Source organism: Vombatus ursinus, unplaced genomic scaffold, assembly GCF_900497805.2.
Source record: "Vombatus ursinus unplaced genomic scaffold, bare-nosed wombat genome assembly UNPS02014903.1, whole genome shotgun sequence".
NCBI classification, from domain to species: Eukaryota; Metazoa; Chordata; class Mammalia; order Diprotodontia; family Vombatidae; genus Vombatus; species Vombatus ursinus.
The window spans coordinates 1352245-1424333 of NW_020954681.1; the positions used below are offsets into that span (position 1 = coordinate 1352245).

The 72089-nt window shown below is 38.0% G+C and overlaps 1 pseudogene; it reads right to left on the reverse strand.

Moving 5' to 3' along the window:
• Positions 1 to 8334: 8334 nt before the first annotated feature.
• On the reverse strand, positions 8335 to 33709 carry LOC114028940 (annotated as a pseudogene).
• Between the last annotated feature and the right edge of the window lie 38380 nt (positions 33710 to 72089).

The following is a 72089-nucleotide window of genomic DNA, read 5'->3' on the forward strand; positions in this document are numbered from 1 at the left end:
GGTGAGAGCGACTACCTTCTTACTCCACCATCTTGGCTCCTGGAAGCACAGTGTGTCTTTTTTTTTTTAAATAATCAGATAAGATATACCCAAGGCACAGTGAAGACCTCCATGGTAGGTACAAGAAGGCTGTGGAATCTCTTGAATGGTGACCTATGTTCAAGAAGTGACAGAAGGAATGTCTGAGAAAACATGACCAGAAAAGGAAGCGAGTGTGAATTTTGCACAAATGAGGGATAATGGATAGCAGATGGACATACCCAGTGTTACACTAGTACCTTTACACTGTCAAAGGACCTGGAAAAAGTTTTCTAGTATATTAGGTGAATACTTGATGAAGAAACTGTAGAAGAACATAAACATTGAGTGAAGTGATTGGGGATTTCATTTTACACCAATGATGGGAATACCACATCAATGACAACACAGTCCATCAAAGTCTCAGGCTCAGATCTCAGTTATCTTCAGAAAAGGGAGAGAGAGAAAGCATGATTTATCTATAATCAAATTAAGCATATAGTAACTGAAATGAATTATTTCTCTTTTAGTGTGGAAGATACTGCATGCATACAGTGTCTTTGTGTTTTTCATACTTATAAAAAGGTTCTACTTTTCCCTTGTCATTTTTGGTCCTCGTTAGCTGACATGCAGATTTATCAACTGTATCACAACTGAAAACTCATTAAAAAATTTTGATATTTTAATTATCTCCCATCAAAAATTTTCACTTACAGTATTAATCATTATGCCACCCATTTCCATCATTAACATGGCGAAATCACCCTTTTTCCCCTCACATTTTCTGTACATTTCATATTTAATTATTGTTTCATTGGGACAGTTGTTCTAAGTGTCTCTTCATCCCTAAGAAGCTTTTAAAAATTTTTTACTTAAGTAACTTTTTGACTTAAAATGAGAAATGTCACATACTCTCTCATTCTACCATGGATTCTCTTAGCTAATGTAGGCCTATCTGTCTTTGCACTCTCTCTCTTTCTCCCTCTCCTTCTCCTTCCCTCCATCCCCCCTCCCTCCCTTCCTCCATCTTCTCCTCCCTTTACCTCTGCCTCTCTCCCTCCCCTCTCTCATCAGTGTTTGGACAGCTAATGTTTGGACAAATTAGAGGAAAGAGACAGGTAAATGCATACCAGAGAAGCCTTGCAATAGACCGTTCTATAATGCTCATTTTCTCCCAATGTTTCATTAATTGAGAGTGGGGGAGAGGATGGCTTAAGTGCTTTTAGCACCAAGGTTTCTAATGCCATTGATTTTGTGCAAATTTATCTACTAGTTCCTTTCCTGCTGCATACAAACATGTTCAAATTTTCCCCATCCTTAAAAAAACCCTTACCAGACCTCACCATCCTCTCAAACTGTTGTCCTAAATCTCTCCTCTTTTCCACAAGCCAATCTCCTAGGAAAAGTTGTCTGTACTGGTTACCTTCCTTTCCTGTCCTCTCACTTGCTTCTAAGCCTTTTGTATTCTATATGAAAAAAAAACTGCTCTCTTCATAGTTGTCAAAGCTCTCTTAATTGCCAAATCTAATGACCTTTTTCTCAATTCTAATCCTCTTGTTTTTGCAACATTTGACTCTGTTGAGTCCCCTCTCTTCCTAGATGGTCTCTCTTTTCTAAGTTTTCATGACATTATTTTCTCTCTTGGTCCTCCTACCTAAATGGTCCTCCTTTTCATTTTTCTTTGTTTATTCATCATCTATTTAACCACAACTCCTAACTGTGTGTACCTCAGAGCTCTCTCAAGCCTCATCTCTTGTTTCTCTTCACTTTCTCAGTGACCTCACTCACAAGACTTTAATGATCATTTCTGTGTAGATAACTTCCAGATTGAAATATCTAGCCCTAGTCTCTCTCCTGGGCTCTAGTCCTACATTTCCTATTGCCTATTGAACATTTTGATTGGGATGTCCTGTAGGCTTCTTAAACTCAACATGTCCAAAAGAGAACTCATTATCTTTCCCTAAAACCCACTTCCATTTTCAACTTCTCTCTCTGTCAAGGGCACCACCATCCTTCCATTCACCAGGTATAGAACCTAGAAATTATCCTCAACTCCTCATTCTCTGACGTGTCACATATCTAATCAGTTGCCAAATCTTGTTTCTACCTCTGTGACATCTCTTGCATCCATCCCGTTCTCTGTATTCACATGACCACTACTGTAGTTTAAGCCCTTGTCACCTCTCCTGACTTTTGCAGTGGCCTTCTAATCTGTCTCCTTGTCTCAAATCTGTTCCTCCCAACTCCAGTCTATCCTCCACACAGTTGCTAAAATGCCTTTATTAAAGCACTGGTCTAGCCATATCACTCTTCTACTTGATAAACTTAAGTGATTCCTTGTTGCTTTCAGGAGCATATACAAACTCTTTCAATTGACTTTTAATGCTCTCCACCACTTGGTGCCTTCTTAACTTCCCAGCCTTATACATTCCTCCCTTTCCCATACTCTATGGCTTAGTCAGAGAAGCTTTTATTAATTGCTTACTAAGTGCCAGGCACTGTTCTAAATATTTGGGAGACAAAGAAAGACAGAAACGTAATCTTTGCCCTCAAGGAACTTACACTCCAATGGGGAAGACAGCATCCAAAAAATTATGCATGAAAGATATCTACAGTGGAAATGGAAAGTAATCTCAGAGGGGAGGTACTATTTAGAGTGGAGTAGAGGCAGGAAAAGACCTCCCGTACAAGTGGGATTTGAGCTATGGTCATTGCAGTGCTGTTTGTTTGTTGTACTTCTCAAGTTTTTTAAAGTTATTTTTCTTTACATTGTATAAATTATTTTCCTTCCTCTGCTCACTTTGCTCTGCATCAATTCTTACAGATCATCTCAGATTTTTCTGAAATGACTATATCCTTTTTTAATTAATTTATTATTAGTTTTCAACAATCACTTCCATAAGCTTCTGAGTTTTAAATTTTCTCCCCCTTCCCCCCCACCTCCCTTCCCAAGATGGCATACAGTCTGATATAGGCTCTACATATACATTCCTATTAAACATATTTTCACATTAGTCATGTTGTAAAGAAGAATTAGAACCAATAGGAGGAACCACAAGAAAGAAGAAACAAAAGAAAACAGAAGAAAAAAAAAAGCAAATAGTGTGCTTCGATCTGCATTCAAACTACATAGTTCTTTCTCTGGATGTGGATAGCATTTTCCATCATGAAACTTTTGGAGATGTCTTAGATCCTTGCATTGCTGTGAAGATCTAAGTCTATCAAAGTTAGTCATCACACAATGTGGCTGCTACTGTGTACAAAATTCTCCTGGTTCTTCTCACTTCACTCAGCATCAGTCCATACAAGTCTTTCCAGGTTTTTCTGAAGTCTGTTTGCTTATCATTTCTTATAGCACAATAGTATTCCATTACATTCTTATACCACAACTTGTTCAGCCATTCCCCAATTGATGGGCATCCCCTCAATTTCCAATTCTTTGCCGCCCCAGAAAGAGCTGCTATAAATATTTTTGTACATGTGGGTCCTTTTCCCATTTTTATGATCTCTTTGGGATTCAGCCCTAGAAGTGCTATTGCTGGGTCAAAGGGTATGCACATTTTTGTAGCCCTTTGGGCATAGTTCCAAATTACTCTCCAAAATGGTTAGATTAATGACTCTATCCTTTTCATCACATCTTAGGGTACAGTAATGTTGGAATGTAATTTCATAGTATTTATGTGCCATAATTTGTTCAGCAGCCAGAGTGATAGTGCATACTTGTTGTCCCTACTACTTGGGAAGCTAAGGCCTGAGTTCAGTTGTTCCGAGCTACAGTACGGTTAAAGCTGAGCAAGTATCTGTTATAAATCTCACACCAATATGGTGAGCCATGGGTGCCAGAGGATGGAATGGGACAGGACATCAGGCTGTCTAAGGAAGGGCAAACCAGCTCTAATTGGAAATGAAACCAGTCAGAATTTCCATGCTGATCAGCAGTGAGGTCAATCCATAGCACTTTCAGCTTGAGTGAGATAGGGGAACTCAATCTCCAAAAAATATGGTTTAGCCGTTCCCTAATTGATGAGTATCACCCTAGATTTCATTTCTTTGCTATAACAAAAAGAACTGTTATAAAGATTTTTGAGCATGTGAATCTTTTCCTCTTTCTTTGATCTCTTTGGGCTATAGGCCTGGTAATGGCATTACTGAGTCAAAGTACTGGAACAGTTTCATGAGTTTGGGGGCATAGTTTCAAATTGCTTTTCTGTAAGGTTGGGCCAATTCACAACGTTACAAACCAGGCGTTAGTGTGTCTGTTTGCATATATCTTCCCTGCCCCTCCCCCTCCCAGTGATTTGACATTGCCTTTTGTTTATTCATGTTTCCAGGGTTAGTTTTCAGATTGGAGTTTTATACTTGGGTCAGACTCTGCTCCCTCCCCTACTCTGGGGTGTCACGAAAAGGACCTGTTTAGTTTAGGTTGGAATGAGTAAGAGCAGGGGTCCGGCCTTCTACAGAAATTTCTGGGGTTTCGCTGAATCTCCTGATGGCTCTTCTTAGGCTTTGGCCTTGGAACCTTGCCTAACTCTTTCTTGCATAGTCTCAAACCTGGAGTTGATTCTATCCCTTGCTGTGACCCTGTGCTTAGCACAGTGCCTGGCACATATAGGAGCTTAAGAAATGTTTATTGGATTGGACCAGTCACATGTGGTTGATTGTGCTGGCAGCAGGCCTACTGCAAAAGCCCTTGTGCTCTGCTTTCCCGGTGCTGCCGTGGCCCTTTTGCCTGCTGTGGCTTGCTTGCTGCTCTGCCTGGGCTCTTTTCTTCCTGGGTGCTGTTCTGGACCCATCTCTTACTGTGAGTTGGGTGTGACTCCCCAGTATTGCCTGAGCATCCACCTGGCCCCATCTCCTGCCCTGCATTTGTGCAGCTTACTTGCTTGCCTGCCTCCTCCCTTACTTTGTTTACAGTCAGAGCTTCCATAGAATTCTGACAGTCTTTTTGTCCAGCCTGGATATAGCTGGATGAAAGGAGAGGTTGGTGCAAGGCATTTATTAAGCTTGCTGCTGCAATAGTTTTCTAACTGGTTTCTCTATTACGTGTCTCTAGCCACTGTACTCTCTTCTCCACTCAGCTGCTGAGATGATTTTCCTAAAGCATTGGTCTGACCATGTGTCACCGCTCCCCTCACTCAGTGAGCTCCAGTGGCTGCCTCCGGTTTCTTTTTGGCATTTGAAGCTCTTAATGACCTGACCCCTTCCTACCTTTCCACACCTCACTTCCTTCCATGTGCTCTCTTATTCATTTACACTGGCCTATTTGCAGTTCCTCAAAACCAGCACCCCATTTCTCATCTCTGTGTCTTTGCACTGACTGTCCCTTCACCTTTGCTTCTTCATTCTAGCTTCCTTCAAGACTCAATTGAAATCTCACCTCGTGCAAGAGGCCTTTCTAGATCCTCCTCCATCGCCTCAGCTGCTAATGTCTTCCTCTCTCAGACTAAATTCATCTACTCTGTATGTTTTGTATGTATGTAGTTTGCATGCTGTCATCCCCCCCTCCCCATTAGAATGTCAGCTCCTTAAGGGAAAGGTCATATTTGCCTTAAAATAGTCCAGCGCTTAGCATAGTGCCTGACAAATAGTAGGCATTTAATAAATGCCTTTAGGCTGACTTATTCTGTCTCCACTAGATCCTGTACTCTCTGGACTCCCATAAATCTTCCAGAGGAGATGTAACCAACATTTTGGAGGCCTTCTCCTAGGTCTTTGAATATTTCATGGGTACCCATGAAGTCCTTGAATTTTCTTTTTGTTTTCTGTCACTTTCACAAGACTGGCTTAATACCTTTTCTGATCCTACATTTTCTGCATAACATCTTTTATGCCTCTTTCTTATGTTAAGGTCATCAATGTTAATATGATACAACCTGTTTTTGCCCAACATCTCCCTCACTTGTCAGTGTTCTTTGGGTGACCTACAATGTTGATTTTTCAGAGATTGTGCTATTCCATGATTCATAGGCTATAAAGGGCATGAAATCTGTGGAACAAAACAAGCCATGTACCCTATAAATAATGTAATCATTTAAAAAAAAAAGGTAAAATACACTTAACATTAAAACTTTACTAGTCTCAATATTTCTTTGATGGTTCTGAAGATACTTCAGTGCTTTGCAAAATTTAACATGATACACACACACACATACACACACACGTATAGTTAGCTGCTGTTGTTCAGCACCTTAAAGTTACCTATGTATTAGTGGTCGACAAACTAGTGAAATGTGATAGCGTCCATAACATTTTCTGACACCATGGAATACGAGATGAGAGTTTATAAGCTAACCTACGGAATGCACATAAAACTTTGCATAGATAAGAAATATTTATTAAATGTAAATGAAACCCCTTGGGGTAGGTATCTGAGATTTGGACCTGTGACTTAATCCCAGTGGGGAACTCACACTGGAAATTCCCTTCACCAGTTCAAATTAGCACCTCATTTATTATATAAAGCCTGAGAGAGCAGCCTGGAGCACTAAGGGATTAAGTGACTGCCCCAAAGTCACACATCTAGTAAGTGTTGCAGTCAAGACTTGAGCCCAGGTCTGCCTGAATCTCTGTCTACTGTGCTACACTGCCTCTCCATCCCTAGAGGGTGTCAACATATTAATGATCATCTAGGATAGCATATTATGAAAAAACCTAAAAATATGCCCAGATCTCTCCCATAATTACAAACTTTCACTTGACCCTGCCATCCCTTCAAGCTCTTGTCCTATATCTCTCTTTTCACAACTGAACTGTAAGGCAAAGCTCTCTATTATTCTACTCTTTCTTGCCCCCTATATATCTGATTTTCATCCTTACCACTTAACTGAATTGGCCGTTTTGAGGTTGATAATGATTTCTTAATTGTCAAATAAAATGGCCGTTTCTCATTCCCCTTTCTTCTTTACAGTTGTTGTTAAGCACCAAATTTCTTTGGATACTCTCTTCTCCATGGATTTTTATGACACTTCTTTGTTGTGGTTGTCTTTTTATCTCCCAGAATGCTTCTTCTCAATCTTCTTTGCAAGATCATCCCCTTATGTGTGAGTATATCCCAGAGCCCTGGACAAACATTATGGATGGATGAGTGGATGGACCCAGTCCTGAATATGGCAAAGAGAGTAGATTGGATTACTTTGGGCAAATCATACAGGTTTCAAAAAGCAGCTCAAACACGTATGCACACACACAAAACATCTTATTTGTAAACATCAGTATTTGTGCAGTGATGCTGTTTGGCCATGCACAACAGACCACCACAATTTTCAAAGAATCCAAATTGTGGGTGACCCAAAGCACAATGATAAAACACCTTTTGGGTATGAGTAGGCTGCAGCATATTGTTGATGATGACTTAGATGCAGGAAGTATCATAAAAAACATTACCCAGATGTCACTTGCAAGTGATAGGCAGCAAATAGATGTTAGATTGCGCCAATATTCTTTACTCATTTTAAACAGGCAAGCCTCACTTCACACCCAAGAGACCATACATCAAAGTCAGATTGTCAGGTAGCATGATGAAGCAAAAAATGTGTGGTATTCACAAAGTATCAAAGTGATGGGCACTGTAGGATGTTTCTAAAGAAATGTCGGATGCTTGAAATACTTAGTGTCACTGACTCATTTTTTCTTTTTTCTTTAACTCTCCCTGTATTTTTCCCCAAATTCTCCAACATTACAGTAGATCTGTAATTTCACAGATGTAGGTATTCTTGCCAGTCATAGAAATTATAATCCATTTGTACCTTCTCATTTTGTATAACTCTCATCTGTGTCCTTTCACAAGTTTTCTATGAAGAGTCCACTCGTTGGGATAGGGGCCTTCCTTGCTTTGTCTCACTGTCATAAGAATACGATAGGGCACGTAGACTATCCAACACTTACCTCTCTCATCATATGAGCAGCCCATCATCTTTTACTGTAATATCTATATCTATTCTATATATGCATATGTACATATATATTACAAAAGGCTGCAAAAATATTTATTAAAACTATAAAAATCTTTTTTAAAAACTTGAACTCTTTTGAAAGATGTCCTTCAATTTGTAATTCTACCATGGGCAAAGACAGAAGGATAGTGTGTGAAATATAAGTTAAGGATAAAAAGCCAAAAGGAAGAATGTAGTTGCAACACTGAAATATCACCAGTATTTTCCAGGGTCTTTGAAAATCCCAGTTGGCATCCCAGATCTACTGTGAAGCCAAGTGACCTGTCATGATGCAAGAGGAAAATACAGTTTCAAAGAACAGGTTACCATTAGTCCTCAAAGGTGGCCTGTTTCCTACTAAACCAGTTTTACCCAGGTGTTGTGGTCACAAAGGCTTACAACCACCTGAGCCCTCCCCTCCGCCTGCCCTGCTGGAGATATATGGAGGGTCCCTCTGATGCTTGCAGAGATCCATGAAGTGGATGTCCATGATGATGAGGAATTTCTTAGACAGTGAGCAAGGGGCCAGAGAGAGCACAGTAAAAAGACCTGGTGCTCTAGATCCACACTAGTCCCTATAATGAAGCCAGTCACACTGGTCTCAGAGTTGTTCTCCTCAATGCCCTCAGCTGTGCTGACACTCAAGAGGTGGTGTACCATGTCTTGCCCTGAGGTGTCTGGTACTAGTTTCAACTGATTGTTTTCCAGTGACATTTCCAAAGGGAGACATGAGTATGGGATGGTGGGAGCCCTGACCGGGTAGATTTCTACATTGGAGAATTTAACTTTACAGGCATGGGGATAGAAACAGCCTCAGAAGCCACAGTAATACTCACAGATGTACACATTACTATATTCCTGGAAGAAATCTTTTGAATGTTCAGCCACTCCTCCTGACGTGGGGAGTAGAACAGCGAGCACAGAGTGGGGCAGGTCACACTTCAGCATGTTGTACAGTCATTCTGGTTAAGTACTACCACCACATCCACCTCAAAAGCAGAAGCAGCATGTACCACCAGGGCCTGGTAGCCAGAACCTTTGACCCACCCGCAGGTGTTAATGACACAGCCACTGACAGAGGCTCTGTGGTTCACCTCATAGTGTTTATTGAAGATGTCTGCAAAGCATAATGTAATGTGATCTTATTGAAAGGCTTGATGTTGGTACCAGGCATGGTGGAGCCAAAATGATAGACCAGTCAGTGGGGCCTGGATAGAGAAACCCTCCTCTACATCAGTGGGTTGCTCAATGTAAAGGGCTCCCATTGTTCCAGGAATGGACACAGAGTCTTGGCCAATATCCAGCTCCATATAGGTGAGTCACCTGACTAGTTGCGCAGTGTAATTGAGTAACAGGCGGCACACTGTGAACTTTCCCACATATATAGGGCCAATTACCATCGCTCAAAGACCTCATTCTTCTTCCTCATGCTCTGTTTGCAGTCTCACTTGTTCCAGGGCTGTGTGAGTGTTATGATAAGATAACATGGGAGTGTCTTTGGAGACATAAGCCATCTTAGTGTGCCCACTCAGCTGGAGTAGGCTGTTGTGCTTAGCCATGGCGAGTGAAGACAGCCACTTTGGCACCTGCATCAAAAGTGAATTTTTTTGTTTCAAGTTAGTTCTGTGCCATAGATCTCTGCTGTGTCAGCCAGTAGTTCCAGCTGGGCTGATTGTGGAAGACCTCAACCTCAAAATGCAGTTCTATCTCTGATTCTAACTTGTACTTAGCTAGTGGCTTCTTTTCATTATTGGATTCCTATGCCTTCTTATCTTCTGTGTCGACACTGTTTTGGGAGCTGCACTGGAAACCAAAGCCCTCTCGGGCCCTTCTGTGAGGAAGAGGAAGCCAGAAGAGGCAATGCACCAATCATTTCCTGTTTACATATTTTTGATGATGTCTTTATACCATTTCTCCTGTCTAATTCCTTGGTTGCAGTGTGTTAGGGTCTGCTCATGTCCCTTCTGAAATACCTTGATGTTTCTATTTCCCTCCTGTGTATTTAAGGAATTGGCATAATTATTCTCCTAATAATGACTAGATTGCTCAGAAGTTCATTTTCATTCAGTTTAATCCAACAAGTATTTATTAAGGACTTACTATGGGCAAAGCCTTGTATTAGGCCCTAGGGATGCAGAGACAAGAACAAGACTCCTGCCCTTCAGGAGGTAACACTACCAAAATCAATCTTTTCTTTGACCCAAATTGGGTAGTTTCCCAAACTCTCCCCAAAGATAAATCTGTTCTATAGAACTCCGTGTGTGTATGTATGATTTTCTTTTTAAAAAGGACTTGAAGGTCATACTTGCATACTAAATTTATAGTAGGGTAAGTCTAGAACTGTACAATACTGACATTTGAGATCAAACTTTGGAGGTCTCTGCAGTAGAATGTGGTAGCACTTGATTTTATTTCTCCGTGGCAGAATGTTAGTCTAAAAGAATAACTATCTATGATTGTCTAGAGAACTGAGAATTGAAGTGACCTGCTCAGGGCCACATGGCCAGTTCGTGACCCATGTGGAGAACTTGAGCCAAAGTCTTCCCAGATCCAAGGCCAGCTCTGTTCCAACCCCTTCACATGAAGAAGGAGAAGTCATCCCTTCTAACAAGGGAACAAAGCAATGCATTGACCCATGTCTGGGAATGGTTATCAGGTTTCATACTCTAGTCTACTTTATCTCCCCTTCAAGGACATTATATTCCAGTCAAACTGGACTGTTCTTTATTCATATCCTCCCACTTGCTTCTTTGTGATTCTCCCATCTTTTTCCTGGAACGGACACCCCTGTTTCCATCTGCTGAAGTCTTTCTCTTGTTACAAGGATTAATTAAGGCACCATGTCCTCCATGAAGAATTTCCTGACACTCTCTAATCGTCCCCATCCAAGTGAGAGTACACTCTACATCATGAAATAACAAGTTAGCTTTAACAAACATTACCTCATATTTTTCTTAACATTTTCTTTGAATCTATCTTCTTTGTCTTATTGAATTTTCAGCTCCTGGAGAACAGGGCTTGTGTCCTATCTATCTTTTCTATTATCCCCTGCATCTACCGTAGTATCCTGGTTAACTTAATAGCTACTTAATAGCTCAGTGAACAGTAGCTACTCAATAACTGTTGGTTGAATTGATGTCACATCTAAACCTCATATTTAGCATGTCTAAAACTAGGCCTGTTATCCCCTCCTCAAATTTGCTTCCCTTTCTGACTTCACTATTTCATTGTGTCATTATCCTTGGCCTAGTCTCATGTTTGAAAGTTTCCTCTTCTTTCCTAGGCAAATGCTTGCTAGTTCTCCCTTTTTCTATATCCTGAATCTATCCCCACCTTTTCATTTCTACTACTACCACCCTAGTACAGGCCTTCATTACCAACTGTCTTGACTATTATAAGACCCTCCTAATAAATCTTTTTGTTTTCCTTCTTCTATCTTTTGATGCATATTTAATGCAAATTCCAAACTAATCATATGTCCCAGAGTTCCCAGGACCCCTAGATAGAGTTGCTATGGAGTCATGCTTTGGCATACTTCAACATTTTGATGACATCTCTTTGAACTTAGCTGTGGAGGCTTCTAGGAAGAGAAAGCTAGAAGAATGAAATTAGATCATCCATTTTGCAGCATGTAGGAAGAAGTGTCTCTGGCAGGATTGAAGTCTGATTTCTAGATGCTAGATCTCCTACTGACTCTTTGGGACTCTGGTAGAATGTGGTAGCAGTAGGATAGCATTCAGAACTGTTGGGATGCTCACTAATACACCCACCCTACTTCCTTCTAGATTTTAAGGGGAAGAGACTGAAAAAGAGGCAGCGGTTTGACCCTACCTCCTTCCCCATGTCCTACCAAAGCTGAAAGAATTTATATATGATGTCTGACTTCTGATTACCACACCTTGCATGGTCATATATGTCCCACATCTAATAATAAACGAAGAAAATGCAGCAACTTCCAAATACTTTTTTAGTATGAGGCACAAAGCGGAGAGGAGAAAGCACTGATCTGATAGGGAAGTCCAGAATCTAGATGATACATGATAATATCATACCCCGCAGGTAAATGCAAATTTCCATAAACAGAAGAACCTATAGGCAAAGAACCTTAATCACACACACACACATACACACCCACCCACACACACACACACCTTAGATGTAACAGAGATATTGTTCTTGTTGTCCATCTTTTGTTTTTGAAGGTGATCAATGATGTCACAGGGTGATGTCTTGATTTGCGTATGATTTGGATTTCAGTGAGGCAGAGTTGCACAAAGTCATCAGCCTCACTCTGTCTTCCAGAGTCATCCAAGTCCAGTGGCCAGACAAAAGTCAAGATGACTGGTGATGGCCTGGGATGCAGTGGATGACCTTGGATGATCTTTGATGTTTGACCAAGCTCTAAGTCAGGAGTATGGAACTTACAGCCTCACGGGCACATGTGGCATGTGGAGGTTTGAATCCAAACTTCACAGAACAAATCCCCTTAATAAAAAGATCTGTTCTGTAAAACTTGGACTCAGTCAAAAGGCTACACCCAAAGACCTAGAGGGCCACGTGTGGCCTCGAGGCTGAAGATTCCCCACCCCTGCTCTGAGTGCTTCACAGTGCCTGCTTTGTGGATGTTGGAAGAAATTGTTCTTATCCACTCAAGCCACCATGGGATCTCTTCACATGCTTGGGGGTAGATATCCCCCTAACTCACTAACAAGTTTAAGGCCTGTCAGTTAACCTTAACCTGGTTTAGCCCATCTGCTGAGATGTTTTTTTTTGTTTTTTTTTGTTTTTTTTTTTTTTTAACCAGGTGTGGCCACCATGAATGTTACAGCTTCTTGGAGCTACAGTTGAGAGTTAGGTGACAAATGGACACCAGAGTACTCAGCAGGCTTTCATACCAGAGGTACTAGACCTCCCTGAGCACCCCATATGCCCCTGTTAGCCACTTGTGGCTAATATATGCTGGACCTGTGAAGGACTAGCCTCCCATTAGATATTTGTACTTCACAAACCTAGGGCTGCCACTCGTATATCTTACCGGTGGGACACCCTGTGCTTTGTGATATATGGTAATGCTACACTTGGAGCAGCTGCTTCCTTCTGGAGATCTTGTTCCTGGGAAGTCTTTTTTTGTGATAGTTCCTTTTATTTTTCTTTTACTGTTACCTTCTCTCTTGTTCTTCCAGTTCTTGTTCCTCCACAAATAATGACAGATAATCTATGTCTCTAATTGTTTTCCCCATAAGCTATTGGAAAGTGGTAGATACCTCCAAGATCCCTTAGAGAATATGCTTAAATTGGTAAAGGGAAATGAAGGTGGTCTTTGCTTTTTCTTCCTTGGTCATAGGATTGTGATATTATCCACTAGATAAATCCAGAACTAAGAACCTACCTAGCAAAGAGCCTAAGGTATCTTAAACTCATGGCATAGAATATTAGTCCACGTGAGTTATTTTGTTTGAAGTCCCATAGTCTATATACATTTGTATCTTTCCATTCTTCTTTAGGACCTTCACCATAGATGGGGCATAGAAGTTGATAGACTCCACAATAATGCATTGATAAATAGGCCTCTCAGATAGTTTCTGAATTCTTCTATCAGAGATAAAGGAAATTTACTAGATCAGCCTGCAGTGGTCTTGAATCTTGGGCACATCCCACTTACCATCCATGCAGAAAGAATATACCTGTTTTCTGGGTAAGCTTCTTCTGCAACTGATACTTCCATATTTTGGTAGTAGGGAATCACTATGGTAAAATGCTTCAGGATCCACCCCTGATTTTGACTACCCATCACTTATTTCTATCACTCTTTGTGTCTCTTCTCTTGTAGTACTCTTAATAGGCTATCAAGCATTCATAGGCCTCCTAGTATTCTGTATAGACTATAATTCTTTCTCATTGACACTTGACTGAGGGTTCCTGGCTCTGACTAGACCAGAGCCTCAGTGTACGCTTATCTGTAGATACCAAGTTTATCTGGAGAACCTCAGGTTCACTTTGATGTATACTGGATGAGTAATCTTTATTACTCACTCCAACAAGTGTAAGCCCTTTCAAAGATTGTAAAGGTATTTTCTTCAGATGTCTCTGATACAAAAATTGGAATGTGATAGTCACTTGAGAGATTCTGTTAAGGAGAGCAGTATAGTCCTCATTTTTAACCTTTGTCATCACCTCTGCAAGGGACCCTATGAGTCCAGATCTGATGCATCTGTGCAGAATTGATGAACAATTCATTGCCACTTGGGATCCAGGTAAACTTTTCCCCTGGTCATATCCCCTTTTCTAATTCTGGATCAGAAAGTTTTAGCTTCTATAGTACTAAAGATTCATTTTCTTTACTGGTATATCCAATGTATATATGACCATTTAATTCATAATTATAGTAGAAGATAGGTCTGCTTCTCTGGATGTATCCAAATTTACTGGATGGTGATGCTCTTGTATCAGACCATCATGACCTCTTTTTCTTTGGTCCTTTCCCTTTCCAAGGAGAATGGTTTTATTTCACACCCCTACCTCTGTGGGTTTTTGCCTTCAAATTTGTACCTGTAGTGTGGCTTCCTTGCTTTACTGCTATGGCCCTAACTCAAGAAGATGTTTTTGGATTATTCAAGGTTGAGACCTTTTTTTATATAAGTACTATGGTCTTCCACCTCTGTTAGTGTTTGCCTCAGTTTGGCTAACTGGTAAGTGGCAGATATGTCTGAAGACCAATACTGTGCAGTTATAACTCAGCTTTGTCTCAGATCTCTAAGTGTTTGCTCCAGTCTGAGTGTATACCTTTTCTTAAGTATTACTGCCCATCTCTGTATTAATTTCTCTACATGGCAACCTAGTCAACTATAAAGTCAGAAAGCATTTTCACCTCCACCATTTTGCATCTCTAGGTTTTGCAACCATACTTGCTTTGTTCTGTAGTAATAATTCAGAGGGTTTCCCCACACCATCCCATCCTAAAATCACTGAAATTCAAATGGCCTACTCCAAAGACTTAGTCTAACCCTTGAACACGATCTCTAACATGATTTTATAAAGGCGTATTAGGAACGCTTTATTTTTTTTAAAATCTTGAGTGTGTGAAGACTTCCCCAGCGGAATGGGCAGATGAGAACACTTTGTTCCAGTGACCATGAAGGTGGCCGAAGCTTGCAAGCCCTGTGGAGTGCTTCCTCAGGCCATTGCTGGTCTTTCAGGATTTTGTCCTGCCACTGGCCTTTGATGGCTCTGGAAGAGAGTGAGGGTGATGACTTGTATACCTCTGCCTCACTTAAATCCAATTCACATGTGAGTCAAGACACCACCCTCTGAAGCAAAGGATGAGCAGCATTAACAACAATGCCTTGTTCTAGGCCATGTAGCCTTTAGTCCTTGTATAAATGCAAAAGATCTTTCTTTAAGGCCCTCTATCGATCTAGCTTTCTTTTATGATTCTGTTGATTTCCAAGAGTATGTCTAATACCCAGCTGATTCAAACTTTCCATGATTATTCTTTCAGAGAACATGTCTCCTGTCTTAAAAAGATCCCTGATAAGGTCCAATAGATGGAACAGGAGGTTTGGTCTAAGACTTACCTCATGAGAAGCATCATTTTTAGATTTAAATGTGACTCTCATTTTTTATTCTGGGAATACTTTCTTCACTCAGGTGAATTCCCACCTTTCTAAACAATTCTTCCTCCTCAGAAGCTGGTCTCCGGATTGGCTCCCAGGTTCTCCTGGCAGTGCGTCAGGAATGTTTGACTCATCAAATGGGTCACATAATTCATGGAACAATTCCCAAGAGGCCTCATATTGCTTGATGCTAGTTCACATTGCTCTTTCTTTCTCCAAGTCTTTTAGATTCTTTCAGAATGTTTCAGTAAGCTCTTTAGTCTTGTACTCTGCATCTACTCATCTACTGTCCAGCCCTCTATGGTTTTCAATATCTATAACACGGCTGTACAATTCAATAATTTCAGGACCCATCTTATTAAGAGATTGCGCCTCCTCATCTCTGCCTCCTGGATTCCCTGGCTTCCTTTAAGTCTCAAATAAAATTCCATCGTCTATAGGAAGCCTTTCCCAATCCCTTTTAAATCTAATACTTTCATTCTCTTGATTATTTATTTGTCCTGTATATAAGTTGTCTGTACATAGTTGTTTGCTTGTTGTATTACTATTAGATTGTGAACTCTTTGAGGGCATGGACTGTCTTTTGCCTTTTTATGTATCCCCAGTACATAGCACAGTGCCTAGCACTTAGTAGATGCTTAATTTTTTTCCAGAAAAAAGAAATTTATTTTTATTCATGTAACTGCAAATAGGAAATGAGAATGGGAGGTCCATGATAGTCTGGGCCATCACCATCTGCCTATTAGACATTTCCATCCTTCTACCCCTTCCTCCACTTTATTTTTTTTCTTTTTAAAATTTTTTATTGATTTATTTTTAGTTTTCAACATTCACTTTTATAAGATTTTGAGTTCTAAAATTTCCCCTCCCTCTCCTGCCCCTCCCCAAGATGGCATGCAATCTGATACATGCTATACATGTGCAATGATAGTAAACATATTTTCACATTAATCACGTTGTAAAGAAGAATCAGAACCAAAGGGAATAATCACGAGAAAGAAAAAAACAAAAAAAGAGCAAAGAGTGTGCTTCGATCTGCATTCAGACTCCATAGTTCTTTCTCTGGATGTGGATAGTATCATTTTCCATCGTGAGTCTTTTGGCATTGTCTTAGATCATTGCATTGCTGAGAGGAGCTAAGTCTATCAAAGTTAGTTATGGAACAAGTTGCTGTTGTTGTGTGCAATGTTCTCCTGGTTCTGCTCACTTCACTTAGCATCAATTCATGTAAGTCTTTCCAGGTTTTTCTGAAGTCCACCTGCTCATCATTTCTTATGGAATAATAGTATTCCATTACATTCATATGCCACAACTTGCTCAGCCATTACCCAATTGATGGGCTTCCCTTCAATTTCCAATTCTTTGCTACCACAAAAAGAGCTGCTATAAATATTTTTGTACATGTGGGTCCTTTTCCTGTTTTTATGATCTCTTTAGGATACAGCCCTAGAAGTGCTATCACTGGGTCAGATGATATGCACATTTTTATAGCCCTTTGGACATAGTTACAAATTGTTCTCCAAAATGGTTGGATCATTTCACAACTCCATCAGCAATGCATTAGTGTTCCAATTTTCCCACATCTTCTCCAACATTGATCATTTTCCTATTTTGTCATGTTGGACAATCTGATAGGCATAATGTGGTACCTCAGAGTTGTTTTGATTTACATTTCTCTAATCAATAGTGATTAGAGCATTTTTCCATATGACTATAGATAGCTTTAGTTTCTTCCTCTGAAAACTGCTCTTTCATATCCTTTGACCATTTCTCAATTGGGGAATGACTTGTGTTCTTACATATTTGACTCAGTTCTCTATATATTTTAGAAATGAGGCTTTTATCAGAGATACTGGCTGTAAAAATTGTTTCCTAGCTTTCTGCTTCCTTTCTAATCTTGGTTGCATTGGCTTTGTGCAAAACCTTTTTAATTTAATGTAATCAAAATCATCCATTTTGCATTTCCTAATGTTCTCTATCTCTTGTTTGGTCATAAATTATTCTCTTCTCAATAGATCTGACAGGTAAACTATTCTTTGCTTTCCCAATTTACTTACAGTATCACCCTTTAAGTCTAAATTGTGTACCCATTTTGACCTTATCTTGGTATATGGTATAAGATGTTGATCTATGCCTAGTTTCTGCCATACTCTTTTCCAGTTTTCCTGGCAGTTTTTGTCAAATAGTGAGTTCTTATCCCAGAAACTAGAGTTTTTGGGTTTATCCAACAGTAGATTACTATAGTCATTGACTGTTGTGCCTTGTGTACCTAACCTATTCCACTGATCCACCTTAGTAGATGCTTAATAAATGTTTATTGACTGACTGACTGGATACAGACAGAACCATAAAGAAAGACAATTTCTGCCCTCAAGGAACTTATATTCAGGTGGAGGAAGACAGCACACAAAAAGGAGCTAAGAAGAAACAGGGGGTGGTACCCATGTAGCAGGCATGTTGGCAAAGTCCTGAAAGTCAGAAGCAGCGCCAGGAAGGGAATGAAGCATAGCCATCCTGGGCACAACCCCCAAAAGGAGGCCTCAGGAGGAACTCACCAGTGCCAAGAAGGGGCTGGAGAGGCAGAGTGATGTTCCAAGGTGAAAAGGCTAGGGTAGAGGGTAGCTGAGGCATGGTGGCAAAGTCCTGAGAGTTAGAAAAAGGACTGGGAGGGGAAAGAAGACTAAATAAAATGAAATTTCCAGAGAAGGGAGGTGAAAAATCTCATTGTGGCCAAATGAAAAAAAAAACAATATGAAATAAGAAAAAGTCCCAGGATTTTAACTGTCACAATGGGAAAAAAATCAATGAAAAAGCACAAAGATGGTTAAAATTAACTGAGATATACAAGTTTAAGAGAAGTAAATGAGATCGAATTCTTCTAACACCAACAAAAGCTCAAAACTCAAAATCATCACTGAAATTTGTAATCAGTAGAAAAGATTAAAAACTTCTTTCAAGAAAAATAAAAACGTAATTCTCAATAATAGGAGAGAGCAATGAGAAAAGAAAAGGAATCATTGATAAAAAGATTAATTCCTAAGGATGAGACTCCACATGAAATGAGGTCAAGGACATAGATGTCCCATGTGTAGCATGACCAAATGCCATAAAGCATGGATTATCTTACTGGTAAGAGGGATGAGTGGCAGCTCTAGTTCTGTTCCAAAAGTCTTACATTTTAATAGCTTAAAACTGTATTAAGACTTTTGGGCCACCGTGTATAAATTATGGCCCTTTGCTTCTAGGTTCTCCTATTTATGGAAGCTTGCCTTTATCTAGAGGTATGATACTAATACATGTCTTGAATATGAAATTTCCAAATCAGATCATTATCCTTTCCTCTCCCTTTTGTGCCTGACATCAGACCGGGATTTGACAGTTCCTGGATTTTTTATATCATGGATGGCATGGTATAAACATGACAATACAAGTGGTATTGGCATGGGGGTAGGATAAAGTAAACAGTAAAAATAGGCAGTGGTCATTTTGATCACATCCAGGGAGATCAGAGCTCAGTCTCTCCTTTTCTTTCTCTTATAATCTAGCAGGAAGCAGGATAGGTCCAATAACAACCATTCTTTCAGTTCTGGGTGGTCCCTCCTTGCTGCACTCTACTGGCAGGATACATCAAGCACTGATAGGCACAAATCAGATGTGGTTGGAGCCAGCTACAGGCACTTCCTTTGTCACGACAGCTTCCTCTTCACTGAAGCCTCCAAAGCAAAATTTAAAATTCTCTACTTGGTATTTTAGGCCCTTGGCAATCAGGATGCCACCTGTGCTGTAGCCAGTGAGCTGTGTCCCCCATATCTGTACCTTTGTCTATACTGTTGTGAGCCTTTCTTTGCCTTACTTCTATGTTAGATTTTTACCCTTCCTCTAAAACCCAACACAAATGCTGCCTGTTCTATCAAACTTTTTCTGATTTCCCCCAGGCAGCAATGCTACTTTTCTCCTTTAACTTTACAAAGCATTTTGTTTTAAATTAGTGTTGTAATTATTTGTGTTTGTGTCATATCATTCCACTAGATAGCAGAGACCATGTCTTAGTTATATAAATTAGTCATTGAATTCCAAAGGCAAAGCCAGAAAAAGGTGTCAGAGACTGAGTCTTGATATAGTGTAGAAAATTTAGAAGGTACTTAACAGTACCTGTACTACTTTAAGGCATAACAACAAAAATAACAACAACATAGCTAACATTTACATAGTTGCTTTAAGTTTTGCAACCCATTTTGCAAATATCTCATTTTATCTTGACAATGACATTGGGAAGTAGTGCTATTATTATACCCATTTTAGAGATGAGAAAACTGAAGTAGAGGTTGGGATTTTCTCAGGTCATGTAACCATTATGAGTCAGAGGCCCAATTTGTACTCTCGTCTTCCTGACTCCATGTCCATCCCTCTATCCACTATATGATCTGTAAGGGATTATGAACAGGCTCCCAAAGTGGGCAATACCACCCCCTGGGGGACACTGGAATGAGCCAGGGAGGTGGTAGTAACTTCGGGTGCAATTACGGGGCATGTAATAAAAATAAGGGGGCAGTGGAAACATAAGGAAAGAAGAGAAGAAAATTTTGAAAAACCTTTCATACATGTTTCATCTGTTGTGTAACAGAGTTAAAGTCATAGTGGTTACCTTATTTTCCAAATAAACACACAAAGTGCAAGCTATAACTGATCAGTGGTCAAGTCCACAGACAGGTCTTAACAAGCAAGTGTTGGCAGGCCAGGGTATCACATATTGTCAGGAAGTCCAGCATGCATTGGCAGGAATATGTGCATGTAATGACTTGTTTACAATATGATATTATATGGTTACATGAAATAATATTGTGTCATCACAATCAGGAAAAAACACAAATTTACAATAAATTATTAAATTTAAGATGTCATTAAAATATTTTATATACTTTTGAAATGATACATATTTTTAAAAATCATTAAAGGGTTAAAGATTTCCAAGGAGATGCTAAGTAATTTTTTATAAAGGGGGCAGTAGGCCAAATAAGTTTGCGAACCTCTGTAGAGCCAAGTAATAGGATAGAGCCTAAGAACAGGATAGTTAATAACAGCAGCTCTAGCTCTAGTTTTGTCCATTAGAGTTTCCCCAGGGAGGGAGGATAGAAGACTGAGGCTATGGTTGGTAAGATCTAAGTCAGATTATGAATAGCAATGGATACCCAGTTATGGTGAATGGATCCCCTTAAAACCATCAGCAGTGACTCAGTGGCTACTGAGTGACTATCTCATAGTGTGCTCCCTCATGTAGGGTGAGGAAGGCCCAGGTCACTTTTCCTACTGGAGGAGGCTGCTGGTCTGCCATTGATCCCTGACATAGCACTAAGTCAGTACTTTAGCAAATAAACTCTGCATATTAGAATATATCTAACATCCTGTTCCTGCCTATTTTTTGCCATGGTAATGAATTTTCATGCAGCTGACCAGACTGTGGAGTATGATGTTAATTAATTGTGCGTTATGCATACAACAGCTAGCCAAATTAAGCCATTTAGTCTTAGCTTTTTAAAGTCATCATAGATCTTTAAGGAGATTTCTCACCTAAAAACAAGTATCTCACACACACACACGCACTAATCCAAACTTATGAATTTCTGCATGGGGATATTGTTTAGTTCTAAGGGCAGTGGGGTAGAGTGGAAAAGGGGTAGAACTGAGGTACAAAGTCTTCCTCTGCTGCTTATCCTCAAGAGGATCAAGCTGGGAGCAGTGGGGAGAAATTTCAAACTGGCAGGTTTAAGCTTGATATATGATGAAGCAGATAGAGTGCCAGGCCTGGAGTCAGGAAGACTCCTTCCTGAGTTCAAATCCAGTCTCAGACACTTAGTAGCTGGGTGACCTTGGGCAAGTCACTGTGCCCTGTTTGCCTCAGTTTCCTCATCTGTAAAATGATCTGGGGAAGGAAATGGCAAACCACTCCAGTATCTTTGCCAAGAAAACCCCAAATGGGTTGTGAAGAGTCAGACATGACTGAAAAACAGCTAAACAATAAGAACAATGCTTGATGTAAGGAAAAATTTCCTAATAATTAGACCAATCCAAAAATGCAATGGGCTGCCTCAGCAAGTCATGGATTTCAATTTTTAAAAAAGTCTTCTAGAAGAGTCTGGATGACCATGTATTGGCTGTATGGTTATTTGGGTAATAATATTGTTATGATAATAGTTAACATTTATATAGCACTTTAAGGTTTGCAAAGTTCTTTACAAATAGCACCTCATTTGGTGCTTACATAGCAACCCTGGGAGGTAGGTGCTGTTATTATCTTCATTTGATAGATGAAAGAACTGAGTGAAATGGACATTAAGTGACTTGCTCAGGGTTACATAGTAAGTATGTGAGACAGCATTTGAACTCAAGTCTTCTCAACTCCAGGTCTGGTGGTATATCCATGGGGCCATCTAGCTGTATGTATCTTATTCCTCTCTGTACATTATAACGATAATATAAAGAACAGTAATGATGTGTGAATGAGGAAGAAATAAAGTGCTAGGAGACTTTGGCTAAACTGTGATTTCAAATATTTCCATTTTTCTAAATTATATCTAAAGTGACATTGTGAGATCACTCTGGCCTACTCCACTGATAGGGGAATTTCTTAGGCTCTCCTTCTTCTGTAATGTCCTCCAGCCCTGAAGGCAAGTCTGGCAGCAAGGTTTGTTAAGAAGCCTTCTGAGATTTCTTTCCTAATCAGAAACAGTTTGGGGAGCAAAAGAGAATGTTAAACAGAATAGGAAGGAATACATTCTTTAGTAATGCAAGGATCTGTAATTTTGTTCCCCTGGGTACTTCCTCTGTTGACTCAGATCACAAGTCCTGTGAGCCTCAGTAAATGGTTGGAAAGACTTGCTGTGACTGGAAATATTCAGCACCTTGTGCTCACCGTGGTCCACAGATGGCAGTCAATCAACAGGTATTTATTAAGCATTTACTCAATGCCAGGCACTGTACGAGATGCTGAGGATAGGAATATCATAAATGAAACAATACTTGCTTGCAAAGACAATTCGGAAATATTTAAATATATACGGTATAAATAAAAAGGGCGTGTAACAAGTGCCCTGAGGAGCTTATCTCAAGAGGAGGCAGATGGACAGCATCTGGCTAACATGCCCCTCAAAACTCTTGGGGGAGTACCTCCAGGGTTTGGGGGAACCTTTTTTGTGCTCATAGGTCCTCACCAGTGTACTTTTCCTCACAATTATCAATCAGATGACTGAAAGTCAGCCCTTCAATCCTTCTGGTGAAAAAGCAAAGCAACGAGACTTGGTGTTTGTGTTCACAGCACTGCTCTGCAGGCTCCAGGGGTGGGGCTGAGGCCTCCCTCCCTCTAACCTCCTTCCTCTAGGCTCAATCAGGTCGCCAGTGCTAGAGCAAAATCAGCATAGCGTTCAGAGGGGAGTGGGGTACTCTACCTTCTCCCTTTTTCTTCTACTTTGGACCCACACAAACAGGCTGAATTTCATTTTCTTCTAACTAAAAACGATAAGAAAATCAAGTTCTCTAGCTCAAGAATGAAGTTTAGTCTGTCTAGACTTCCCTAGACCAAACGAAACTCTCCCCAAAAGGATTTACGTCTTGGGATTGACTAGAAGCCACCCTTAAATGAAAAAAAAATCCCACCAATTTAACTTGATGCTTGTGAATTGTCTCTGGGTCCTGGGGTTGGGGAGAGGAAGGGTGGGACTGGGACATTTTGGTCTTTCCTTCTTCTGTTAAATCTAGCCCCTCTTAATACCCACACTTACAAAGCTGGTTTAATACCATAAAATTCCTTTGAGTCTCTGCAACAACCTAGGATAACCCAAAATTTCTCCAGGAATTCCAGAAACACATAGGAAAGCCCCCAGAAGTCCAGACAACATTTCTGGGCATCCCTTTCCACACAGGACACACCAATAATCCTCTGGATCCATGAAACAATTTAGGGCAATTCAAATTTTCTCCAGGAATCCCTGAATTCAGTGAGAAGTTCAGACAAAATCTCTAGGTGTTCCTTTCTAGAAGGTAAACCAAACTTTCTCTAGGGGTCCCTGTTACATAGGCAATACCCCTAGAGGTCCAGAAAAAATTTCTTAAGGGACCCTATTCCAAAAGGATACCAGAAACTACCCCCAGTGGGTTGCAAGGACAATTCAAATGGCATTTCTTACTCATCCTTCACAGGAATGAGTGGGCTAACTTAAAGAAACATACTTTTTCTGTGGACCTGCAGCCCATAATGATGGTAGACAAGCTACATGGACTCCTGTCATAAATGTGGTGAGCATTCTAGGTCTGCTTTAAAGTTTCATATACATATACGTATGTGTGTATATACATACTTTAAAGTGTCTCTCCCTCTCCTTCCCTCTCCCCATTCTCTTCCCCTCTCCTTCCCTGTCTCCCTCCCTGTCTCTCTCTCCTTCCCTCCCTCTCCCTTCCCTCTCCTTCCCTCTCCCTTTCCTTCCCTACCCTCTCCCTCTCTCTCCCTGAATCTTTTCCAGCTTGTTAAGACTAGTCAGAGCTATCTTTGTGCTAACATAGCCTTTGAGGATCAAGGGTAACTCCTGTACCATCGTAAGATGTAAGAGTAGAACTGTTCTCCCTTCCATGGATGGTAGAATATGACAACTACACTCCCACCATCAACAACAGTAACGGCAATAATAAAGAGCTTCAAATTGTAGTTTTGAAGAGAGGCAGAATGATAGCGTGGTGGAAGTACTGAAATTGGAGTCAGAGCACCCGAGTTCGAATTTCAGCTCTGCCCCTTATTTTGTCTGTGTGACCTCGAGCAAGTCACTTAACTTCTCTGGTCCTCAACTTCTGCCTCTGTCAAATGCAAACATTGGATTGCATAGCATATAAAGTCCTTCTCATTCTCAGTCTATGATCCATCATTCTAGATTGGCCAAATTGTTAATGTGTACAGGGTGCCCCAAAGAAAACAAATAAGCTCTCATAGCTTAAAACTGCACTAAGACTTTTGGGACACCCAGTGCATGTCTCTCATCCCCCACTCCACCCTCCCCAGCCTTCAGCTTCAATGCCTGGTGAGCTCAGTTCTAGGAAATTTTTAGGGTGCAAGGAACTAACTAGGTTTCACCTAGGAGTTTGTAAAATTTTCTTTTTCTCTGTGTTGTAAGAGAGCAAAATCCAGTGTGTTCTGCCTTTGATAATGATGTATATGACCAAAATGATGGGAAATGGATCCAAGCAGCCCTCATATTTCCCTCTGGAATATTTCTACTCAGAGTTTAGCTGACTTCTGCCTATTTCCCCTTCACCCTGGACATCTGGATGTTTTTATCCCTGTCTGAAAATTTGATTACCGGGGTATGCCCTATAATCTCATTATTTCTTAATCAAGCTTTTGTATCTGGAAAGCTTCTGCACTCACTATGTTTCAGGAATTATGGGAAAGAAATGTGAAGTCTGTGAGTGAACCATGATGACAATATTGTTCTTCTCTTTGACACGTGCCTCTGTTGATTTAGTAGAAAAAGAACTCATAAAATATTAAGATAGCACATGAAACAAATTCCATAAATAAATTTGGAAGATAAAATATTTACAAGTTTTCTATATGCTGCTTATACCCTCTTCCCTTTGAATATACATTTAGAAGATCAGAGCTGTAATTCAAATGAGACTTTTTTATAAAGCTATCCTTTAACTTTACTAGAATTTGTTAAGGAATAAAATATCTTTCCCCACAGGTGAATAGACTGGTGTGTCTCTCTCACTGGTGCTGGGAGGTTTTTCTACAAATGATTTTTGTTTGCAAAGCATAATATGCTGTAATTGAAAAGCCCTAGATTTGGAGTCAAAAGACCTGCATTCAAGTTCCAACTATGCTGAAGCCAACTAAGTAAGCTGTGCAGCCAGTGGACAAGGCTCTTACCCTCTCTGCAGCTCCTCTCTATGTTTTTGTAGATGATCTCTGATGTCCCTTTTATTTCTAAAATCCCGTGACTCTAAATTTCCCAACTTCTGGGATATAATCTATTCCTCATCTAAAGTTTACATAGAATATTAACATTTGCAGCAATCCATTTAGGAGATAGGTTTTACTCACACCATTGATTCATTTATTCAATCTTTTATCATTCATTTGCTCATTCAGCAAGTGGTTTTTGAGCTCTTATTTAGGGCCAAGCACTGTACTAAGTTCTCTGGAAGATACAAAATAAATTAAAATCTCTCCTCTTAAGTAACTTAGCTCCTTCCCATCTCTTCCTGTTGAGTTATTTGCCATCACTCCAATCTCTATACTTGGTAATCTTTCCTACCTTTGAAGCCAAACTCATGATGCCTTTCCTGGTCATCTCAAGCAGGAAGTGATCTCATTCCCTCCCCACTTTTAGTGGCATTTTGCTCATTTGCATTTAGCCCATTCTGCCTTGTATTAGAGTTATTTGGATATATATCTTTTCTTCCTTTATTAGATTGTGAGCTCTTCAAGGTCAATGACTTTAGTCAATCAATCGATAAACACGTATTTATTTTTGTATTCCCAGTAGTCAGCTTAGGGCCTTGGGCATCATAAGCTCTTAATTACTGTTTGTTAAATGGAAAGAAGTGGAGTACAATTTATATACATGTAAATAAAAGACATTTGGGAAGTCATCTCATTAAATTCAACAACAACAACAAAAAAGCATCTACTCCATGCCGGACAATCCGGTTCTGGGATAAAAAGACAAGATGAAAAATAGTCCCTGCCCCAAAGAGGTCATTCTACTGGTGTGACAGGATTATAGTTCAAAAGATGGAAAGAACCTCAGAGGCCACACGTAGTCCAACCTCCTCATTTTACATCAGAATAAACTGAAACCCCAAGAGGTGAAGTCACTTTTTTAGGGTCATTGGAAAGGATGACACAGGATCCTAGATCTAGAATTGAAATTGATTTCAGAAGTCATCTCTTCCAACCTTCTCATTTTACAGATGAGAGAAATGAGGCCCACAGGGGTGAATTGACTTTCCACATGAATATTTAACTAAATATGAAGTTTTAACAATTATCGGACAAAATAGTACAGTGGAAGAAGTGCTAGATTGAAGTCAAAAGACCTGGGTTTACCTTTCAGCTCTTCTATTTATTACCTGGGTAGCACTGGATAAGTTGCTTCGTCCCTCAGTCTTTGTATGACTAGTTTAGATGGCCTCTGAGGTCCTTTACACAAAGGAATTTGAACACGGAAAGAGTATAATAACTGGGGTTATTAACAAAGGTGGCCCCCAGCTGTGCTTCTAATATTCCTTGCTACTGTTTTTTTTAATTAAATTTATTATTTATTTTTAAAATTTATTTTTTAAAAATTTGAGTTCTAAATTCTTTCCTTCCCTCCCACCCCTCATCTACCCATTGTGAAGGCAAGAAAGATAATATCAATTATACATGTGAAATCATGCAAAGCTTATTTCCGTATTAACCATATTGCCAAATATAAAGAAAGTGAAAAAATTGTGCTTCAATCTGCATTCAGACTCCATCAGTTCTTTCTCTGGAGGTGGATAGCATTTTTCATCAAAAGTCCTTTGGAATTGTCTTGAATCATTGTATTGATCAGAATAGCTAAGTCATTCACAGTTGATCATCCTATAATATTACTGTTACTGTGCACATTGTTCTCCTGGTTCTGCTCATTTTACTTTGCATCAGTTCATATAAGTCTTTTCAGGTTTTTCTGAAACCATCCTGCTCATCATTTCTTATAGCACAATAGTATTCCATCAAAGTCATATACTACAACTTGTTCAGCCATTCCACAATTAATGGGCATCCCCTCAATTTTTAATTCTTTGTCACCACAAAAAGAGCTACTATAAATATTTTTGTATATATGGGTCCTTTTCTTTTTTCTTTGATCTCTTTGGGACACAGACCTAGTAGTAGTATTGCTGGGTCAAAGCCCTTTGGGCCTAGTTCCAAATTGCTTTCTGGAATGGTTGGATCCTTTCACAACTTCACCAATAGTGCATTAGGGACACTAATGTCCCACTTTTTCCATATCCGCTCCATCATTTGTCACTATCATTTTCTCTCATATTAGTCAATTTGATAGGTGTGAAATGAGACCTCAGAGTTGTTTTAATTTGCATTTCTCTAATCAGTATGGATTTAGATTATTTTTTCATGTAACTATAGATAGCTTTGATTTCTTCTTCTGAAAACTGCATGTTCATATCCTTTGACTATTTATCAATTAAGGAATGATTCCTATAGATTTGACTCAGTTCTCTATATACTTGAGAAATGTGACCTTCATCAAAGAAACTTTCTATAAACATTTTCCCCAGATTCCTGCTTTCTTTTCAACTTTGGCTGCAATGGGTTTGTTTCTGCAAAACTTTTTAAATTTAATGTAACAAAAATTATCCATTTTCCCTCTCATGATCCTCTCTATCTCTTGTCTGGTAATAAATTCTTCCCTTATCCATAGATCTGATAGGCAAAATTTTCTATCATCCCCTAATTTGGTTATGATATCACCATTTATGTCTAAATCATGTACCCATTTTGATCTTCTCTTGGTATACAGTGTGAGATGTTGGTCTATATACCTAGTTTCTGCTAAACTGCTTTCCAGTTTTCTCAGAAATTTTTGCCAAATAGTGAGTTCTTGCATTGTTGTTATTGTAACGTGAGATTTAGAGATCTAGGATACCCCCAAATATTTAGAGTATGAAATGACATTGTTGAAGCTAAATGATTTTGTAAATGATTACTGAAGTATGTTTATCACATATAAATTAAAAAGGCCACAGAGAGAAGAGTTTTACATTTGCATTATAATACTGAAAAAGCAGAGTATATATACTGTACATAGAGAGAATGAGAATAAGAACAAGATCTAGAAGGAGCCACTGAAGTAATCTAATCTAATTCTTTCATTTTATTAATTATTATTTTTAATTTTGAAATTATAATAATTTTTTATTCTGAATTTAACAAATACCAAATAAAGTGATCTTTTCTATATACTGAGTAGAAAAGGATAAGAGAATTGTAAAGTAATTCCCTCATTTTACAGATAAAGAAACTTGGATCCAGAGGTATTAAGTAACTTTCTCAAGGTCATAAAAACAACAAATATAATCTTTCAACTTTTCAAGGTTGTTTAGTTGGCATTTCTTTTCCACATGTGTAACAGTAATTCAGTACCTCACTGCCTGAAGAACGTGTACGTTCCATTCGTCCCTCATGGTTCTCTGGTACCCTGGAGATTCAAGGTATTTTTCATCTCTGCCATTGGTTCAAGCCCCTACCAGTTGTGTTACTCCAGGTTTAGGAGTCCAAGCACTCTGGGTTCCATTTAGGTACTTAATAGATTAACTTTTACAAAGGAATGTTTACTCCTAAGGTATAGAATTAACAAAAGCAAACATTTAATTGCCCTAACACCAGGATAATCTCTGCTGAACTAGTAGCAACATCCCACGTGTAATCCTTATTTCAATGTGTCTATGTCTGGAACTCCTAGGTCTAAGCCTCTGTTCCTTGTACCTAGAGATTAAAAAGACAAATGAAACAGACAAAAACTCCAGTCCCTTTTCTCAGGGCCACAGGACTTAATGGGTAGGGAAAGGCAGCTTTCTTCCCCTACTCAGCTTAGTGCATGATGTCCATCCTTTGGATGAAGAAAATCTTTACCCCTGGATGCCGCTGGAAATAGAGTACAAAGATGTTTTTTAAATTAGGTTTTTTTAATTAAACATTGTATAACTAGCCTGCCTTTGTTCCAGACCTTCGATGGTATTTGTTGACCTGATTTTAGTCCTTTGCCTCAATTCCTTATCAGTGTTCCATTCTTATCTTTCATTTTGAATTTGATACCAGGCTAGGTTTCCTATAAGAAGCCCTAATGACTAATGAGAAAGAGACAGGGAATGAAACATCCGTAAAGGGTCAAAGATCCAGGAGCCTTGGGGAAATCGAAGGATTGGTGCCAGGTTGTAAAAAAAGCTATAATTGCAAAACAGAGGAGTTTGTATTTTATCCTAGAAACCACAGGAACTTTTTTTGAGCAGGAGAATGACATGGTCAAGTCTGTGCTTTAGGAATATTAATTTGGCAGTTGTGTGGAGGATTGGAGAAGGTAGAAATTTAAGGCAAGGGGAACAATTACTAGGTCACTATAATAGTCCATATGAAGATCTTGGATTAGGGTGGTGGCCATGTGAGTGGAGGGAAGGGGAAGGATTGCCAAAGACTTTGTAGAAGTAGAATCAACAAAACTGCTCTTATAAGTTCATGAGTTTGAGGTCCAGATAGAGGTTTTCTGAAGGTAGGTGGTAATGGGGGCCTGGAGTTCAGAAAAAAGGCCAGAACAAGAAATAGAGATTTGGGAATCAACTGCATAGAGGTAGTAGTTGAATCTGGAAATAAATGAGATTTCCAAGAAAGAGAGTGTGAAGAGAGAAGAGGACTAAATGAAGACTCTTGGGAAACACCTATGAGTAAAGGTATTGGAATAGAAGGAGGGAGAGTCAGTTTAGGAGACAGAAAAGAAACAGAGAGGTAGAAGGACATCCAGAAGAGCCTCTTAAGTAAAGGAAGCAGAAAGTATCCAGTAAGAGGAGGTGGTCAAGAAGACCAAAAGCTGTAGAAATGTTAAGAAACATGAAGATTGAAAGAGGCCATTGGATTTTTTATTAAAAAGTGAGTACTGACCGTAGAGCATTTTTAGTTGAGTAGTATTAATAGAAACCTTATTGTAAGGGATTGAAGAGAAGTTGGGTAGTGAAAAAGTGGAGATAACAGGCGCAGACAACATTTTGAAGAAGTTTAGCAGTGGTGAAGGGGAAGAGAAAGAGAAAACAGTAGCTAAATGAGCAAGAAGAACCAAGGGAATGATTTCTTTTTTTTTTTTTTAAGATTGGAAAGATCAAAGCATGTTTGTAAATCCAGACAGGAGAGAACCAGTGTTGGAGACTGAGGATTCATGCGAGGCTGATTGATAATATAGTGGATAGGACACTGGACTTAGAGTAAGGAAGGTCTACCTGCATTCAAATCCTATCATTTATTTATTAGCTGTGTGACATTGGGCGAGTCATCTCATTTCTAGTCTAAGTTCCCTCTTCTTTAAAATGAGTATAATAGTACACACCTCACAAGGGTTGTTGTGAGGGCCAAACAAAATAATATATGCAAAGTGCTATCTAAATGTCAGCTATTTTAATGAGAGAGAAGCAGTGACTGCTGGAAGAAGTGGAGAGAAAGGGATGAAGGATGTGGATAGAGAGAAAATTAGACTTACTGGGTAATGGGGCTAGCTCTTATGTAATTGGAAAGAAGCAGGATTGAGAAATTGGTGATATCGACAACATTGAGGAATGGGGTGGAGAAGTTGAAAGAGTTCATCTTACATGACCTCAGTCTCCTCAGGGAAGTAGGAGACTAGGTCATCTGCTATAAATATGGGAATGGGACTCATGGCAAAAGGAAAATGTTTGGAACAGACCCTGTGGAAAATGAGATAAATGTAGTTTAGAATTATTGCCCGGTCCCAGCAAGAGCCTAGCTGACATCATTATTAAATGTTTGCTATGTGCAAAGCACTGGGAGTAGGAATAGAAAAGCAAGACAAGTCCCTGTTCTTAAACAGCTCACATTTTGTTATTGCTGTTGTTGATCTTTCATTTTCAAAAAGTACCAATGACATCACAGGATGATGTATTTGAAAATCAAAATTTGTCTTCAGCTCTGGTCTTTTCCTCAAGAATGCTTGAAAGTCCTCTATTTCATTGTATATACATTTTTTTTTTCCTCTGAAGGATTATACTCAATTTTGCTGGGTAGATGATTCTTGGTTTTAATTCTAGCTCATTTGTCTTTCAGAATATTATGTTCCAAGCCCTCCAGTCCTTTGGTGTAGAAGCTGCTTAATGCTTTGTAATCCTGACTACAGATCCATGATATTTAAATTGTTTCTTTCTGTCTGCTTACAGTATTTTCTTCTTGACCTGGGAGCTATGGAATTTGGAATAATATTCCTGGGAGTTTTCATTTTGGGATCTCTTTCAGGAGATGATCAGTGGATTCTTTCAATTTTGATTTTACCCTCTGGTTCTAGAATATATCAAGGCCATTTTCCTTGATAATTTCCTGAAATATGATGTATAGATTCTTTTTTCTTGATTATGGCTTTCAGGTAGTCCAATAATTCTTAAATTTTCTCTCCTAGATCCATTTTCCAGGTCAGTTGTTTTTACAATGAGATAGTTCACATTTTCTTCTATTTTTTCATTCTTTTTAATTTTGTTTTATTGTTTCTTGATGTCTCATGGAATCATTAGCTTCCACTTGCTAAATTCTAATTTTTAAGGAATTATTTTCTTCAGTAAGCTTTTGTACCTCCTTTTTTATTTGGCCAATTCTACTTTAAGTTCTTCTCTTTGGTGATTTTTTTGTATATCTTTTTCCATTTTTTGTGTTTCCTTCCCCAAGTTGTTAAATTTTTCATGATTTTCTTACATCAGTCTCGTTTCTTTTCTCAGTTTTTCCTTTACCTTTCTTTTGAGCTCTTGTAGAAGTTGTTTTTGGGTCTGAGATCAATTCATATCTTTATTTGAGACTTCATGTGTAGACATCTTGACATGGTTGTCCTCTTTTGAGTTTGTGTTTTGATCTTCCTTGTCACCATATAGCTTTCTATGGTCAGGTTCTTTTGTTGTTGTTATTCATTTTTTTTAGCCTACTTCATGACTTTTAAAGTTGGTCTCAGCTCCTAGGGTTGTAGGGAACTGTCTCAAGCTTCTTACACTGGGGGTATAGGGCCTAGCCACTGGCCCGCTATACTGGGATTTGCCAGTCATCATCACTAACCTGCTGGGGTGCAGCCTGCTAGATGCTGCCTGCACTAGGTTGCATTATCCTTTTACCTAAATGTGACAGACCTTTCCTGCCAGCCTTCTAGGTTGTCTTGGGCTGGAAAATTGTTTCACCCTGTCCTTTTGTTGGTTCTGTTGCTACAGAATTTATTTTGAGACATCTTATATTTGTTTAAAGGTGAATTTGGGAGAGTTCAAGTGAATTCCTGCCTTATTCAGCCATCTTGGCTCTGCCAAATCCCTTGGGATGATGTTATGAATTGTGGGTGAATTGACCTTAAGTGAGGCAAAGTTGCACAAAGTTGTCAGCCTCACTCTTCCAGAGTCATTGAAGTCCAGTGGCAAGACAAAAGTCAGGACTGCTGACGATGGAATAGGATGCAGTAGATGACATTGGAATCTTTGAGGTTTGACCAAGCTCTAAGCACGCCATGCCTGCTTCAGCAGCCTTCATGGCCACTGAAACAAATTGTTCTTATCTGCCTGTTGTTCAACCCGGGCAAGTTTTCACATTCTTGAGATAGACGTCCCCCTAACTGTTGGTTACCATCAACATGGTTTAGTCTGTCTACTGAGACAGTTTTATCAGGGTGTGGTCACTTCACATGCTATATGGCTTTGTGGAGCCACAGGGGAGAGATGACAGGTGAACAGCAAAGGTGAATGAGCAGCCCTGAAAAGGGCTAGGTAAGCCCTCACACTAGAGGAGCTACTCCACCCAGAACACTCCATACACTCAGCTCCCATTTTAATAGAAGAGACAAGACATAGAGGAAGTTTCAGCTTGAAGTCAGACGGGAAGGTCCTTTGGGTATAGTAGTAAACCAGTGGTGATGAATCAGCCTTTGTGGGATCTCCATTGAGAAAATCATAGCTGTTTCTGACGTAAAGTCATTCGACAGTGCCAAGAACTTTGGTGGGAAGAATTTTTCTTTTTTGGTTCTTCATTAGCTTTGGCTGCTGAGGAGGCAGAGACCAGTGGCTGGGTTATTTGTCCCCAAAGGTTGCTTCACTGGCTGGACTGAGGGGCTGGTGGTTTGGGAAGTGCTGCTTTGTGAAGGCTATTGGGATTACCTGCCAATTGGGTGCAGTTGGTGTGCTGTGATGCTGGGCCTCTCTTCTCTAAGTGTTGTCCTGCTCAGTGATGGCTGCAGGGGACAGGCAGGAAAGCATGACTGCTAGGAAGAGGCTGCCATTTCCAGGGTTCTTGGGCAGAAAGTCCTGGGCTTTGTCCACCAGCATCTGAAGTGAGGTGGTGATGAATGTGTCACCAGTGGTTTGAGCTGTGTGGCACATGTCCCCTTTCTCTCCTTCAGGGTGCTTTCTCTCTCCAGCTATGCTGAATAACTTGCTCCTTTGCTGGCAGTTGGTCAGCAGCTAATGTTGGTGGTGGCAAGGATGGCTGCCTTTTCTCCTCAAGGATTGCTTCTCTGGATGATAACTTCAGGAGGGTAGGGAGTTAGGCTGGAAGAAGGGCTGGTGCTCTGGAGGTGCTGTTTGTGGTTATGGGGCAGGAAGTTGTAGTGGGTAAAAAAAGCTCAATTGTGCCTTTCTTCATTGATCTCTGAGTAGCCCAGGAATAGAGAAGTTGGTAAGGGGGCTCTCTCAGGAATTAATATTTTACAAGACGGGCATCTGGGTGGGGCACTGAAGTTAGGAAAACATGAGTTCAAATATATCCTTCAACATTTCCTAGCTGTGTGATTCTGGGCAAGTAATTTTAACCTTTGCCTGCCTCAATTTCCTCCTCTGTAAAATGGGGATAATGATGGCAACTACTTCTCAGGGATGTTGAGGATAAAGTGAAATGTTTAAAAAGTGCTATATAAATACTTGTTATTTATTATTATTACATCACAGCTATTTCAGCTTAAAAATTAAACTAATCAGACAGAGAAGTGGAGATGGGGGGTGGGTAGGAGATGTTGCCCTATAAGGATCACCTTGTAGAGGGAGTTAGAGGGGGGTTTCCAGGAACTTTCAGTTCAAGGAAGGCAGCAGAAGAAAGGCGGTCGCCAAAGCTTGAGGATGCAAAGGGAGGTGGGAATCTAGCAGAAGTTCCTCCAAAGAGAACAGGCATAGAAGGGACTTGCCAGGCTATGGGCTTGCATTAGAACAAAGAGGAGCAGGATTGTGGACAGTGGGGAGGTGGAGGGGGCTAGGTTAGGGCGGGCTGTTTTCACCTGGGATTGGTAGGCCCCCAACAGAGCAGTAAGTCATTGGTTTCCTTCCCATGTTTGCGTTTAGGAGTGCCTTTAAGAGGAGCTCCATGCCTCCCCTTGCTCAGCCTGGGATTGCCACCTAGGACTGCACGAGATCTGAATAAGGGTACGCCAGCCTAGCCAGCCTCCTTCAAGTTCTCCTTGACTGGATGCAGAGGACCCAGGATTGCTAGACTGCCGAGCCAATCGGAGCTACCCCCTCAGCATACTTCTTATACTGTCTCTTCCCTATGGGCTGGAGTTCCTGAGGTGGGTAAGCCAATCAGAGCCACCGTCCAGCCTACTCCCTGTACAAGGGGCTCGGGACTCCTGGTCCGGGTGGTCTGTCAAGAGGCAGGGGAGTGAGGAAAGGCAAAAGCTTTGAAACCTTTCTGTTAATACTAGAGTTCAGTGGAAGGGGCTGTGGTCTGCTCAGTTCCTGCGAGGAGGTGGGAGTTGTATTTGGGAGGCTAGCCTCCTTGGGTGCTGGGGTTCCTGTCCTCATCCCGGGATTCAGGTGGCTGGGGGTGGATCGTTAGCTGGTCCTGGCTGTTTGTCGGTATGAGGGAAATCACGATGTTCCCTTCACCCCTACTAGCCTTACCATGAAAAAGCCTAGCCCGACTTGGCCCTGCCGCCTTACTGGACCAGTGCTGCCTTCGATGCAGGGGTGGGGGAGGGGCCAGGTGGAGCGAGCCTCTTGGGAGCCCTGATCTTCCAGCCTGTTCCCAAGGTGATTCACGTTTGTGACTTTAAGCAGGAATAAATAGCTCTGGGTGACTTGCTATATTAAAGGCTAAACTGAAGCCTGGTATTGCAAGGCCCACTTCCTTGCTACTTTTCTTCCCCTCTGCTTTCCTGGAGGTTCTAGACATTCTGCTCCTCCAAATCAATTTCCTTATTTCCTTTGGCCAGCTCTATGAAGTAACCTATTTCTTGTTAGTTCAGTAGAAATCTGTAAATTAACTGAGGTAATGTCATCTTTATTTCAGTGACCTGGCAAAACAGTGAACAGTGATCATTTCTTCAATTGTTGGTCTTCATCTATTTCTGTAAATAGTGCCTTGCATGTGTATATGTAAGCCCCTGTGTGTGTCTTGGTAGGTTAGTGCTAAAATACCTGTTGTCTTTTGTAGTTACTTGAAATGGGATTTCTTTTTGTTTGCTGGGGTTTTGTAAGTAAAAGGTATGTTGGTGATTTCTGTGGGTTTTATTTTGTAGTCTGCTATTGATTTGTTTCAAGTTATTTTCCCACTGAAATCTCTGGGGATCTCTAAGTAAAAATTCTCATTCTCATTGTCATTTTCTCTCTCTGTCTCGGTCTCTCTCTATCTCTCTGTCTCTGTCCCTGTCTCTCTGTCTGTCTGTCTCTGTCTCTTTACCTCTCTCCAACCCTTTAAACCATCATATTGCTTATGAAAAGGGATAATTGCCCTTCCTTTTTGCTTTATTTCCCAATTTATTTCCTTTCTTATTACTACAGTTAGTATTTCTAGAACTACATCAAATAATAATAGAGACCAATGGACATTCCTGCTTCCTCCCACCCCCCATCTTACTGGGAAAATTTCTAATATTTCTTCATTACAAGTGGTGCTAGATTTTGATTTTACATACTTTAATCACATTAAGGAAAAATTATTTTTAATACTTTAAAGAAAACCATTTCCTCTGTATGAATTCTGTTACATCAAAGGCTTTGTGATTTTTTATGAATGATTTATATTTATAGTTTTCTTAATGTTTTTATGTTATTTTTAGTCATGTCTGACTCTTCATGACCCCATTTGGGGTTTCCTTGGCAAACTTACCAGAGTGGTTTGCCACTTCCTTCTCCAGCTCATTTTACAGGTGAGGAAACTGAGGCAAACAGGATGAAGTGACCTGCCCAGGATCACCCATCTAGTCAGTGTCTGAGGCTGGATTTGAACTCACAAAGATGAGTCTTCCTGACTCCAGGCCCAACATTCTATCAAGAGCACCTCCCTTTTTATACCAAAATTATTATTTTTTTTTACAGTATATTCATCTTGTTGCTAGCATCATATTAAAATCTTAGCCCACAGTTTTTCTTCATCTCTCTTTGGCCTTGCCATCAAAACCATATTTGTCCTAGGAGCTGGGTAAGGTACCTTCCTTTTATGTTATCAGTAGTAAGGTGCTATGGGTTACAGTGGAAAGAGTCACAGGACTGAATTTGAATCCCAACTCTGCCAGTTGTGTGGCCTTGAGCAAATCACTTTCTTTCCCATAGGCTTTCATTTTTTCCTCTTTAAAGGAGAGTCTTTCTGAGCAGATAATCTCTCTGGGAAAAAGAACAGTTCTTGACAACTTCCTAGCTGCATCATACTTGGAAACTATAAGGCTATCTAACATAGGTGCTAATTATTTTTAGGTGCTTCATAGAGCTTATTGATAAATCCATTTGGTTCCAGGTTTTTTTTTTTTTTTTAACTTTTGGAGTTCATTTAAGGTTTGCTCAATTTCTCTTCTGATATTGAGCAGTTTAAATTCTTCTTTTTCCCTGTTTTGGTATCTTAAGTGTTTATGATTTTGTTATTCTTGGATCGTTTCCAAGATCATAATTTTTCAGTTATATTGGCATCTAATCATGCATAATAGTTTCTGACAGTGTTTTTTATTTCCTGTCATAGGATCATGGAGCTAGAGTTGAAAGAGACCTAGTCAACACCTCCATGTTACTGATGAGAAAATAGTGCCAGGGAAGTCTCAGATCTTGCCCAAGATTTCACACATACATGTATAGTCTCCTTTTTGTTTTTTAGGATTTCTGTTTTTGTGTTTTGAAGTTTTTGCTTTTGTTTGCAGACTCAGTTCTTTGGTCATTTCTGCAGCTAGGTGGTGAAGTAGATAGAGCCTGATGGAGTCAGGAAGACCTGAGTTGAAATTTGGCCTCAGTCATTTGTTTTATGACCCTGAGCAAGTCACTTAACTTCCCTTTGCTTCAGTTTCTTCATCTATAAAATGAGGATAATAGCACCTACTGCCCCAGATTGTTGTGAAGATAAAATGAGATAATTATTGTAAAGTGCTTAGTAGTCCTTAAAGTAGTATATAAATGCTAGTTGTTATTATTATAATTAATGAGCTATTATTGTTTTATCCTTGTGTGTTTGTAAGTGTTTAGAAAGAAAATTCCCCCCAAAGTAGCTGCATTCCAGTATTTTGACATGTTGTTTCATTTCCTTTAATATTTATTTCTCTGATTTATTCTTTGGCCCACTGATTTCTAAAGAGGATCTATGCTTTCATAGGCATGAGGATTCTATCTACTGATGCAGATCAAAACCCCTCCAATGTGACTCTTTCCCATGTTCTCCTATAGATTCACCTTGGGGTTGCATAGAACTTTCTGTGGGTACTTCCTATGTCACCCAAACAACTCAGCATTCAAATTCACATTTCTTTGACCTCTTTCCCATACCACAGATGCCACATTTCTATCTGAACACAACCCAGACCAATCCTCTCTCTAGCTTGGCAGGCATACTGGATTTGAAGTCAGAGGGTATGAACTCACCTCTAATTTCCCCACTTAATCTTTCTGGGATCTAGAAACTCGCAAGTGAAATGACTTGGCCAAAGTCACACAACTAGTAAGTTTCCTCCTTTATGGAAAGAGTGAGTTGGGCTTAGATGATTTCTACAGTTCCATCACACTCTAAATTCTATCAGAATCTGTCTCTGCAAATATTCCCTCTCTGGGAAGAAGAGCAGTTCGTGTTAGCCTCCCAGCTGTGTCTGGGCAGCCCAGGGCTTTGCCAGGAGGTAGGGAGCAGTATTTGAGCCACTGATTATTTGAGCTTCGAGACAACCAAGAGTCAGCAATATACAGAATGATAGTAATAAGCACTGGAGTTCCTTATTTGAATTCCTCAGATATGCTTGGACGGAGGCTCATCAGAACAGTAGCGCCTACTCTTTTGTTATGTTTAGGAAATTTAGGCTCCCAGGTTGAACTGGAAGCTAGTTTTTGAGTCTCCTCAAAACACACTTCTCTGAATATTATTATATTCCTTCCTATAGCAACACATTGAAGATTGCCATGGAGGATAGAGTTATAAATAGCCCTCTATTATACTATTGGTGAACCTACACAGACCCTGAGTTACAGCCCCCAGGACTAGAAAAGATCATTTTTACTAATGAAAAATTGTCCACTACAACACAAAAAGTGTCAAACCTGGGAGTGGTGGAGTTTGGAGCTTTCTGTCCCAGGAAGGAAGGGAAACAGTTGTGCTTTGCATTTGCAACATTAGCAGGATCCAGTTACTTCATGTGTATCCCTTTCTCTCTTTTTTTTTCCTTTCTTTAATTAGCCCCATCACCCTTCCGACTTCTGCGAAATAAGAGACTTTTTCACATACTCTTTAGCAGCATGGCCGGGGAATTACGTCAGACCTCATGCTATAATTCTCCTGTTTCTTCCTGCTTTATAGTATTGATTATTAAAAATAAAATCATCTAAGCCTTGTATGAATGGACTAATTATATACGAAGATATTGCAAGATTTTTCACACCACAATTAATCGATTTCCCAGTTACTATTCCTTACTTCTGTCACCATGTTCTATTTTAAATCCTGAAGAAAAACCATTGATTTTTCAATGTAAGTAAACCTTTGAGTCCTAGAGAATCTTTTGTCACTAGATCAATAATAGTCTATTCAAAATGTTAATTGTAAAACATTTAAAAGTTCTAGATACATGTTTTACATAATTCTTCTCCCCTTTCCCTCCTCTCTCTCAACCTGACTGACTGATGTGCTTGGAGCAGGGTGGTGGCAGTGGCAGAGAGAAAACATGCCTGTATTACTTGCACTTAGACAGTATCAGTTTTACTCAGCAACTACTTGGTTTGGCTACATTGAGTTAGACACGGTCCCTGCCCTCAGGGAGCTTGCAGTCTAGCGGGGGAGACAACAGAGAAAGGTGACCGTTTTAGCATGTGAAGGAATCAGGGCAGCTATTTTTATTCCATAGGACCATAGAGTCAGAGCTTGGAAGCCATCTGGTCCAACCTGCTCATTGTGCAGGCAGAGAAATTGAGACCCAGAGAGATGAAGTGACTTGCCCAAGGTCACACACGTAGCAAATGGCAGGGCTGAACATTGAACCAGAAGTGGAAGTTGAGCCATGATGTTCTGGACACCAAATTCAGGATTCTTCCCATTGTACTGACCTTCCCATTTTGCAGAGGGTGAAACTAAGACCCTAGGTCAAATGTCATAACTGTAGGTGTCAGTCTTCTGAGTCACCTCATGCAGGGTTTCTTCTATTGCCCATTATTATTATCATAGGCTGCTAGTTGGCTCGGTGGCTGGATTGCTGGGCCTAGAATCAGGAAGACTTGAGTTTAAATCCAGCCTCAGACACTTACTATGTGACTCTGGGTAATTCACTTCACTGCTGTCTGCCTCAGTTTCCCCATCTGTAAAATGGAGGTAATAATAGCATTCATCTCCCGGGGATGTTGTAAGGATAAAATGAGATAATATTTATAACAAGTGCTTAGCACAGTGCCTTGTAGATACTTATTAGATACTTATTCCTTCCTTCCTGTGCTTTCTTCCATGCTGTCTCTGTCTTAGCCAACACATGGAGTTCCTCTTTACATTGTGATGGATGTTTTCTTGACTTCTCAGAAGGTTGAGCTCAAATTTTGTTCAAATTTTCATTGGCTACTACGGATCTCAACAAACTCTCAAGGTTGGGGTAGGGTTTGAGGTAAGGCCAAAGATATGAGACTAGCAGCAGAGGGCAAATTCTGAAGGCATTTCATTGTTCACTGGACCATTCCTTTGGTGCCTACATGCCCTCCTTCCATTCTCTTGACAGAGAAGTGGTATTGTTATGGCTACTCAGTACATATATAGCATTTCCAGTGTTTATATTGTTGGATAGAATTTGTTTTTGCTGTAGAGAAACAGCAACATGTGCTAGACTCATTAGCAAAAGGCTTTAGTTCTAATCCTGTTTCTAACACTAATTAGATGACTAGGAAACCATCTAACCAGATTGAGCCTCAATTTCCTCATCTGTAAAATGGGGATAATATTATATGTAGCACTTCTCTCACAGGATATTTTGAAGATCAAATGCAATGATGCTAAGTACTTTACAGATTTGAAATTGCATTATAAATATCAATTCTCTCTCTTCTAAAATGTATGACAGGTGGCTAGTTAAGAAGAGAGAAAGTACAGACAGTTGACACTTACTAGCTGTGTGACCCTGGCAAGTTACTTAACCCCTGATTGCCTCACTAAAAAGCAAAAAAAAAAAAAAGAAGAGAGGAGGTAATGTATAGTTCAGCTATTATCTTACCCCCTTGTTTGTTAACAGTGGTACCTGCCTTAATGGTACCATTAAGGGGCTAGGTTGGTCTGAGCCTCACCAAACTCAGAAAGGCAGGTAAATGTAGGTTGCCCTTAGTGTGGCTCATTATGGTTAATTCTCTTAAGAAAGCAGATATAGTCAACTCTTAATTATCCTTTTGAAAGAAAAATTAAAAATTATAATTGATTTGAAAAACTTTTGTAAAATGCCAACCATCTTATAGGTGCTGAGAAAATAAAGAATATGAGCCATTACTGAAACCATTTTAAAAGTACCTCTTATGTTCTGGGTGTTGGTTATACAGATATTAGCAATGGAACAATCCTTACTCTCTAAGAACTTAGATTCTTTGAGAGGAATAAAGACAAGAATTTTGAAAACTAGGGATGAGAAAGGAATACATTCTAGGTGAAGGTGGAGGTTAAGATGTGAGGAAGGAGGCAGCCTGAGAGATTGAGAGCACAGAAGGAGGAAATAGAATGGCCAGTTCAACTGGAACAAAATGTGTAAGGGAAGGAATGTGAAGGAGAGCAAGAAAGATTGGAGCTACATTCAATGGCCTTAAATTTTAGGCTGAGGACTTTGTCTTTTTGATTAGGGGCAATAGAAAACCCTGAGTAGGGAGTTGACACTATCAGACCTATCTATACCTTGGGAGAATATTGCCGTATTTGGAGGTTATATTGGAGAGAAGGAAGCAATTAGGAGGCTGTTGTATTAGTTTAGGCAAGAAGTAATGAAGTGCTAAACTGGAGTGGTCATAGTCTTAATAAAAAGAAGGGAACCAATTTGAAACTTGTGGTGATAGTCAACAAGGCATATCAGCTCACTAGATATGAGGGAAAGGAGTGGTGAGAGAAAGAGAAATGTCAAGGATGACTCAAAGTTTGGCAAGTTGAATAATGGAGGGTGATGGTGCCCTTAATGGAAACAGGGAAATTTGGAAGGGAGGGGTGGGAGACTAGGAGAACACTTCATTTTTGAATGCAAGGTTAAGGCATCCCTGTGTTATCAATTTAGGAAATATCTGGGTAGAGAGAGTGATTGAGAGATGATGAGATCAAAGCGAAATTATCAAGAGAGAAGATGGCTCAAGGCAAAGCGTGCAGGGTGAGGATTGAATACATAGAGGGCATCAAAGGAAGGGAGATTAATTAAGAAGTATCTTGATACTGGCAAGACAATAATGAGGGGATGGGATTGTCCCAGAAGTCAAGGGAGCAGAAAGTATACAGAAAGAGGGCTTGTTTTATCTTTCTTTACTCAAACTCAGGTTATTGAACAGCAATTCAGAAATGAGTATTTCTAGCCATGGAAGAAATCTCCTGAATTTGAGGAGATGGAGGCCTCTTATTTCAGGGGTTTTGTTTTCACAACAGAGTGTGCTCTCTGAAGCTATGCCAGCATCTACAGAAAGATGAACTATGCTCTGACTTGCTTTAGGAAATGGACATTAAGTGAATTGGTCAGACACTGTAGTGTGTAGGTGGAGGAGATGAAATGCCTGTTTGTAGTCATTCCTACAAAATGTTTCAAGTTTTGATGCTTTAAGAATTCGTCCCCTAGAAGCATGTCATAGAAGTTTTGAGTGACTGTATTATTTTAAATATTTTTCAATTCATGCTTCTGAGTCTTCTTTGCTTTATGCACTTCTCTAGTGGTGGAGGAACTCAATAGCTCACCTTTACATGATCTACTTTGTACAGTGAGCATCTTTCTAGAAAGGACTCTGCTAATCCCTTTTGGAGAGAGGCTAGAAGTGAACCTAAGATTTGTTTAAGTGATTGTCATCAGATTTTTACTCTGGGTTGATGACAGGGAACATAATGAGGCAGAGACAATAAGAAAAAGCCTGATTTCTTCTCCTCCCCCTTTTTGTTAGAGGCTCAGCTCTCTTAAGATGGAACCTGGTATGAATGTGCTCAGAGATGGGACTCCATTGTGGGCCGGGTGACTCAGCTCTTTACATAAGAGAAATATAAATTAAAACTACTTTGAAGTTTCACCACAAACTCAACTAATTGTCAAAGATGACAAAAGATGTGAATAGTAAATGTTGGAGGGGTTGTGGCAAAGTGGACACCTTAATACACATTTGATGGAACTGTGAATTGACTCAGCCATGCTGGAAAGCAATTTGGAATTGTGGTTAAGAAAAAAAAAACAAACACTAAAATGTCTCTGCCAGGAATTCTTAACTGGCTCTGTGACCTTCCTTTTAAAAATATTTTGTTAACTCTTTCAATGTAATTGGTTTCCTTTGTAGTCTTGTATATTTTATTTTCTACATTTAAAAACATTATTCTGAGAAGTCATCCATAAATTTCACCAAACTCCCAAAAGTGTCCATGATACAAAAAAAAAAGATTAAGAACCACTGCTCTATAACTTTTGACCCAGAGATTCTGCTGTTAGGCATGTAGTCCAAGGATGTCAAAGATAGAAATGTCTAATATACAGCATAATATTTATAGCAATACTTTTTGTAGAAGCAAAGAACTAAAAACAAAGTAGATACATCTTGGGAAATGGCTAAAAAATTAAGGTACTTTATGTGGTAGATTTCTGTGCTGTAAGAATCAATGAATATTAAGAGTTCTAAGAAACATAGAAAGCTTATATGAATTGATACAAAGTGAATTAAGTAGAACCAAGAGAAAAATATGTGAAATGGCTAAAACAATGTAATTGGAAAGAACAAAAAAATTAAATTTGTTATTGTGCATTTATTTTTTTCTTTCATTTTCTTTTTTTAAAAATTTATTTAGTATTTTATTTTTACCCAATTACATGTAAAAATAATTTTTAAAATTCATCTTTAAAACTTTGAGTTCCAAATTCTCTCCCTTCCTCCCTCTCCGCCCCCTCATTGAGAAAGCAAGCAGTTTTATATAGAGTATACATGTGTAGTCATGCAAAACATAATTCCATATCAGTCATGTGAAAGAAAATATAGACCACACATACTCAGGAACGATAAAGTAAAAAAAAAAAAGTATGCTTCAGTCTGTATTCAGACACCATCAGTTCTTTGTCTGGGGATGGATAGCATTTTTGTCATAAGTTCTTGAGAATTGGCTTGGATCACTGTGTTGCTGAGAATAGCTAAGTTCTTCACAGCTGATCATCTCACAATATTGCTGTTACTTTGTACACAGTATATTTCACTTTATATCAGCTCACGTAAGTCTTTCCAGGTTTTTCTGAGAGCATCCTGCTCATCATTTCTTATAGCACAATAGTATTCCATCACAATCACATAGCACAATTTATTCAACCATTCCCCAATTGATGGGCATCTTCCCAATTTCCAAATCCCTGCAACCAGAAAAGAGCTGCTATAAATATTTCTCTACATATAGGCCTTTTCCCTTACATTTTTTATCTGTTTTTGGATACAGACTTAGTAGGGGCACTGCTAGGTCAAAGGGCATGCATGGTTTTATAGCCCTTTGGACATAGTTCCAAATTACTCTACAGAATGATTGAATTAGTTCATAACTGTACCAACAGTGTATTAATTTCTCATTTTTTCTCACATCCCCTCCAACATTTGTCATTCTCCTTTTCTGTCCTATTAGCCATTCTAATAGGTATGAGGTAGTACCTCATAATTGTTTCAATTTGCATTCCTCTAATCAGTAGCGATTTAGAGCACCTTTGATTACTTCATCTGAGAACTGTTCATATCTCTTTGTCATTTATCAGTTGGGTAATGCCTCCTATTCTTATAAATTTAACTTGATTATATATTTGTGAAATGAGGCCTTTATCAGAGAAACTTGCTTCAAAAATTTTTTCACAGTTTTAATTTCTAAATATATTTCCCTCCATTCTATTCCCCCCATTTATTCTATTCTCTCCTTTCACCCTGTCCCTCCTCAAAAGTGTTTTGCTTGTGACTACCCCGTTCCCCAATTTACCCTCCCTTCTGTCACCACCCCCATTCTCTTATCTCTTTCCCTTCCTACTTCCCTGTAGAGTAAGATATATTTCTACACCCAAGTGAGTGTACATATTATCCCCTCTTTGAAGCAATTCTGATGACAGTAAAGTTCACTCACTCCCCCTGGCCATGTCCCTCATCTTCCCCTCCACTGTTAAAATTTTTTCTTGCCTCTTTTATGTGAGACAATTTACTCTCTTCTACCCCTCCCTTTCTCCCAGTGTATTCTTCTTTCTTACCCCTTAATTTTATTTTTTGGATATCATCTTTTCATGTTCAACTCACACCTGTGCCCTCTGTCTGTATATACTCTTAACTGCCCTGAGAATGAGAAAGTTTTTATGAGTTACAAGTTATCATCTTTCCATGTAGGAATGTAAACAGTTTAACCTTATGTCCCTTATGATTTCCCTTTCCTGTTTACCTTTTTAGGCTTCTCTTGTGTCTTGTATTTGAAAGTAAAATTTTCTATTCAGTTGTGGTCTTTTTTTACTTTTTAAAAAATTATTAAAACTTAAATATATAAGAAAAGAAAAAAGAAATATATTATAAACTTATATATCAAAACTTAAATAAGAAAAGAAAAATAAACATGTCATGCGCACAGCAGAACATGAGAGTATTCAAATTATATAGCAATAAATTTCCATTTCAAGGACTGCTATGTATTAAATACTACATGTTGTGTTGAGAGCTGTCCATCTTTTCTTTGCTTCTTTGTAGGTTTTCTTTTGTTCTCTGCTGTACATGTTTTACTTTGTTCTTCCCCCCCCTTTTCCTCCCCCATGCTACAATTGAGTGGTTATATTTGTACATAGATATAGATATATACATACATGTATACATATAGACACATACATATACAAATACATATATAAACATTTGCATTCCCTAGCAGATTCTATTCCTAATCTTTATTTTTCTGTTTGTGCATATCTCTTATTTCCTATCCCTCCTGACTCCTCTACTTCTACTCGCTACCTTGCCCTTCTATTGCTTGACCTAGCCCCCCTCCGACGATCTCTCCCAGCTCTGGTCTTTTCATCAAGAATGCTCTATCTCATTGAAAATCCATTTTTTCAATGGATTATACTCTGAGGATTATACTCAGTTTTTCTGGGTAGGTGATTCTTGGTTGTAATCCTAACTCCTTTGCCCTGTGGAATATCATATTCCAAACTCTCTGAATCTTTAATGTAGAAGCTGCTAAATCATGTGTTAACCTGACTGTGGCTCTGCGATAGTGGAAATATTTCTTTTTGTGTGCTTGAAATATTCTCTCCTTGACCTGGGAGCTCTGGAATTTGGCTATTCCTGGGAGTTTTCGTTTTTTGATCTCTTTCATGAGGTGATCTGTGGTTTCTTTCAATTTCTATTTTGACCTCTGGTTCTAGAATATCAGGGCAGTTTTCCTTAATATTTTCTTGAAAGATAATGTCTAGACTCTCTTTTTTTATCATGGTTTTCAGGTAGTCCAATAATTTTTAAATTATCTCTCCTGGATCTATTTTCCAGGTCATTTGTTTTTCCAATGAGATATTTCATATTATCTTCCAGTTTTTCATTCTTTTGACTCTGTTTTATTGTTTCTTGATTTGTCACAAAGTCATTTGCTTCCATTTGCTCAATTCTAATTTTTAAGGAATTATTTTCTTCAGTGAGTTTTATACCTCCTTTTCCATTTATCCAGTTTTACTTTTTAAGGAGTTTTTTTTTTCCTTCAGTGAATTTTTGTGCCTCTTTTTCCATTTGGCCAATTCTGCTTTTCAAGACATTTTTCTTCTCATTGGCTTTTTGTCCCTCTTTTGCCATTTGGCCTAGTCTGTTTTTTAAGGTGTTATTTTCTACTTTATATTTTGTGTCTCCTTTGCCAAGCTATTGACTTTTTTCCCATTATTTTTTTTTGCATCACTCTCATTTCCCTTCCTATTTTTTATTATGTCTCTCTTACTTGATTTTCAAAATACTTTTTGAACTCCTCCATGGCCTGAGACCAATTCATATTTTTTGGAGGCTTTGGATTTTGGAGCTTTGACTTTGTTATCTTCTTCTGAGTCTGTGTTTTGATCTCTCTTGTCACCTTAGTAACTTTTGTTGGTCACACTTTTTTCTGTTGCTTGCTCATTTTCCCAGTCTATTTCTTTTTTTTTTTTGTTTTTTATTTTGTTTTTCCAGTCTATTTCTTGACTCTTTTAAAGTGGAGCTCTGCTTCCAGGGTGGAGAATGCACTGTCCCAAGCCCCAGAGGTTTTGTGCAACTGTTTTCAGAGATACTTCTAGGGACTTGTAAGTTTTCAGTTCTTCTGAGGTAGTATGATCTAAGGAGAGGTGCATTTACTACTCTACTGACCTGTGCTCTGGTCTCTGTGTGACCACAAGCACTCCTTTCAGCCCTAAAACTGTGACCAGGGCCTGTGTCCCACTATGGTTGCAAGCTCTGGTGTGCTAGCGCTCCTCTTCACTCTGGCACTGCCACCCAGATCTGAGTGTGGGCAAAGCAACAGAGTCTTGCCCCCAGTTCCAGGAAAGAGACCCCTGTAATCTTCTTCTGGTCAGTTGTTCAATCCCCTTACCATCTGTTGCCTGCAAGCTCCAGAAGCAGCTACTGCTACTGCTACTGCTACTGCTACTGCTGATTCAGTGGCTCCCAAGGTCTGCTCTTGGTTTACTGGGGCTGGGTCTGTGCTGACATGGCCTGTGCTCCACTCTCACCCAGGTGACGTAGAACTTTCCTGCCGACCTTCTAAGTTGTCTTTGGCTGAAAAATTACTTCACCCCATCCTTTTGTGGCTTCTGCTTCTCCAGGAATTGTTTTATGGCATTACTTAAAGGTTTTTGGAGGGGTTTTGGGGAGAACTTGGGGGAGTTTCCTGCCTTTTCTCTGCCATCTTGCTTCTGCCTCCATGTTGTGCATTTATAATGACAAGCAATCCTGGCTCTGAATAAGAGATGACAAAATGTTCTATTCTTTTTGGAGGTGGAAGACTTCGGATTCAGAACATTACATATATTTTAATTTAGCTTTGCTAAACTGCTTTACTCTCTTTTTATTTCTTTTTATCCCTTTTTATCCTTTGTTACTAGGGCTGGCAAAGAGAGGGGAGGGAGGCAGGGGGAAAGATGTATTTGGAAATGAAGATGAAGTAAAAAAATGATAACAGCAATTTTTTAAAAGTTTAAAATGTTATTCTTTCCTTTTCTTAGCATTTTTTCCAGCTGGGATGACTTTTTAAATTGTCACACATTCTAAATGCATTTGGTATTTAAACAATAGATTTACAGAATTCCAGAGTTGAAAGGGGCCAAAGAGTCATCAGAAGCTGTCTAGTCTAACTCATCCTCCCAAATAAATGCCCACTATAACATACTAAATAAGGATCACCTAGCCTTTGAAGAGTTCCAGTGAGAGAAGTTTGTACTAACAGTAAGCCTAAGTTTGCCTCTTGGCAACTTCTCCTCACTGATCTTGCTTCTGCCCTCTAGGTGAAGACAGACCAAGTCTAATTCCTCTTCTAAAAGGCAACCCTTCAAATTCTTGAAGGGAGATATATCTATATCTTCTCTGCCCCCTGAGTCCGCTCTTCTCCCTAGTACTTTTAAACATAGCTTAGTAGATATTGACTCAAAGATCTTAACCTTCCTCGTTGCCCTCTATAGAGGCTCTCCAGCTTAACAGTGACCTTTATAAAGTCTAATGCCAAGAAATGAACCCCAAACTCTAGAAATCAAATGAATTAAGTCTAGAAGGACAGAATTCAAAGGGTCTTATCTTGTTTCTGGAAACTGACGCTCTTAATTCAGCTCAAGATTGCATTAGCATTTTTGGCTGCCACAGCACACTACTTACTCATCATACTTATAGTCCACTGAATCCTTCATATTTTTTTTCAGATATACTTCTGTTTTAAGCATATTTCCTATATGTCCTATGCTTGTGCAGTTGATTTTTTTGAACTCAGGTAAAAGCCTTAACATTTATCCATATTGAATTTTATCTTATTACATTCACTCCAATGCTCTAGGATGTCTAAGATTTTTTTGTTATAGTCATTGTTATCCTGTGCATTATCTATCCCTCCCAGCTTTGTGGTACCTGGAGTTTGATGAATATGACATCTATGATTTTTGATAAAGCCACTGAGGAAAATGGTAAATTTCAAAGGGCAAAGCGCACACATCCTTGGGATGCTTTACTGTAGACTTCCTGCTGCGTTGACATTAAACTATTAATGACTACTGTTTATGTCTGGTCATTCAACCAGTTTCCAGTACATCTAGTCTATATTTCTCTATCTTCTCTACAAGAGTAGTTTGAAAAGATATTTTATGGTTGATTGACAGTGAAAGAATTTATTTCCCTTTTTCAAAAGGGAAAAATTTTTTAGGAGTTTTCTTGGTCATCATCGGATACTTAAAATGTTCAAAGCAAAAATCTGGATTTTACACTTAAGATTTCTCACTTCCTGGTGATTATTGTTGTTTCCCTCCCAATCCTCCATCCCTGAGCCCACATGAAATTTCAGAGTAATTTTCAAACCTTCCCATTGCCTCATCCCTTTTGGACCACTAGAAGCTTCTACTTCTTTCATCTTCTCTTTTTACCAACCTTCCTTTTGGTCCCATCCAAGGCATCCTCTAGCAGGCCCCTGTTAACATTCTTATTTTTCTTTATCTATGGGGTAAGTACAGTAGATGGCATTATCCACATTTTTTTGTATGAGGAACCTGAGGCCAGGGAGTTCAGGTGACGTGATCGTTATTGTGCAACTAGGAAAGTGTCAGGGACAGTATTTGAATCCAGATCTTTATGATTCTGAATCCAACACATTCTTTCACTACATTGCATTGCCTCATTTTACATCTTAAATAAATGTTTGTAGGGTTGAATTGAAAACAGGTTTATACCTAAGAGTATCCAGATTTCCCTAACAAATCTTTGTCTTAACCTGGCGTCTGAGAACTTGTCTTTTAAAATATTTTGTCAAGTAAATATTTGTTATTGCTTGTTGATTTGACTATTTCAATATAATTTGTTTCTTTTTTTGTATTTAATAAATTTAGTTGTATGTTTTAAAACATGGTATTCTGAGAAAGGGTTCCTAGGTTTCATCAGACTGCCAAAGGGGCCCACTACACAGAGAAGACAAAGGATACCTACATTTGGGGTGATGATAATTATTAGGAAAGAATTATTCATTTTTGGAAAGAGTTCTGTTAATATTCATTTAAATAGTGAGCTTTCTTAACTCTAACATAGTTTGATTTAAACATAACTTTTCAGGAGTACATATGTCATACAAAGTATAATATGTACCACTGTTGCATAATTCAGTGCAGTTCAGTTTAGTAAATATTTATCGAGCACCTGTGTGTCTATTACATCTCCAATACTTTAGGAGACGTGATGTTTAGGAAGATCCTTTAGACCTTTAACCAATGAGCCAACTTTTTTTTTAAACATAGTATCCCTCTCCTCCTCTCTCCCTCCCACATTTTCTCCCAAAATTATCATGATGCCTTTCCTAAAATAATTTTGGATGGTGACTTTAACATGGCCTTGAATCCCATTTCTGAAAGATCTGGCATATATTATCAAGAATACAGTTCTATTTTAAAAGCTCATAAAGCTTTATCCCCTGCTATTACTGATTTAGTAGTAACAGATATATGGAAACTTTCACACTCTGCTGAATGGGATTATACATTCTTCTCTACTCCACATAACTCATATTCCCAGGCTAACTTTTTCCTACTTTCTCACTTTCTGATTAATGATGTGAAGAGCAGAGCTATAGGCAATATTCTCTTATCTGACTATGGCACCACCTCACTTTGAGGTGACCTTCAGAAGGTATTAGGGGGCCTTCTACTACAAGTCTTTAGTGATGGGAAGGGGAAAGGGAAATTGTGATTTGTGATGATAGAACTTCCTAGGAAGGAGTGAAAAAAATAAATACATTAAGACTTCATTAGCCTTACTTTGTGTTGTCAGCAGCCAGAAGCAGACTGTTTTGTCCCCAAATTGTAAATTAAAATTAAATCCCAGAAGTACTGTGTGATTAATTAAAAAAAAAACAACAGTAAAATTCTAATTCACATTTAACTTTAATGAAAGCATGTGGAAAAATCATTTCATGCCTTATTCTGATTAAAAGAAATGCTTCAGTTCAAGAGGGAAATTTACAAATTATATAGACATACTTTTGAATAACAAAAACATTTCATCTTCCCTATAGCCATTAAAAGCAATGGAATTAATATTGTCATGCAACCTTAGAATTTTTTGCATTCTCTCCTTCCCTCACTGCCCCCGCCATGCTACCAAAAAGCCATAAGCTCTAGAATATTGGATAGTCAGGAATTTCTTTCTTTCTTTTCTTTTTTTAAATTAGAGAAATGAAGATGTACAAAATATAATGATATTTTTGAGAAAACCAAACTGTTCTCATTATTCTACAAGTACTTAAATATACTGTTACAAATCTCTGCAGGCAGAATCCCAGGTTCCAATGTACTTCCTTTAGAGTTTATAGAATATTTGTGAAGAATGGGTTTTACTTGTTTTGAATATATACTTTTGTAATCAAACGTAACAACTTCTAGAGAAAAATGTTTTCTAGTCAATCTGTAATCGGAACTTGTGTTACAAAGTTCCGAGCCATGAATCAAAACTAGTGGCTCTTTGAAAACATTGCTCTGTTCATGAAATATTTATGAGATTAAAAAAGGCCTAAGTTTGAAATGAGTATTCATTTGACTCCTGAATGATATAATTTTTTTCGATATTTGATCCAATAATCAATTCAATATTTGATTCAATAATTGCTCTTGAGTGTCCTCTGTATCATATACCAGTTTTAGTTTGCATTGGTAGGAGTTCCTCATCTACAGTTGACTATATTGACAAAATCATTGACCCTTAGGTAGCAGTGTAGTCAGATATACAAGTATGCCATGTTTTAAATTTTCCACATATATAGATATCCAGATTTGCAAAATATTTCATTTAAATAATGACTGTTTATAGTACCAAAAGATTATGAAAACACTTTGCAAAGCTTTCTGTCTCAGGCTGGGATATGAAATAATATTGACTATGGATTTTGTGACTTTGCAGTTAGTAATTAAGAAAAATGATTACCCTTTTCAATAGTGGTAAAATTAGATTCAAACTCTGGGTATCCTCTATGATTTTTCCAGAGTATTACCTTCATATGTCATGTAAAATATAGAACTATGTTCAGAATACATTGATAAAACAATATACATTTTATGAAATGAAATTTTGATCTCTTGGGTTGATTTATGAGGCATACCTGTTTTCATGGCTATATATTCTCTTTTCTCAGATTGCAGTTTATTGCTTCCAACAGAAATCAATTACAGGTTGCCAGAATGATAAGACCTGAAATTTCCAACTTCTCAGAAAAGATCTGCTGACTACATCAAGAGAAATCATGGTAAGTTCACTCTTGAAAAAATATTCTAACAATGCTTTAGGGTTTTTTTTAAAAAAATATATAACTGTTGCTTTGTTATTAGGGAATTTGGATAATTCCCAGGTGAGAGAAATTATGCTAAAATAGCTGCTTTACCACATTGGCAGTTATATGTCCCATCTCTTAGGTTTTGGTATGTTATCTCATTGTTATCCTGGATATTATTATTTATCCTATAATCCTTTCTTTCCTTTTGAGGTTTTAATAATTTAATCATCATTTAATCCTTTCAAGCTATTCAAGCTTGTTAATATTTCTAGATTTCTCTTGTCTCTTGGATATCAATTTTAAATATTTTATATAGCTCTGATTTCCTTAACTGTAATAAGTAGAAGTGGTCAGTTCTACTAATCATCTATGGTTTTTACTGTATAGAATTAAGCTTCCCTTTGCAGGATGTTATTCTTGAGTACAAGGCTCTTTCCCTTTCTTTGGTAATTGAAGATGGTAGAAAGAACATTACTTTGGTAATTAGAATACTTAGTTTCAAATCCTGTCTCTGATACTGTATTTTACCTATGTGATCTTTGGCAAGTCATTTAACTTCCCTGGGCTTCAGTGTCCTCATCTGTTAAATGAGGATGTTGGACAAGGTAGTCTGTAAGGTCTCTTCTAGCTTTGGTTTGATGAACATATTCCATTCTTTTCTTTCCTTTCTGGTATTTAATATCTTATCCTGTGTGATTCTGATGGGTGCTTTTTCACACATGATCTAGCCATTCCTTGTAGTATTTTTTCTTTGACCCAGAAGCTTTGGAATTTGATAATCACATTTATTTGTATGTCAAATTTGGCATTCTTTCTGTTTTCACTCTGCCCTTAGATTCTAGTAGTTCTAGGTAGTTTTCTGTGTTTTCTTAAAATATGGTATCCAGGTTTTTTTAATCCCTGTGCTTTTTGGGGAACTACGTAATGTGTAAACGGTCCCTTATCATTCTTTTTTCTAAGTCAGTTTAAAAATTAGTGATAACTTTTTGTTTTTATATTGGTCATTATTACATAAAACTCCCTAGATCCCCTAGAATTGAATCTTTACTTATGACAAAGAAATGCAGTTCAAAAAATGATAGGGTTTCCAAGATAGTTGGTTTTGATAATAGATATCTGTTGTTCTAACTTTTCAGTTCTTTTGATTTTGCTCTAATCTTTCCTGTTTTATTGTTGAATTTTAAAGTTCTATTTCCTTCCTCCATCATAACTGCTATTTTGGTAAGGCTTTCTGTTTTATGTTTTAAACTTTGATTTGCTTTCAATTTTCCCTCAAGAGTTCTATTTTTTAAATTTTTTCTTCCTTTGACTTAATTTCTTTTAGTATGTCTTTTACCCCCTCTTGGAATACTTCTGACCAATCCATTGCTTTTTTCTGTAGTGACACTTATAATTATTACAGATTTATTCTTTTCTAATGGAGCTTTATCTGGGGTTCTTTTAATTCATTCTTATTCATTTCATTTGAAGTTTTCTTATGTTTGCTTATTTCTTCAGGTTATCCTTCTCCCCTTTTGATATTTATTCATTACTATGTGCTACAATTGCTGGATTTTTCTATCATTCTGTGTCTTAAGCAGAGGAATCAGGATGTGAGGAGAGGTCTGATGTCAGCCATGCAGACCTATCAGTCCCTGGCCTAGAGCAGTGCAGTCAGCAACTTCAGCTGATTTACAGAGGTCTCCCTTCTGCACTAGCTAAGAGCAGGTTGGTAGTGATTTAGCATTGATAGTGTGGTCCAGTGTGTGTGTGTGTGTGTGTGTGTGTGTGTGTGTTTGTGTGTATGTATGTGTGAAAGAGAGAGAGAGAGTACGCATGTGACAGTGACTGTGACTATTTGGGACAAAGCTTGGAAATTGAATACACATTCAATTCATGCCCAAGTATTTGACAGTTACCACTGTTATAGAACTTGGGGGATGTGCATCTGTTAATTGAGTACAATGAATATCCTCTTGTTCTCAAAGACTTTTATGACATAAGTTTAGTGATCAAGATGAATACATTGAAACACAAAAAGCATCCATCTTTCTATACTCCTTTAAGTTTCTATTGCTATAAAGCAGGTCTTAATTTGTTAGTGGCTGCCTGGATTTTCCCTTGTCACTCTGCCACTTATATCTCAAAGGAGCAAAAATGGACTTTAAATCACCTGTAATTAGATTTTACTTGTGTTTAGGGAAAATTAAGAGTAAAAGTAAGAAAAAATACTAGAGAGAGCATATCTGGGATGATAGGAGAGGTATGCTGGAACCAGTTCAAATTGTCTTGTCAGGAATAGTTGTGAAATTTTCAGTGTGATCGCTTAAACTTGGGAATTTGACAAACACTGCAATTCAGGGCTTGATTTATTGTTTTTGATGGTTTCAACTTAAGAAAGTGATAGAATTTTAATAGTTCAGGTTATACTTAAAACAAATAAAATTTTTTGAGAGCTATTGCTTAATATTGATCAGTACAGTCCTGGATTCTAGTGACACAAGAATTTGTTTTTACTGAGGTTCTTTAAGTGGAATCTCTCTGTATAGACATAACTAACCAATCTTTTAGGTTAGTGCAATTTTTTTCACTTTACAGAAATTGTATGGTTTTGTAGCAAAAGTAACATGTTTTCTTTTCTCTTTTAGCACTGATGTTTGAAACACAGTAGTTAACAGTAGTTAATAGTTAATCACAGTAGTTAAAGGCTTATTGGAAAAAAAAAATTTCTCAGTTGCTGAGTCTAACTTCCATAAGTGCCTCAACTTCTCCCACTCATTTTCTAGACTTGCTTTGGTTTTAGAGCAGAGTCACTGCAGAAAGACTATATAACCTGTGTTCCAACTCTGAAACTGCTTGGGTAGGAGCACGTATTACAGAAATGTAACCAGGATCTCTTGTTGTTGCTGTTGTTGTTGATGTTCAGTCATGTTTGACTCTTCATGACTCCATTTGGGATTTTCTTGGCAAGAATATTGGAGTGTTTTGCCATTTCTTTCTCCTGCTCATTTTGCAGGTGAGGAAACTGAGGCAAACAGGGTTAAGTGACTTACCCAGTCACACAGTTAGTATCTGAGGCCAGATTTGAACTCAGATCTTCCTAACTCCGGACCTGGCACCACCAAGCTGCCCTTGGATATGTTCAAATCATAAATCCTGAGCTAGAAGTCTCCTAGGCCATCACTCTGATTTTTTAGATGATAAAACTGATGCTCAGAGATGTGAAATGACTTGGCCAAAGTCACCCAGTAGCAGTTAGGAATTAAACTCAGTTATATGATGACAAGTTTAATGCCATTTTCACTATTTTTCATACTGTTTGTACTTTCCTGAGACATCTTTGAGCAAGTTTCTGAGTCTACTGAGCAGTATCAGTACTGCCACAATACTAATAAGTTCTTCCAGCTATGGCCTTATCTTAAAGCACCATAAACTCCATTTTCATCCCGTAGCAGTCTTAAGACTGGCCATCTTCAACATCCTTTCATTGTCAGTACCATCTTTTTTTCTTCAGAATCATATGAAAAGACATTTAGAGAGTTGACATCAAAGATGAGAATAAAGGGTATTTCATGTTTAGGCCTTTCTCTGTTGGAGAAGCTCTAGTTGATGGCAACCAATGTGGTAAAAAGACTTGGCAACATGCCACATAATCTGTTATAGGAACTAGAGATGTTTACTTTGTAAAAGAGAAGGCTTAGGAGGCAAGGGATAGCCATACTCAGATGTATAAAGTGGTGTCATATGGGAGGAAGGTGTTAGACTTGTGAAGCCTGGCCCTAGAGCCAGAATCATGATAGAAGTTGCCAAGAAACAAACTGAGACTTGATGTAAAGGAAAAGGTTCTAATGATTATAGTTATCCTTCAGTGGAATGGGCCTTGGGAGATGATGCATTTTCCTTCATTGAAAGTCTTCCAAGTGAAGTGTGGGTCATTACTTGTCACAGATGTTTTAGAGGGCAGTTCCTGTTGAGGTGTGAGCTACACTGTGAGGCCTCTGAGGTTTCTTCCATCTCTAAGTTTTTTTTTTTATTTTTCACCCTTCACTATTGTAACTTATTCTCCCCAAATGAATTTACGTTTATTAAGTGCTCTTTTCGCATAGACCAATGTACTAAAGATGTCATTAGGATATAAACAATCTAGTATACGTTTCAAACTTTCTATTAGCTGAAATGATAATAGGAAAATGGAAACAAGCATAGTTGAAGGACATAAGTACAAAATAAGCAAAGGTACACTTATATGAACAAAAAACTATGTATAGGCAGTCATCAGTTTATCATGATTGCCTCTTACAGGGTTCTGCCAAGCGTGGCTGTATTACTGCTTAGTATGTTATCACTGTTGTACCTTAAAATAAGTACAGAAGAATGAGGTGTTGGCGGAGAAATTGGTGACCCAGTGTGCGGTAAGGGCTGGATTTCAAGTATGGCATCTGTTGAAAACTCATCATTCTGGAGGATTTTGTTCTCTGGAGCAATTTGCAGTCTCTTACTTTATTCTATCTATTGATAACAGTAAGCTGCAACTCAGTCCAGTTTTACTTGAGCTGTTGACTGATTGAGAATCTAGACCCTCCAAATTCTAGCAAGTCAGTTTGGCTGGTGATAAGCCACCTCAGAACAGCTGAACACAATAGCCTCCATAGCAGCATTTTTGTCGTGTGGTCTCATTGGGTAAATACAGTTCTGACATTAACACACTTCAACCTACTTCTAGAAGTCCTGGTTTATTCCTTGCCAACATACTTGTCTGTGTGGAGACACAGTCTGAAAGAGGGAAGGTACCAGATGGAACATTTTGAATGTTAACCTTTCTGTCATCCAAATGTTTACTAGGAGACTCTGTAGAAAACAAGTGCAGTAACAATAGTTCCATAAATCTGCCTGATAAGGCCCCTAAAATAACACTAATTAGGCATCTCATGTGAATCCAATTTCATGGAGCTTATTGTATTTAGGTATTTGTTTTCACGTCTTTGTCTTTGTTCACTTAGAATATTACATATGGAAATATTCAGAAACTGGGTCCCAAACTTCTCAAATGTAGTGTTTTCTATTAGAATTATCCCTTACAGATTCATTTATTTAGATAATTAGTTGGCATAATGGGTAGAGTGCTGAACTTGGAACGAGGAAGACCTGAATGCAAATCTTGCCTACCAGATTTGTTAACTGTGTGACCCTAGTCAAGTGATTTAACTTCTCTCAGGTTCCATTTCCTCATCTTTAAAGTGAGGATAATAATAGTACCTCACAGGGTTTTTGTGAGGATCAAATGTGGTAGTATATTCAAAATGTTTATAAGTCTTAAAGTCTATATGAATGTTAGTTATTATTTTTAACAATGAGGAATGTTGTATATACAAATAGCTTAGAGTACCGTATAAGTAATGCCCACTTACACTGGGCTGATGATTGTTTTTTAGTTTCTTTTTTTAAAATTCAATTTTATTTCCAGTTCCAAATTGTATCCCTTCCCACCCTCTCTCTCACCCGTTGACAGGGCAATAAATATAAAACCCATTACAAATATGAAGTCATGCAAAACAAATTTCTGCATTAACTGTGTTCTGGGGGTGGGGGGAGGAAGAGAAAGAAAAAGAAAGAGAAAAAAATATGCTTCAATCTATGCTCTGAATCTGTCAGTTCTCTCTCTGGGGTTGGATAGCATGTTTTATCATTAGTCCTTTGGAATTTTGGCGAGTCTTTGGGTTGATGATTAAAAACTATCTTTGCCAATATATTTTTTTTGCCAATGATCTCCTCCTTAAAAAAAAAAACTTTCTTGGAAAGACAGTTGAGCTTAGTCATGAGTTTTTAATTTAAGAGGCAGAATGATCTTGAGAATGATGCATAATATGAGAGAAGGCAATATTAGCTTACTAATGAACTACTTTCATGAATGAAGATTCCATCATTTTGCAACTTATTTCTTCAAAATTAATTGTAATATTTAATTTACTTGTTCAGTGCCATCTCAAACTACCAAAAGTCATTTTATAGAGCTAGAAGAAAACAATAACAAAATTCATCTGGAAGAACAAAAAGTCCAGAATATTAAGGGAACTAATAAAAAGAAATGCAAGGGAAGGTGGCCTACCTGTACCAGATCTTAAACTGTATTATAAAGCAGCAATCATCAAAATTACTTGATACTGGCTAAGAAATAAAGCGGTGGATCAGTGGAATAGGTTAGGTATGCAAGGCACAGTAGTCAATGACTGCAGTAATCTACTATTTGATAAATTGAAAGACCCCACCTTCTGGGATAAGAACTCACTATTTGACAAAAAGTACTGGGAAAACTGGAAAAATGTATGGCAGAAACTGGGCATAGACCAACATACTATACCCTATACCAAGATAAAGCCAAAATGGATACAAGATTTATATATAAAGACTGATACTATAAGCAGACTAGAAGAACAAGAAATAGTTTACCTTTCAGGTAAGAATTTATGACCATACAAGAGATAGAGAACATTAAGAAATGCAAAATGGATAATTCTGATCACATTAAATTGAAAAGTTTGTGCACAAAGCCAATGCATCCAAGATTAGGAGGGAAGCAGAAAACTGGGAAAGAATTTTTACAACCAAAGTCTCTGATAAAGGCCTCATTTCTAAAATATATAGAGAACTGAGTCAAATTGGTAATAATACAAGTCATTCCCCAATTGAGAAATGGTCAAAGGATATGAACAGGCAGTTTTCAGAGGAAGAAACTAAAGCTATCTATAGTCATATGAAAAAATATTCTAAATCACTATTTATCAGAGAAATGCAAATCAAAACAACTCTGAGGTACCACATCACAGCTCTCAGATTGGCTAACATGACAAAACAGGACAATGATAAATGTTGGAGAAGATGTGGGAAAATTGGAACACTAATGCATTGTTGGTGGAGTTGTGAAATGATCCAACCATTTTGGAGAACAATTTGGAACTATGTCCAAAGGGCTATAAAAATATGCATACCATTTGACCCAGCAAGAGCACTTCTAGGGCTGTATCCTAAAGAGATCATAAAAACAAGAAAAAGACCGACATGTACAAAAATATTTATAGCAGCTCTTTCTGTACTGGCAAAGAATTGGAAACTGAGGAAATGCCCATTAATTGGGGAATGGCTGAACAAGATGTGGTATATGAATGTAATGGAATACTATTGTGGTATAAGAAATAAGCAGGCAGACTTCAAAAAACCTAGAAAGACTTACATGAACTGATGCAGAGTGAAATGAGCAGAACCAGGAGAACATTGTACACAGTTACAGCCATGTTGTGTGATGACTGACTTTGATAGACTTGGCTCTTCATAGCAATGCAAGAATCTAAGACAACTCCAAAAGACTCACGATGAAAATTGCTATCCACATCCACAGAAATAACTATGGAGTATGAATGCGGATGGAAGCATACTCTTTACTCTCCTTTTCCTTTGTTGTTTTGTTTTATTGCTTCATTCTCATGATTCCTTACATTAGTTCTAATTGTTCTTTACAGCATGACTAATGGGAAAATATGCTTCATATGAATGTATAAGTAGAGCCTATATCAGATTACATGCTGTCTTGGGGAGGGGGAAATTTAAAACTCAAAATGTTATGAAAGTGAATGTTTAAAACTAAAACTAAATTAATTATCAAAAAATTATTGTAATATGTTATTGACATAAAATAAACCTGTCTCATTTTACTCATGCTCATTATAGAAAGACAACAACTTCTGCAAATCAACAAGTGACAGAATGAATTGTATCCTATAAGGTATAGAAACATGTGAGACAAATCTGCTATTTTCAGACTTACAGGATAGTTGGAGTATTTACACATTAGTGGTTGCATATGCTCTCTCTTGTGAAATATCTCCAAATAAAAGAGTAAGTTTTTTCTTTAATTTTATTTCACCTGTTTCTTCATTAGTAAACTATAGAAGAATATGGGTTCAAATCCACATTTTGTAATGGAGAGAGAATGTAATGGAGAGTAGCTGCCTTAGAATTTGCAACAGGTTTAGTGGTTACAGAAACCGTATGTGATAGGCTGATGCCAGGTTGGCTCTTACAGTAACTTGCCCTTGTAGCTTGCTCTCTGTTGCCATAGGAGAAATTCCAGTTAGCAATCCATTTTGAGAGTTTATTTGCTGAAGAAATATTACTTTTTGCAACACTGTCCTGTGTCAAGGTTAACTAAGTCTTAGTCCACTATTTCTTTTTTTTAATTAATTTGTTTTTAGTTTTCAACATTCACTTTTATAAGATTTTGAGTTCTAAATTATTCCCCCTCCTTCCACTTCCTCCTCCCCAAGACAGCATGCAATCTGATATAGGATATGCATGTATAATCATATTAAACATATTTCCACATTAGTCATGTTGTGAAAGAAGAATCAGAACAAAAGGGGAAAACAATATACATTTGATCTGCATTCAGACTCCATAGTTCTTTCTTTGGATGTGGATAGCACTTTCCATCATGAGTCTTTTGGAATCATCTTAGATAATTGCATTGATGAGGAGTTAAGTCTATCAAAGTTGGTCATTGCACAATGATGCTATTATTGTGTATAATGTTCTCCTGGTTCTGCTCACTTCCTCAGCATCAGTTCATGTAAGTATTTCCAGGTTTTTCTGAAATCCACCTGCTCATCATTTCTTATGGAACAATAGTATTCCATGACATTCATATACCACAACTTGTTTGGCCATTCCTCAATTGATGGACATCCCCTCAGTTTCCAATTCTTTACCACAACAAAAAGAGATGCTATAAATATTTCTGTACAAATATGTCCTTTTCCCTTTTTTATGATCTCTTTGGGATACAGTTGGTCCACTATTTCTACAGACCCAAGATGAATTAGGAGAAATAGCAATCCAATAAAGGTCATGGAGGAGGAACTTGTTTTGATTGAAATTATTATAGACCAAAGTGATAGCCAAATTAAATCAGAACTTATTACTAGAAATTCACAAGAATGCTTCACCTTGAATGGAACCTTGAAAATAGGACAGGATCCAGTCTTCTTGTCCCCAGGTGTAGGGTACATCTAGTTTTCCCAGTGTACTAGAAAGATACATTTCATTTAGGAAAGAATAGATACTGAGCAAATCTTCTGTGGCTTATAGAAAGTATCTTTGGGAGACTTGGTGCTGTATTTTCTAAAATTCTGTTTTCACCAAGCTACCTTCTGGAAATCTTTCACCTCCTCGGAGTATTGACATTAGGAAGAGGGGGCACATTTGGGGGACATGAGTATTTTGATTTGCAAAACAATTTGTACCTCAGGTATGGTACCTGGAGTTGTACCAAGGTTGTACTCTAGTTGAAGGTTTTCTAAAAGTCATCATCCATTCAAAAATCATAGCTCATGAACACCATCCATGTTTATGCTTTTGCTAGTCAGCCAGAAGAAACACTTATATCATAGTGAAGACATTTAATGAAGTAGCATACTAAGAAAAATAGCAATAAAACATTGCCCTCATAAACGTGGAGCAAACTGTGAAGTGAAACTCAGTCTGTCCTAAAGGATTGTCAGCTAATTAGTGCATATCTATATACCATCATTGGGAAAAATAAGCATGCCCAGGGAACATGTGTGGAGGTACAACTGATACTTATTTTGTTACAGAAATCCTGCTCTGTAAAAAAAAAAAATATGACGTCATTACACTGTTCCTACTGGGCCTGTTTACCACTGGTCTCCTGTGGTGTGGTGTGATCTACTCTGGATGTGAAGTATCCACTGGACATTGCTCTCTATTGGTCACTGCTGGGTGATGAATTGCTGCCCACATCATTGTAGAGCTTCTTTTTGCTTAAAGTTTATGGATTTAGTTGGAATAGTCTTCCCCACAAAAGAAGACTGTGTTCTATCATCTCCTTTAGTTCATAGACCAAAGTTTTAGTTTTAGTTTTTTTCCCCTGCTTAATAGTATTTTCTTTTACTCCCCAGTTACATGTAAAGATAGTTTTCAACATTCACTTTTATTAGATTTTGATTTCCATGGTTTTCTTTCTCTCTCCCCAACTTCTTCCCCAAGATGACAAGAGATCTGACATAGATTATATCTGTATAATCATATAAAATGTATTTCCACATTAGTCATGTTGTGAAAATAGAATGAAAACAAAGGGGGGAAAACCACAAGAAAGATAAAATAAAAAACCAAAAAGTGAAAATAATATGCTTTGATCTGCATTCAGACTCCATAGTTCTTTCTCTGGATGTGGATAGCATTTTCCATCATGAGTCTTTTGGAATTGTCTTAGATCGTTGTATTGCTGAGAAGAGCTAAGTGTATCATAGTTGATCATTGTACAATGTTTCTATCGCTGTGTACAATGTTCTCCTAGTTCTGCTTACTTCATTCAGCATTGGTTCACATAAATCTTTCCAGATTTTTCTGAAATCCGCTTGCTCATCATTTCTTATAGCACAATAGTATTCCATTACATTTATATACCACAACTTGTTCAGCTATTCCCCAGTTGATGGGCATCCCCTCAATTTCCAATTCTTTGCTGCCACAGAAAAGAGCTGCTATAAATATCTTTGTACAATGTCGGTCCTTTTCCCTTTCTTGTGATCTCTGGGATATAGGGATATAGTAGTGGTATTTTTGAATCAAAGCGTATGCACAGTTTTATAACTCTTTGGGTATAGTTCCAAACTGCTTTCCAGAATGGTTGGATCAATTCACGGTTCAACCAATAATGCATTAGTGTTCCAATTTTCCCATATCTTCTCCAACATTTATAATTTTCCTTTTGTGTCATATTAGCCAGTCTGATAAGTGTGAGGTGGTACCTCAGAGTTGTTTTAATTTGCATTTTTCTAATCAATAGTGAGTTAGAGCATTTTTTTTCATATGACTAAAGTTAGCTTTAATTTCATCATCAGAAAACTGCCTGCTTATGTCTTTTGACCATTTATGAATTGGGGAATGACATGTATTCTTATAAATTTGACTCAGTTCTCTATATATTTGAAAAATGAAGCTTTTACCAGAGACACTGGCTGTAAAAATTGTTTCCCAGTCTTCAGCTTTCCTTCTAATCTTGGATGCATTGGTTTTATTTGTGCAAAAACTTTTTAGTTTGATGTAATCCAAATTCTCCATTTTGTATTTCATTATGTTCTTTATCTCTTGTTTGGTCATAAATTCTTTGATTCTCCATAGATATGACAGGTTAACTATTCCTTGCTCTCCTAATTTGCTTATGGCATCACCCTTTATGTCTAAATCATATACCCATTTTGACTTTATCTTGGTGTATGGTGTAAGATGTTGGTCTATGCCTAGTTTCTGCCATACTATTTTCTAGTTTTCTCAGCAGTTTTTCTCAAATAGTTCTTATCCCAGGAGCTGGAGTCTTTGGGTTTATCAAATAGTAGATTACTATAGTTATTTATTGTGTCTTGTGTACCTAACTTATTCCATTGATTAACCACTCTATTTCTTAGCCAGTACTAAGGCATTTTGATGATTGCTGCTTTATAATATATTTTTAGATCTGATATGGCTAGGCCACTTTCTTTTGCATTTTTTCATCAATTTCTTTGGTATTCTTGATCTTTTGTTCTTTCAGATGAATTTTATTACTATTTTTTCAAGCTCTATAAAATATTTTTTGGTAATTTGATCACTATGGCATTGAAAAAGTAAGTTAATTTAGGTGGAATTGTCATTTTTTTATTCTATTGGCTTATCCTATCCATGAAATAATATTTTTTTCAATTGTTTAGATCTGACTTTATTTGTGTTAAGTCTTTTGTGGTTGTGTTCATATAGTTGCTGGGTTGTCTTGGCAGATAGACTCCCAAATATTTCATATTGTCTACGGTTATTTTAAACAGAACTTCTCTTTCCATTTTTTGATGCTGGTATTTATTAGTAATACATAGAAATGCTGATGATTTATGGGGATTTATTTTATATCCTGCAACTTCGCTAAACTTGTTAATTATTTCAAGTAGTTTTTTTTTAGTTGATTCTCTAGGATTCTCTAAGTATATCCTTGTATCATCTGCAAAGAGTGATAGTTTTGGTTCCTCGTGGCCTCTTCTAAGTAATTCAATTACTTTTTCTTTTATTGCTAAAGCTAATATTTCTTGTACAATATTGAATAATAGTGGTTATAATGGGCATCCTTGTTTCACCCCTGATCTTATTGGAAAAGCTTCTAGCTTATCCCCATTACGTATAATGGTTGCTGATGGTTTTAGATAGATATTACTTATCATTGTAAGGAAAACTCCATTTATTCCTATGTTTTCTAGAGTTTTTAATAGGAGTATGTATTGTATTTTGTCAAAAAGCTTTTTCTGCATCTATTGAGATAATCAGATGACTTCTGTTAGTTTTGTTATTGATATGGTCAATTATGCTGACAGTTTTCCTAATATTGAACCAGCCCTGCATTCTTGGTATAAATTCCACCTGGTCATAGTGTATTATACTCATGATAAATTGCTATAATCTCTCTAAAATATTTTATTTAAAATTTTTGCCTCAATATTCATTGGAGAAATTGGTTTATAATTTTCTTTCTCTGTTTTGGTTCTTCCTGGTTTAGATATCAGACCCATATTTGTGTCATAAAAAGAATTTGGTAGAACTCCTTCTATGCCTATTTTTCCAAATAGTTTATATAGTATTGGAATTGATCATTCTTTAAAAGTTTGGTAGAATTCACTTGTAAATCCATCTGCTCCTGGAGATTTTTTCTTAGGGAGTTCATTGATGGCTTGTTCAGTTTCTTTTTCTAAAAATGGGTTAAGTATTTTTTTCCTCTATTGTTAATGTGGGTAGTTTACATTTTTGTAAATGTTCATCCATTTCACTTATGTTATCAGATTTGTTGGCATAGAGTTGGGCAAAATAACTCCTAATTATTGCTTTAGTTTCCTCTTCATTGCTGGTGGATTCACCCTTTTCATTTTTGATACTGGTAATTTGGTTTGCTTCCTTTTTTAAAATCAAATTAATCAAAGTTTTATCCATTTTATTGGGTTTTTCATAAAACCAGCTCTTAGTTTTATTTATTAGTTCAATAGTTATCTTTCAATTTTATTAAACTCTCCTTTGATTTTCAGAATTTCTAATTTTGTATCTAATTAGGAATTTTTAATTTCTCTTTTTCTAGCTTTTTTAGTTGTAATGCCCAATTCATTGATCTCCTCTTTATTTTATTCATGTAAGCATTTAGAGATATAAAATTGCCCCTAAGTACCACTTGGACTGTATCCCATAAATTTTGGTATGTTGTTTAATTATTGTCATTATCTTTGATGAACTCATTGATTGTTTCTATGATTTGTTGTTTGACCCACTCATTCTTTAAGATTAGATTATTTACTTTCCAATTAATTTTAATCTATGTTTCCATGGCTCTTTATTACATATAATTTTATTGTATCATGATCTGAAAAAATGCATTTAATATTTCTGCCTTTCTGCATTTGATTGTGAGGTCTTGATGTCCTAATACATGGTCAGTTTTTGTGCGGGTGCCACATACCACTAAGAAAAAGGTCTATTTCTTTCTATCTCCATTCAGTTTTCTCCAGAGGTCTATCATATCTAACTTTCCTAAAATTCTATTTACCTTCTTAACTTCTTTCTTGTTAATTTTGTGGTTCGAGGTATCTACTTCAGAGAGGGGGAGGTTGAGGTGTCCCACTAGTATAGTTTTGCTGTCTATTTTCTCCTCTAACTCAATTAACTTCTCTTCTAAGTATCTGGATGCCAAACCACTTGGTACATATATGTTTAGTATTGATATTACTTCATTATCTATGGCAGGGCTTCTTAAACTTTTTCCACTCCTGGTCCTTTTTAGTGTTTCTGCAGCATTCCTTGGCATTGTGTGGTCTGAGGGCATGCACAGTGCAATATGTGCATGTTTTGTGTTCAGAACTATGGCTTCAGTGAAGTTGCATAATGCAGCATGGACACGCATAGCCAGAAACACCTCAGATTCATTGCACATTTGGTTTTTAATTAATTTTTGGTCATTGCTTGTTCAGAAACCTTTTGCCATATGGGGTAGAGACTCACAGTTTAAGAACTGCTCATTTATAGTACCTTTTAGCAGGATATAGTTCCAGTCCTTAATACTTTTAATTAGATCTATTTTTGTTTTTGCTTTATCTGAGATCAAGATTGCTATCCCTGCTTTTTTTTTTTACTTCAGCTGACGCATAAAATATTCTGCTCCAGCCTTTTACCTGTACTCTATGTGTCTCTCTCTGTTTCAAATGTGTTTGTTATAGACAATATATTGTAGGATTCTGTTTTTAAGCCACTCTGCTATCTACTTCCATTTTATGGGAGAGTTCATCCCATTCACATTCACGGTTATGATTATTAACTGCGTATTTCCCTCCTTCCTGTTTTTTCCCCTGCTTATACTTTTCTCTCTCCTTTTGCTTTGTTCCTCCTCACCAGTGTTTTGGTTCTGAGCACTACCTCCTTCAATCTGCCCTCCCTTCTATTAGTCCCCCTTTCCTTTTCTTTCCCCTTTCCACTCCTATTTCCCTACAGTGTATGATAAATTTCTATATTCAACTGAGTGTGTATGTTATTCCCTCTGAGTCAAATCCAATTAGAATAAGGCTCAAACAATTCTTACCACCCTCCCATCTTTTCCTCTGCTATAATAGGTCTTTTGTGCTTCTTCATATGATGTAATTTAACCTATTCTCCCTCCTCCTTTCCTTTTTTTCCTAATGCAATCCTTTTTGTCACCCCTTAAGTTTTTTATATCATCACATCAAAGTCAACATATACCCACACCTTCTATGTATGTATACTCCTTCTAACTGCCTTAATAGAGATTCAGTCTTAAGAATTACAAATATTGTCTTCCCAGTTTAACCTTATTGAATAACATATTTTTTTTCTTTCCTGTTTACCTTTTTGTGCTTCACTTGAGTCTTATATTTGAAGATCACATTTTCTGTTCAGCTTTGGTCTTTTCATCAGGAAAATTTGAAAGTCCCCTATTTCATTGATTGTCCATCTTTACCCCGAAAAATTATGCTCGGTTTTGCTGGGTAGTTGATTCTTGGTTGTAATCAAGGCTCCTTTGCCTTTCAAAATATCATATTCCAAACCTTCCTATCCTTTAATGTTGAATCTGCTAAGTCCTTTGTAATACTCACTGTTGGTCCTTGATATTTGAATTGTTTCTTTTTGGCTGCTTGCAGTATTTTCTCCTTGACCTGATAATTCTGGAATATGGTTATAATATTCCTTGGAGTTTTCATTTTGGGATCTCTTTTAAGAGGTGATTGGTGGATTATTTCATTGACTATATTATCCTCTGGTTCTAGGATATCAGGGAAGTTTCCCTTGATAATTTCTTGAAAGATCATGTCTAGTCTCTTCTTTTTGATTATTGCTTTCAGGTAGTCCAATAATTCTTAAATCATCTCTAATCAATCTATTTTCCATGTCAGTTGTTTTTCCAGTGAGACATTTTACATTTTCTTCTATTTTTCATTCCTTTGATTTTTTTTTTCTTGATGTCTCAGGGAGTTATTAGCTTCCACTTGCCCAATTCTAATTTTTAAGGAATTATTTTCTTCAGTTAGCTTTTGTACCTCCTTTTCCCTTTGGCCAATTCTACTTTTTAAGAAGGTGTTTTCTTCAGTGGATCTTTTTTTCCTTTTGGCCAACTGCATTTTTAAGGAATTGTTTTCTTCATTCAATTTTTGTCCTTCCTTTTCCACGCTGTTGAGTCTCTCTTGTATACTTCTCTTTTCTTTCCCCAATTTTTTCTTCTACCTCTCTTTTTTTTACTTTTAAAATCCTTTTGGAGCTCTTCCAAGAAAAGTTTTTGGGCTTGAGACCAATTCATATTTCCCTTTGATGTTTCACATGTAGGCATTTTGACATTGTTGTTCTCTTCTCAGTTTGTGTTTTGATCTTCCTTGTCACCACAATAGCTTTCTATGGTCAAGGATCTTTTCTGTTTCTTGCTCACTTTTTAGTCTATTTCATGGCTTTTAAATTTGAGCTCTGCTCCTGCTGCACAAAGGGCCTGCTAACTGGCTTTCTGCTTCAGAGTCTCAAGTGCTGGTGGCTTGCTCACTGTACTGCGGTGGCTTAGCCTAATTGCGGCTGTTGTGCCCTAGGTTCTGGGGCTGGCAATTTGCCTTCTGTGCAGGGGCTGGAAGCCTCATAGCTGACCTGTTTTGCCACTGGCCTGTTGAGCCAGAACTGTGGGGCCTCGGTTGCTGATCTGTGCTATGGCTAAGAGCCTCCCACTGGCTTGCCTAGACATCATCTGTGCTGGGCTGTGCTCCCCTTTTGCCCAAGTGAGACAGATCTTTCGTGAAGTACCTCTAAGTTATCTTAATCTAGAAAATTGCTTCACTCTGTCTTTTTGTGGTTCCTGTACCTCCAGAATTGATTTAGAGGCTTGATTTAGCATTGTTTCTGAGGGAAACTGGAGAGAGCTCAGGCAAGTTCCTGACTTTTCTCCACCATCTTGGCTCTGCCCCCAGTTTTAGGGATTTATTTTTTTGTTTTTGTTTTTATTTTTTTTTTTCAGGGGATGCAGGACCTTCATACTCCCAGTGCTAGACCAGAGAAAACCCTTGTATATAATAATCATTTCCCTTACAGAAGAAGAACCTTCACCTCCAGGGATTAAGTTCTTCTGGAACACAGAACAATCTCCAAGATAAGCAGCACCATAGGCATTAAAATCTGTGTTGACAACACATTCTTTCTAGTCACCATGATCAGGATTTCTTTCTCAAGCCGCTATCTCATATAGCATGAGAAAGTCTTTGTCACTCTGATTCAATTTTAGATTACTAAAATGTATTCCTTCAGATTTATTTTAGGGACTTTCTCTTTAAAGAAACCATCAAAGACTTTTTAGGTCTGAAGCCCTGAAGTTTTGTTTTTGAATTTTTTTTTTAAGTTTTCAGTTGATGGCATTTATTTTTGCATCATGTTTATTTCTGATTATATACTACCACCTTCATCTCGGATCCAGTAGGCTTTCCTTTGTAATAAATTTTTCTAAAAAATTGAGTTAAACCAGCCAACATGTTGATCATGTCTAAAAGATTTGCAATGTTTATTCCCATAGTCCCCCTCCTCTATGTCAAAGGGAGAAAAGTACATTTTCTCAGCTCTTCTCTGGACCTGAAAGATTTCTGACCCCTGAGATTGTTTTGGGTATTCTTTGCAAACGATTTGGAAAGGAGAAGTCAGAGAAGAAAAACCTGTAGTTGGAACTGCTTAGAAGCATCTCTATCTATCTCAGTCTTTTATTCCATTTTTCTACCTTATTATGTATACATACATGGCTGGCAGCAAGCTTTGAGCTTTTTTATACATGTGAATAGTAGCTACCATGCATATAGTAGTACTTTAATGTTTACAATATTAGCTATATTAATGCATTTTTCCCCACAACCCTATTGTGTTAGTATTATTACTGGTATTCTCCCTGCTTTATGTATGGGGGAAATGTGGCTCAGAACAGATTAAGTGATTTGCCCATATAAAACTTGATCTAGAACTCTAAATCCAGCTTTCTTCCCAGTAATAACTTTTAGTGGCTGTCTAACTACAGAATTAAGTTTGATTTTTATTAACTTGGAAGTTGGGTTCCACTGCTAGAGATGAGAAAGCATGGGTGGGTTGAGAAAGTGTGGGTGCCCTCTTGGAAAGTCAGTGAGATCACATCTATACTGAAGTACTGCAAAAGTAAATTTAGTTAGCATAAGCCAGTTTTCCCCAGGTATAATTACCCCAGGTGAGCTTATCATCGAACTTTCATATCTGTGAAACAAAGTCCCCATATCCTGAAGTGGAGGTAAGCAACCCTTGTGGTTTCAACAACTAAAACTCTCTATGGTCTGGCAGACCAGGCAACACACTATTGACATAACATAGAGAGTAGAAAGTCTTCATTGCATTGTGCCTTAGTTTTATCATACTAGTTTTATGTAGAAAGAGGTTTCAGTAGTATTACCTTGGACAGACAGGGCCTCGGGATAATTTTCTTTCTTTTGTGCATGAGTCTGGCACAGTAAAGAGAGGGCCAGTCTTGGAGTCAGGAAGACCTGAGTTCAAGTTATGCCTCTGATACACAGCTCTCCTATGCATGCATAGATCATATTCACGGGATTACGAACAAGCCATCTGACCTCTCAGAGCCCCAGGCAGCTCTTTAAAACTGTAAGTTAAACACAAGTTGTTGATTTTTTTTGATAGAAGTAGCTTCCGCACTAAGAGTTGCTTATACTGATAAAATCAGAAGTCAGAGGCTACTATCTGAAGTGATAATAATCTACACTGAATGAGAAGTCTTTATATCAGTGATATCATTTATTCATTCAAGCATCTATGAAGACATGCCACATTTCAGTAGCCCATGAGGATACCAGAAAGAACAAAAAACAAAGCTACCCATGCTATCTAGGGTTAAGAAAAAAAAAACACTTGTAATATATTGGAAGGAGGTCTTTAATATTAATGTACAATATTCACTTACATTTTAAAAATAAGACATAAAGCAATTGAATAAATCGATGAATATATTTTCTTTATTTTTCTTTTCATTTTGGTTTAGGTATTTCTATTTTTAAAGTCCTTGACAAATTGTTAAATACTTAGCACTGTATACTTACTGATGGTGCCCAGCTTTTAAGCCATAAGGTTTGTTCACAGTCATATAGAAATATAGAATCCATTGTTAGCTCTGGAGAGAGATTTGTTTTTCTGGTATCCCCCCTGGCCTTGGAAATTTTCTATGCTGCATGTGGGAGATCAATTCCTCTCCACCTAAGGGAAGAAGACATTCAATGGGAAAATGGCATTTGGGTATTCCTGCTGGCCTAAAATGTAATCCTTGAAATTGGATTACTGGAGTGCCACCAATTATATTATGTCTTCTGAGTATTTGCCATGCCCTGGGTGCAATTCCCATTTGAAAAATAGGAATATAATGACGATTCCTCATTCTTTAATTCACACATTTAAACAGTAGTCTTAGTATGATAAATTATTTCTCCTGTCCTCACTGTGTGGTTTTCCATCAAGAGTTAGGGGAATGTTTTAAGAATTTGTAGTAGTTTTCAGCAACTCAATATCCAGTTCTTAACAGAAGAGTACAGAGGAGCTCCTTCAGTTAGTTAATGTCTGGTGAGTTACCTCTGATCACAAAGTAACTCAGTGCTAAGACTTTTTTTTTTTTTTGTAAAGGCCCTTGAATATGGTCAGTGAATCGACTTCGGTCCATTCGTGCTGGAGCTCCAGATTTAGTAATGGCCTGATGTGTTATTGTCACATTAGTCCTCTACCATTTAAGCAGATGACATTTAAAAATGCAGCTCTTAGTGTGAGCTAAGGGGTATAATGGTTAATTCAGACAGAAGGAACTTATATTAGTAATGGCATTATAGACTCAATTTATGACCTGCCCAGCAACTCTGCACACTTTCTTTCACCCCCTCTGGTGCTTCTTCAACTATGAAGCTAAATTTTGTATGCATAATATGTACACATCAGAATTGCCTAATCTATATCCAGAGAGGAGAAGACTTGCCCATAGGCTGGTACTTGGTATTTCATGGAATTAATGAATGGGACTGGGGGAAATACTTGAAGCATGTAGGGTCTTCAGAAAATTGATACAACTCAGTGGAAACAAAGATCAGT